General features: G+C 30.6%; 2 protein-coding genes and 2 pseudogenes across 2 annotated transcripts; 3 read left to right on the top strand and 1 right to left on the bottom strand.

Moving 5' to 3' along the window:
- Nucleotides 1-11,671: 11,671 nt before the first annotated feature.
- On the top strand, nt 11,672-37,134 carry LOC107010013 (annotated as a pseudogene).
- Nucleotides 37,135-37,626: 492 nt separating this feature from the next.
- On the bottom strand, nt 37,627-45,536 carry LOC107010805 (ras GTPase-activating protein-binding protein 2-like). The gene is made up of 7 exons (XM_015210081.1): nt 45,360-45,536; nt 39,166-39,463; nt 38,659-39,084; nt 38,262-38,383; nt 38,115-38,180; nt 37,927-37,990; nt 37,627-37,757 (listed from the first exon to the last, which is right to left on the bottom strand). The coding sequence occupies exons 1-7, from the start codon at nt 45,534-45,536 to the stop codon at nt 37,627-37,629; spliced, it is 1,284 nt and encodes a 427-aa protein (XP_015065567.1).
- Nucleotides 45,537-52,266: 6,730 nt separating this feature from the next.
- Nucleotides 52,267-56,699, top strand: LOC107010504 (annotated as a pseudogene).
- A 2,926-nt stretch (nt 56,700-59,625) lies between these two features.
- LOC107010697 (transcription factor TCP13-like) lies at nt 59,626-62,640 on the top strand. The gene is made up of 3 exons (XM_015209985.2): nt 59,626-59,730; nt 60,356-60,877; nt 62,361-62,640. The coding sequence occupies exons 2-3, from the start codon at nt 60,361-60,363 to the stop codon at nt 62,531-62,533; spliced, it is 690 nt and encodes a 229-aa protein (XP_015065471.1). The 5' UTR covers nt 59,626-59,730; nt 60,356-60,360; the 3' UTR covers nt 62,534-62,640.
- The last annotated feature ends 2,065 nt before the right edge of the window (nt 62,641-64,705 follow it).

Genomic DNA, 64,705 nt, shown 5'->3' with positions numbered 1-64,705 from the left:
GTAAGGAGTGCCCGTATTTTGTTCACTTAACTTGTGTTTAGAGGTTTGCTTGTTGGGTACCGCGTGATTTGGTACTCACCCCTTGCTTCTACAATTTTTTTTTGTAGGATACGAGCCCGGATTTTCGTGATACCTGTCATTCTTTTCGCTTCCGAGGCATCTTGTGGAGGGTTGTGAGGTAGCTGTTTGTCATCTCAGCGAACTTTCCTACTCCAGTTTATGACTTTGTTTTTACTTGAAAGACAACTTCATTTTATACTTTTATTTTATTTCAATTCTAATATTTACATTAGAGGCTTGTGCACGTGACAACCTGGTTTTGGGGATTGAATAAATATGACTTGGTTTCATAATAGAAATTGTTGTTGGATTGTCATTTACTTCCGCACTTTGTTAAATATTGGGTTTTAGGCTGACTTGTCTTGGTGGGATAAGACGAGTGCCATCACACCCATTTTTGGGTCGTGACAAAATGACACCAGTCCGTTGTAATTATCTACTGAGAAACGGAATAGAACTTGACACGTGTTTGAAAAATCACTACATGAAAATTTGCGAAAAGTTTTCACTTTCACACTACAATTGTGAAAAATATTATTTATGCATTTCGATGTTGATTTCAAAGTTCTTTTGGGCAAAGTTTATTAAACCTTGTATCATCTGATTGTTTTTTGGGCAAATTTTATTAAACGTCATATTACCAGATTATTTTAACTCCTTATATTAATGACTTTTTATTTTTTTTTATAGTTTAAAATAAATGAACTATTTAAAATTTAATATAATTGTTGATTTTTTTCTTCATATTGACTCCACGAAGTAGTGCGGAGCCAGAATGTTTAATAAAGGGATTTAAAATCAAAAGAATATACATAGGAAGTAGCGAAAGGGGGTTCGCATCTACTATATGTACCTAAAAAATTACTTTAATCATAGTTAAATCACACTGCAGAGAGTAATAAATATATCTATTAACCTTTGTGGTTCGGAGTTAAAAAGTATACGGTTATTTGAGCTATATTTTTAAGTTTTTTAAAAAAATATCAGTGTTTTGATTGATTCTTGAATATTAAAGTAATGATTTTATTCCTATGAGTTTCTGTCAGTTTAAAATTTTCGTTCTTCTTTTCTTGAAAATACTATTTGTATTAGGCTTAATTAAAGCTTCTTTCCTACTTTGCTTGTTATCTACATTTTAAAATTATTCTTTCTTCTATTTTGGAGATCACTAATGTGATGATATTGTATCAATCGTATGATAATATTATCGATGCGTACAATAATAACTTCAAATATATATATATATTGGTAGATATTGAACAATTGATCAGTGTGCTTATTTCTTTTGAAAAATATTATGAAATAAAATACGATGAAATAAGGTCATTAAAAACTTTGCTAATGACCAGTTTAATGTTATAAGACTATTGAGGATATTAAGTTATGAGTTGATATTCATAATATAATCCAGGTGTGTGAAAGTGAAAAAAACTTGATGTTTTTTATTTCTGTGGATGTAAGTTTTAATGACGAAATAACTCCTTGTCACATGATTTAAGAAGGGACTTGAGAAATTGATCCAAAAATATAATTTAGCTAAACTCTAAATAAGAAGTAACCAACTGAAAATGACACCAATCCTTTGTAATTATCTACTGAGAAACAGAATGGAACTTGAAACGTGTCTGAAAAATCGCTACATGAAAATTTGCGAAAAGTTTTCACTTTGACACTAAAGATGTGAAAAATATTATTTATGCATTTCAATGTTGATTTCAAAGTTTTTTTGGGGCAAAATTTATCAAATGTTGTATCATCTGATTGTTTTTTGGGCAAATCCATATTATCAGATTATTTTTACTCCCTGTAGTAATGAATTTTTTTTTCCATAGTTTAAAATAAATGAATTGTTTAAAATTTAAGATTATTTGATGATTTTTTTCTTCATATAGACTCGAGAAAGTAGTGACGGAGCTAGAACTTTTAATGAAAACATTCAAAATCTGAAAAAATATACACAGGAAATAGTTCAACATCTACTATATGTACCTAAAAATTACTTAAATCATATTCAAATCACAGTGCAGAGAGTAATAAATATATCTATTGACCACTGTGGTTCGGAGTTAAAAAGTATACGGTTATTTGAGTTATATTTTTTCAGTTTAAAAAAAATATCATTGTTTTTATTGATTCTTGAATATCAAAATAATGATTTATTCTTTTAAGTTTGTCATTTTTAATTTTCAGTTATTTTCTGAAAATTACTAATTGTATTAGGCTTAATTAAAGCTTCTTTTCCGATTTGTGTGTTATCTACATTTTTTTCGTTATTCTTTCTTCTGTTTTGGAGATCACTAATGTTATGATATTGTGTCAACGCGTATAATAATATTATCAACGCTTATAATAATAACTTAAATATATGTATAGCTAGATATTGAACAATGGATCATTGTAATTATTACTTTTGAAAAATATTTTATGAAATATAAGACCATGAAATAAGATCATTACAAACTTTGCTAATGATCAGTTCAATGTAATAAAATTATTGAGGATATTAAGTTAATTGTTGGTGTACATAATATAATTCGGGTGTGAAAATGGAAAAAAGTAAAGAGATTTTTTTATTTTCGTGGGTGTAACTTTTAATGACGAAATAGTTCCTTGTCACGTGATTTAAGAAGGGACTTGGGAAATTGATCTAAAAATACAATTTACCTAGAGTCTAAATAAGAAGTAACCAACTGAAAATGACACCAGTCCGTTGTAATTATCTACTGAGAAACGGAATAGAACTTGTTTAAAAAATCACTACATGAAAATTTGTGAAAAGTTTTCACTTTCACACTACAAATGTCAAAAATATTATTTATGCATTTCGATGTTGATTTCAATGTTTTTTTGGGCAAATTTTATTAAATCTTGTATCATCTGATTGTTTTTTGGGCAAATTTTATTAAATGTCATATTACCAGATTATTTTAACTCCCTATATTAATGACTTTTTAAAATTTTTTAAATAAATGAACGGTTTAATATTTAAGATAATTGTTGATTTTTTTTTCTTCATATAGACTCCACGAAGTAGTGCAGAACCAGAATTTTTAATAAACGAGTTTAAAATCTAAAAAATATACACAGGATGTAGCGAAAGGGGATTCACATCTACTATATATATCTAAAAAATTACTTTAATCATAGTTAAATCACACTGCAGAGAGTAATAAATATATCTATTAACCTTTGTGGTTCGGAATTAAAAAGTATACAGTTATTTGAGTTATATTTTTCAGTTTTTTAAAAAAATATTAGTGTTTTGATTGATTCTTGAATATTAAAATGATTTTATTCCTATGAGTTTCTGTCATTTTAAAATTTTCGTTCTTTTATGAAAATTACTAATTTTTCATAAAAGATTTAGTTCTATTTGTATTAGGTTTAATCAAAGTGTCTTTTCTCATTTGTTTGTTACAGTTTTTAAGTTATTCTTTCTTCTGTTTTGGAGATCAATAATGTTATGATATTATTTCAATGGGTATAATAATATTATCGACGCGTATAATAATAACTTAAAACATATGTATCGGTAGATATTGAACATTTGATCATTCTGCTTATTTATTTTGAAAATATTATGAAATAGAAGACGATGAAATAAGGTCATTATAAACTTTGCTAATGATCAGTTCAATGTTATAAACTATTGAGGATATTAATTTAAGTGTTGGTGTTCATAATATAATCCAGGTGTGATAGTGGGAAAAATGTGAAGATATTTTTTATTTTTGTGGTTGTAAATATAAATGACGAAATAGCTCCTTATCACGTGATTTAATAATGGACTTAGGAAATTGATCCAAAAATACAGAGTCTAAATAAGAAGTAACTGACTGAAAATGATTCATGTCCGTTGTAATTATCTACTTAGAAACATAATGCACTTTGACACGTGTCTGAAAAATCACTACATGAAAATTTGTGAAAAAATTTCACTTTCACACTACTGATGGTGAAAATATTATTTATGCATTTCGATATTGATTTCAAAGTTTTTTTTGGCAAAATATATTAAATGTTATATCATCTAATATTTTGGGCCAATTTTATTAAATGTCATATTATCAGATTACAATATGTGATGTATTATCAGAAACTGTATTCTTTTATATTCTTTTTGTTTTGTTTACTATATGATTAATATTCTTTATTTATTTTATATTTTATATTAATTAATTCCTAATTTAATTATTTAATTATTTAATAATTATATTTTTCATCAATAAATCTCACTCTATTTATTTATTCAGTTTTTCAACCCATACCACAATTTTCTTCGTCTTCTGCGCCAAAGAACACCCAACTCATCACCACCATAACCCTACCTCCACAACGGTGTTCCCTCTTCTTTTCTGACAAACTAGTAGCCACCCAAAACTTCAAATCAATTATCAACAAACACCGAATGAGACCCCTTTTCCTTATCCCTTTTTTATTTTATTTTTTATTTATTTTGCAGGTGTTCTAGCGAGCTCGAAGCTTCTTAGACGATTATGACAACCTTCCAATGAGTTCCGCACTTTCAGATCTGAACAACTAACAAACAACCACAATGATCAACACCACTAGATCGACTATCGTTGTTGTGATGCTTTTAGGTTGTGGAGGGTAAGGAGGATTTTCATTTTTATTGCTTTTTTACACTTTAATTTTCCTGAGTCACATTTTTTTTTGGTTATCTTTTGTCATTTCAATTTTAGGAGTGAATAAATTTACTTTAGAGTAATTTAGAATGTATAATAGATCGACATGATAATTCAAGTGAGTATTAGAATTTTCTAGATAAATTCAAAGAGAATCTATGCCTTATCTCAATCCAAGTGAGTATTAGAATTTTCTAGATAAATTCAAAGAGAATTTATGCCTTATCTCAATTCAATTATAATAAAGCGTGAGGAGGGAAAACCTCGTGACTTGAGTTGTGTGAGTGCAAATTTGCATGTGTGGTCGTAGCTCAAGAGTTAATTATTTAGATATAATCTGATTTGCGATTCTACAAATTTTATTAGATTTTGATGCGTTTAGATATATTCATATACATGTATCTCATGATATAAAATTTGGTGTAATTTATACTAGATATATTGTATCCACTAATCCTAAATCATCTCCAGTAATAGCAACAATTCAAATTTTTGAAAATTTGGACATATTTGCCTCTGAAGCTCAGTTGTGGTTAATGAAACTGCTATGTAGAGCTTAATTGCATGCTCTGGAGTCTTCTAATTTTCTGGTGCTGACTGAAAAATCAGAAAAAACTTGTGATTGTTCTTATTTATTTAAATTACAGAAATTCTGACTGATTATTAATTTATTGTCTAAAGATATTTTTTTTATGTAAAAACTGTTGAAAAAAAATATTTTAGATCTCAAAAGAAATATTCATACTTGTGTCTAAGTTCATTTAATTATAACTTTTGATGAATATTTAATACGTTAATTATTCTAACATATTACTGATGATACTTAAATGTCCTAAATAGTCTTGTTTGACCTTTTTTCTAACCCCTGTCTATTTATAACATAAATACATTAAGTATGAGTCATTTCTTTACTGCAATTCTAAGTTAAACTGTAAATGTCACTTTATTTCCATTGATTTATTACATTGAAGGTAGATTTTTATATCCAATATTTTACACCCTATACATGTTTTTTTTCTTTTGCTTGTATTTGGCAGTAGAAGATTGATAGACACACTTCAAGCTATGAGAATTTCCTAAAATGTTCATGATAAAATATTTTTCAGTAAGATTTTCAATAGTTTTAAGAATATTTCATATACTTTATTTCTTCTGAAAAATACTACTAAACCGGTAAAATTGATAGGGTTGATATCAACACTGGCTAACGAACAAAGTAATAATCAAGAGACAATAGACAATCTGATATGTACAAGGGAGACAAATGACAACTTCAAGCATACTCCATGTAAGTTTTCAACTGGGAGAATAATTGGACTTCTTTGTGTTCATGAAGAAGGTATGTGACAAAACTATATATTTAAAGTTTTAATATTGTGTATGGAAAATTGAGCCAATAGATTTCTCAAATTTGGAGAAATAAATATTCTGCTAAGGAAAAACTTGACTAAGCAGATGATATATTTGTGTGGTCATTTCTAAAGTGAATCATGTGGGGTTGTGACTAATACGTAAAAGATCGGATGTTAGATTTGGATGGTACCAAGTATACTTGTGCATTACACCCAAGTTGAAGAAAAGTGATTTATATATATTAGGGATTCTAGAACTACTAACGTTCTTAGAATGGAAAAATTCATCTTATTAAACTCACATATGAAAAATATTGATATTATCTAAGGTGGTATATACGATTTAATATTTGAGTCAATGATCCTTATGGAAATATGATCAAAAGTTGAAACCTCTTATTTGAGTAAGATAAAATTTAACAAAATTTTTAAAATGATTTATCAACAAATGAAAATTCTATGTCAAAAAATAACTTAGAAACCCTTTAAAAATGCAACCCCCAAATTCTAATCAACACATAAATACTGCAATCTTACGAGAAGAACAAAAATACACATAATTAAAGAGGGATAACATATATATTAACAATAAATTGTTAGATGTAGCAAGAAATAAAAATTATAACTCAGAATACCTTAAAGCTAACCATCGATAGCAAATCTTAACACATAAAAAAAATAACTTACATTTAGCAAGAAATGATTTTTTTTTAGTCGAGCAATAACATAGAAATACTTTTCAAGGTTGAACCCTAAACCCTAATAAACACATTCATATTTTAAAATCTTACGAGATAAGAACAAAATTACAAATAATCGAGTAGACATAATTAAAAAATGACATATTTTATAATATTTAGAGTAGCTGAGATAGATGATAGTAATCTGATGACAGAGTGCTTTGTTAAATGCTTATTGTTTGATAGAATGCTTTAGAGATCATTAACTTGTAACAATTCTATTAAGTGGCTAAACAATCATATTTGGGTTGCTTTTGATGCATAAATTTGTGTTGAAATTGAACATGCTAAGAAGTTACATCTTTGTGTATTTTGAGCATCCAAAATTTAGACTTAATTCTTTTGAACGTCTTGAAACATATAAATAATACTATATGTGAAAATTATTATTGTGTCACATTTGTGAATATCTTCCTACATATACAAATGGTTTTTGTTGAAAACAAAGCGATGAAGTTTTTGACATTTTAATTTATAAATTTGTATGTTACATACAAAATTTGAAAACTTAATGAAAAGTTATCTCTCTATTATGAAATACTTTGAAATTGTAGGGGTGTTTTGTTAAGGTTGTATTACATAATAGTAAGAAAAGAAAAAAATAGAATCTAAGTTTGTTAATTGTATGTTAATAAATGTTGTGATAGTCAATTGTGATGTGATTGAATGTAACATTAGAGTGGGAAAACATATTAACGATTTTGTAAAGTTTATTATATTTCTCATGTTCTTGTTGAGATATTGCATCTTGATGCATTGTTTTGGAAAGAAATAATTGTTGATACATGAGAGGTGCCACAAGTATAGTATCAAACAAATTTAATATTTTGTTGTACTAGAACTCTAGAAGGGTACAATGATGCAATGTGAATCTCAAAATTCGATAGTAACGATGAGTTATTATTGATGACGGTGCCATAACATAAAAGGCAACTAATTAGTGTTTAGTTTTCGTACATGAGTTGATTAGTGATCAATAAGACAACTCTTAGTGTGTATTTCAAATGGAACAAAACTAACATTTTTTATCATAAAATTAGATATATGTGTTTAAGACGTAATATAAGAATTGTTGTGAGATTCAATAATAACGACAAGTTCTTGAGCTCTTAGCGCAAAACCACAATAAAGATAAAGATTGAGCGAAAATAATGTGATAGAATAAGACACTTAACTTATAAAAGAATTATTGGTTCATAGAAGTTGTAAACTTCACTAATTGTTTTGTAAGTTTAATCTTATTTACCTATCAAAATAAAAGAAGATAATACAAATTATGTTCTTATAGGCTATAGCATATGTAGGTAATAGGTGTACTTGTTGTTAATGGGCACTTACTTGAGTGTTGTAGAGGAGTAGTTCTTACTAACACCAAAAAATACTTTCTATCTGAACTTGAAAGTGAGGTTGAAAGATTGATGCAACAACTTTTAGGTTGTGCTTTCATAGAACATATTTGTGTTTGGTGGTATTGGAAAGTTGGAAATTCGGCTAGACATTTTTCCTTGCTCCAAAACACAACGGTTATTTTGTTTTAAGTGATATTTTTAGGTATATAGAAGAAAATGAGATTGATACAGTCTCGCAAAAGCTTAATCAAACTGAGGGTGTGTAGTTAGAGGTTCCGACCCCTGATCCAAGTTGGATAGCTTTTCTAAATCAATAAGTGTAGTTGTTCTTGGTTTCTCTTAAAATCTTTTACTATCTTCATATTGAATCCAAAACCTACTCATGTCGTTGATCCTCGAAATCTCAATCAAGTTGGGTCACATGCGGAAGAAGTTCAACATGTTGAGTAAAAGCCCCACGACTCTTTGGAAGATGGGAGACATGTTGGTGATAAAAGATAGATTGTTGTGGAAACTGAATCTCGTTTCAACGAGGATCAGAACCCAACAAATACAGAATCCGCTAATTCTGTTGCCCAAGAGGATTCTCCAAAGAAGTCATATGCATCAATCGTCACTTCAGAAAGAATAAAGGGCCATCCAAATTCTAGGTACCCACAAATACTTCCAGAATGTCTCCTCCAAAGGCTGTAAAACAGCTGGTTGCTGCAGTAGCACAAACTGCAGCCCTTGAAGCATCAAATACTACAGCCCCTGGCGGAATTAATGAACCTGAAACTAATGATACGGAACATGAATGTATAATTTCTTTGAAACTAGCCTGAAATATACTCATTAATTCCATTATGTGATGGACACATCTATATGTGACAAAAAAATGAAATAGGCATGTTCTATTTAATTTTTGAGCAAATGAAGTAGCATAATAAGTAGATGTGGTTTGATCTAGATGTTGGGTTATTTGATTTACTAGCATTGTTATGCTTATTCTGCTTTAGACTTTCTTATTGTTTACGGTCCCAGTAAGAGTACATAATTACCTGATGTACTTCGATTTTAATTAAAATTCAAAATTTAAGTAAATTAGATGATTATGTGCTCTTGCAGGGACTTTCAGCAATGAGAAAGTCAGAAGCAGAATGAATATCACAATTGCAAGCAGATCAAATAATACAACATCTAGATCAAACTCAAAACACATCTACTTATTGTGCTCCTTTATTTGCTAAAAAAATTAAATACGAACATTCCTATGCCATTTTTTCTGACATATAGATGTGTCCATCACAAGATGGATGTAATGAGTTTATTTCAGATAGGCTTCAAGATATTATACCTTCATCTTCAGCATAATTAGCTTCAGGTACATCGATTCCACTAGGGATAATAGGATTTGATGCTTCAGGAGCTGCAGTTTGTGCTACTGCAGCAACCGTCTGCTTTTACAGCCTTCAGAGGAGCCATTCTTGAAGTATTGGTGGGTGCATAGATTTTGGTTGGCCCTTTCTTTGTTTGTGAACTGACAATTGATGCATATGACCTCTTTGGAGCATCCTCCTGGGCAACAGAATTAGTTGATTAGTTGTTCTCTTTATATGTCTGAATTTGGTATACTACTTTAAGTTTTTCTAAGTTTATCTTTTGAATTAGAATTTCTATTTCTTGTTAAATCTGAAAATTGTGTTAACGAGATCAGAGGATGGCAAGCTTGTGCAAGTACGAACCTTATGGAAACTGAGTTAGAAAAAAAAAGATAATTATAATTTAATTGATTTAAATAATTGATCTAAATAGAGTTTGCTATAGTTTTATAATTTTGAACTCAAACAAATGGATTGATGAGTGCTCTATGTTTCATGCTAGTTTTCTGAGCCCAGCTGAATTTTTCAAACATGGTGGTGGAGGTGACTTTGACGCTGAAAACCCTTTAAAGCATATAAACATAATTCTTGACTACTGAAGAGTGGACTAATGCTTTAATATGGTTTTTATGTGATCTTTCCTTTTGTTTTTTTGTACTGAAAAAGTTCAATGGCTATTGCCCAAAAAGGCATTAGCTTTGATATCAGTGTTGTTTGATCTCTTGTCTTATTTCCTAAAAGGCATTAGCTTTGATATCGTTATTATGTGATCTTTCGTTTTATTGCTTAAAAAGGCATTAGCTTTGATATCATTTTTATTTGATCTTTCGTTTTATTGTTAGTCCATTCCATCAAAGATTTATTAAGGTTATGTTTTGGTCATTCTGCTTGTTTTTCTGGCTATGCGGTGCTTATTTGAGCCTTAATTAGAAGCAACTAACAGCTATTAAAGGGTTTCTAAGTTATTTTTCAACTAGAGATTTTCATTTTTTGCTACATTTTGAAAATAGGTATTGAAACACCTGGTATTAGTTGTTTTGTTTATGTGCTAGGATTTGGTATCTACTGCTTTAAGTTTTTCTAATTTTATTTTTCGAGTTAGAATTTGTATTTCTTATTAGATGTGATAATTATGTGTTAATGAGAGGATGACAAGCCTGTGCAAGTCGGACCTTATGGAAAATGAGTTATTAAAAAAATAATTATAATTTAATTTATATAATTGACTCAAATAGAATTTGTCATAGTTTTGTAATTTCGAGTTCATGACAACGGATTGATAGTGCTCTATCTTTCATAAATAAAATGAAGGAATAAAATTTTATTTCTAGCGTTTTCTCCTATTTTTTGTGTGATGATCTAAACAATTTATAGTTATCCCTGATTTTCTGTATATTTTGTTAGGAAATTCTTCTATCATAAATTCAAAGCAAGAATTTCACTATGTAACTAATATGGTTATGTATAATAAGTTTTTTTATAAAACAATTAATTTGCGCAATTTTGGGCCTGTAAACTAATTCATTAAATTCCGTATCATTTTTCCAAAACATTTTACTTGTCTATCGACATGTGAGAGAGGAGATGAGTAACGTGTGAAGTGAATATTACCAACCTATATCATCTATCTCGCCTCATCTAAATATTATAAAAATATCATTAATAATACTTTAAAAAATTCTCATAGACAAAGTGAATACTGATTAAATCAGAAATCTCAATTTTAAACTTATGCAATCTCCAAGTACACGATCTCATAGCCAAGTCTGAAGTATAGCTTGAATCACTACAAAAAATACAACATTAAAAGCTAAATTTTGATTTTTCTTTATGTGTGTTAGGGTTTTTTGTTAACTGTTTTATAATTTTCTAAATTAATCTATCAATTATATAGTAATACATATATTATTAGCTACGTAATATTGAGTTGCTATTTTTGATGGACAAATATACGGATGACTTTTCTAGGTTTTTGAGCCCCAATGTAATTTTGGGTTTACGGGTAAATTTACATGTGCGGTTTAGGTTTTAGGGATGAATTGATTGACATATTTGATCCTCTTCTTTAATTGTGATGTGAATTTCATAATTTCTTGGTCCCTTATTCAAAAAATAGATGTAATTATGAATGTGTATGGCAATTTTATGGAGTTTTAGGCGTCCATGGCAAAAATAGATTCTCCACAGCCTCAAGCCGTGAAAGAGAGACCAGAAAAACCTAGTTATGCATCTATTCCTAATCCATCAACTTGCATTCAAAAATCTGATGGAAAACTTCCAATAAAATTAAAACCTGTGACATATGTTCATGGCGAACCAACAGTGAGTTTAAGCTTTTCGGATTTGGAATTGTATATCCAAAAAGAGAACTTGCAATATACTTTTGTTCCTAAGTTCTCTTATGGGAGACCTGATATGATTGATCTCAGAAAGGTTTTTACACGACACTTCGAAATCAAATAAGATTGCAATTTGGGACTACTGGACCATCGTCATGTTTTGGTGAGATTATCGAACAGGGAAAACTTTGTGGAGGTGTATTCTAGGGTAGTATCATTCATCACATTAACAGAAAAAGGTGTGAGTAATCAATAACAATGTCGAACTCAACATTGGACACCATGGTTTAATCCAAAAGAGGAGACACCAATTGCTTTGCTCGTCAAGCCCTGATTTCACTAGCATCAGCCGCTGGTACACCCCTACAAGTTGATAAGGCAACAACTAGTAAGTCAAGTCCTAGTGCAGCTACGGTAAAGGTGGAGGTCAATCTATTTTCATCTCTTCCGGGTAGAGAATCATACTCCTTCATCTAGTAGGAGTAAGTAAATCCCTCAACACTCAAATTTGTGCCTACAAGTAAGACAAATGCATCTATGGCAGTCTTAGATACTTTATCTAATTTGAGTGCTACAAAAGTAATCTTAGATAATAAGTATTTCCTTCCTAACTTGGGCTGTGACATAACTGATGGGAATGATGAAGATGATATGTTGGGATGGTAAGGTGAGTGGGGAATTTGTTCCAAGGCACTTACCGTGCGACTGGCAAAGCAAAATCATATGACAGTGACAACAACTTTATCAAGATCCTACAAATCCAACAAGAAGTGATGAACTATAAATCATTCTTTGAAAAGTTTGAAAAAGAAGATAAGAAGAAAATACTTTAGATATACTTCTAACGGGCAAACAACTTTTTTTAGTTCATACATATATCAACTGAAGTTTGAGTTGGATAACTCATCTTTATTCCTAGATTTTATATTCTTGCATTACTTAAGCATCCTCATTTGTAATATCATCATAGTGAGAATTATAAACTTGGTGATGATCATAGAATATCTAGTTTTCTCTAGTTCTTATTTTCTCCATGCTTGTTAATTAGTACAGACTTGTTATCTCATTAGCAATAGTAAGGTAAGGCCTAGACCCACTTGCTTGGACTTATCCCTATTGATATATTTTTATTTTCAATAAAAGGCCGCTAGACGCTCTCACTAGTGGTAAATTTAGTTTAACAAAAAAAAGGCAATTTTAAAATGCAAACCCAAAAATCCCGTAATGAATCACTTTCTGATAATTTTGTATTTTGAGTATCCTAAATTTGTTTATGATGAAACTTGCCTTTAATGTCAAGAGGTATTTAAAAACAGAATAATTCATATTCAGGGTCAAAGCAAAATTGATTATCCAAATCGATAATTTGGTTATTGGGTCAATGGCTCAGGTTAATGGGTTAACAGTTCAAGTTTTAGTCTACTATAAACTTCTTATGGGCTTATCGATTCGTGTCTCGGTTTGATCATATTTCTTATTGGGTGCCTAATAACCCGATACAAAATTCAATTAATTGCATTTATATCACTTAAGGTCTTAGGCACTCTTAGCCTTTAGGGTTCACACTTCAGACTTCAAACTCTTTATAGTGACTTCATAGTTGATAATCATCATATTCCATATAAAGTTTTTTACGTAATATTGTATTTAAACTAATAACACAATATAATACAACAGGCTACAACCATTCAAACAGTGTGTTACTGTTGGTTGACCACCATTAGTTTGAGGGGATGCTAATCACCAGCAATTACAATCTCTACCTACCATAATTCTCTTAATAAACTGAAAATATGGTACAGTGCTACACGAAATCAGATATGAGAAAGAAATCACCAAAAATGTGGCATGGTGCTATAAAAATCGATTATGAGCGAGTATCACCAGAAAGATACGTAGTTACCCAACTTTTGCTTATATAATTGTTGGATAGACGTCTAACATCTCGTAACTAGAATTAACTAAGAATAAGTTAAGAAGCCAAAAATAAGTATTTTTGAAAATAAGTAAGGAAATCTGGAAAATTTTTAGCAATTTTTGGTCATTTTCAAACGGCCATAACTTCCATCTCAAAAGAAGTTTGGCTGAGTTCTTTATATGGTTGGGAATACCTTGAGAAGATATTTCCAATGCTGCCGAGTTTGCACAACTCCGGTGTCGTATGAGGGAGAAATGTCTTTCAGAAGTTGGATTATTGGACTAAGGAAAGTCCAATCAAAATTTTAGTAAAGGCAAAGTTGTCTTTTCACCCTAGTATTTCCTATTTTTCTTAAGGTTATATTAGGGGTGAAAACAAGTCCCAAATAAGTTTTTCAATATTTAAGAACGCTTGGGGTTTGGGAGAAAATGAGAAAAGAATATGAAGACCAAGAATCGTCCATGAACGCTAAGATCATTGCGTGGATTTCGTCGGGGGTGATCTCTATCAAGGTATGTGAGATCATTCGGTGTTGGTTCCTTTCACCCACCCTACAACTTGATTCAATTCAACAATTTAGAGTTATTTTTAAAAAAAATCTTGAAGTTCTTGATGAAAAGTTGTGAAGTTCTTGTTGATTGAATTGTGGAATCTCTAGTAGTTTTGATTCATGTTTCTGTACTGTTTTCGGGTCTAAACTATTGGGTAATGAGTTAATTAGGGATCCTAAGTGTTTGGGGGGGTTTTATGGGATTTTGGGAGGTTTACATATGAAAAATGAAGAATAAAACTCGAAGGTCTTGTCAGACACCCCTTGGGGCGCCGCGCCTGCCAGAGCACCTAAAGGAAGGCTCTGTCTGACAAGCCCTAGCGCCCCCGACCAGGGTCTGTCCAATAGGCCCTGGCTCTCCACACCTCTCAGAGCGCCAATAACCCCTGGAGACCCCGTTCTTTCCCTATCTTTTCATAATAGTTCCTAAGTGATGTACCCTTCATTCCTAGTTGATTTCAACACTCTAGATTACATATAAACATCATGAAATAATCCATAAATATGAGATCATGATCCTTGAATCCATAATCCAAATTCAAGGGAAGTTAGAACCAAAGTCAAGAAAGTAAGAAGTTAAGTCTAAAGTTATAAAGTGAGTAAGAGTAAAATTTTCAAAGTTCTTAGATTCTTACTTAAAAGTTTTTAATTTGTTTTAAGGCTCAAGTTCGAGTAATGAAAAGAGTAAAGGTTGAGTTCATTTCTCAAAAATGTATAAAAAGGTATAAGGGAACTAAGTATTCCCTAAGAGTTAAATTTTCAAGTTAAGTAAGAGCAAGATTTGAGGTCATTCCTCTAAAGTTATAAAGGGGACTAAGTATTCCCTAAAGGCTGATAAATGTTTTTACATTTAAGTTAAAAGGAAACTAAGAAGTTTCAAAAGAGTTTTAAACTAAAGAGGGGAACATTGTTTTCAAAAGGAGCTCTTTAAGCTAAAGGGTTCAGTAAATTATCTCAACCAAAAGGAAGGAAGTTTTATTAAAACTATGAGCTAAATTACATTTTCGGAGTAGTATTGAGCACTGATGTGGGAATGAGAGTTCAGATAAATCAACTCCCCATGTAAACCATGTAGCATCATGGGTATTAACGTGTCATACTTTTTAGATGATCACTTAAGGTTAGCTAGTGGATCCACTAGGTAGAGGATGTTTTATGCAACGACAAAGTATGGAACAGTTCTGGCAGTGTGGGCAAGACGTTGTATCACCACTTAGGCTCATAGTGGTGGTTGTCGGTTAGAGAAATTCCCGCCGAAACTATATTACTTTCATATATAAGTAAAGCTGAGTTTGTTATCGTTATATCTTTAATGAACTAAGAAATACACTATTTTATCAATTTTACATAAATATGCATTGCATATGTTGTTACTGCTTTATATTGAGTTGTTATCTTATTAGTTAAGTAGAGCCAAGGTAAATTCATGCTTACTCCATTTCAAACTTTATAGTTGTGTTTAGCACTCCAACCCGCATACTCGTACATTCAATGTACTAATGTCAGTTGACCTGCATTGTTTTATAATGTAGAAGCAGGTAATCAGGATCAGCATACAACGCTTCGTTGATCCAGATTGAGTTCCAGAGTTAGTGGTGAGTCTCTTTGCATTCCAGAGGACATCTTTTTCATTGCTTTACTAGTTTAGCTTTAGGATATTGTGAGATCGATCCCAACATCCCTCTTCAGTCAGTTTAGAGGCTTTGAAGACTGTGAGTAGTTCAGTTTGGAGTTATTTTACTTGCTAAGACTTAAGTGCCATTTTGGCCAGATTAATTTATGAAGTATTTGATTTTAAATATGTTTTATTCTTGTTTAAGTTGAATTTAGATTTCCACTGAGTTAAGTAAGTCAGGCCGAGGGTTCGCTTGCGGGCCAGAAATGGTCTTCGAGTGTCTGCCACATCCAGAGTGTAGGCTCCAGGCATGACAAGACGGGCGACAATGTATGAGTAATAGTCACCCATTTACAACGGAAGCTCTTTGATTCTTTAGAAAGATTGAAGAGGCTATGATATCATATGAACAAGAGAAAAACCTTGAGTAATGGAACGTAAAAATTGGAGCTGAAGGGTTAAAATGGAACAAAGTTGAGTTGGAATGTCAAAATAATATTTAATGACAAGTTTAAGGGTCTGCATATATGTTTGGCCATTTTTATTCCTTTAGAATGAAGAATATTATCTCCTTAGAAGATTACAAGAAAACTATGTATGTCAAATTATTTAACATGGTAAATACAATTAAAGAAAATAATATACAAATATAATGTGTAATTAACTATATATGGTAGGTAGAGATTCTAATCGATGGTAGCTAATAATATATATAAAGAGAGAGAGGAATACACTTAGATTCAATGTAATTAGAATAAATTACACCTAATTTTGAATCATGTATATATGAGATACATGTAATTAGACGCGGCAAATACATGTATCGAGAGACCAAAAGTAGACACAATTATAATTTCAAAAACTCATGAAAAAGACATTTATTAAGCTCTATACAAATTAAATTTACAGTATTACCCCTATTAAATTCAGTAATATTCAAAGGAGAAATTATAAAATAATATAACATTTAATCAATTTGACCAATAAAACAAAGTAAAAAAATACATTTAACTTTTTACTCTTTTTAAAATGGTAAAAATAATGATTAAAGAATGAATTTATAACTGACATGTGTCACTCACTATTAGGCAGTTACCTCTTGGGATCAATTTCCATGGTCCTTCTTAAATCACGTGGTCATATTATTCCAAAAACAACCATGTATCACTTTTCAGCAGCTATTTTGTCATTTAATAAATCAATGGAAATGAAATACCGCTTCACGCTTTATGTACCTTCCAACCCATAAATCTTCTCCTTTATAAGCTCCCAAATGGCCTATTATTTTCTCCACCCTGAAGATTTTATGGACTTTTTCTTTTCCCATTTTATAATTTTTTTAGTTCAAAATGCAATAGCTTTTACAGTTTTTTAGATTTTTCTAACATGGAGAAAGCTAAAGAAAATATAGGTGTTTTACTCGAAAAAATAAAATATAAAGAAAAATGACTAAGTTTTCGACAAAATCGATTAAACTTATGATTTAAGAGAAATCGAATTTTCAAAAGAAACAGAGTCACCACTTAATTTTTAGTAAAGATAAAGAAAAAACTCTGTGTTTTTCAAAAAGATTTAAACAGATAAAATAAATTTGAAAAATAGGTTCGAAGTTCAATGTAAGGTGTTAAGCCGTCGGAATGTCCGCTTATCTGCGGTTGACCGGCGATTTGAGTAAAATGACTTTTCAAATAACTTTCAAAATTTTAATTAAGTAAAGAAAAATTTATTTTTTTATTGTTATTTACTTATTATTATTATTATTATTATTATTATTATTATTATTATTATTATTATTATTATCATCTTAACTGAAAAAGATCTAAGGGGATTTTTCTAAAGGGAAATAACTTAAGTGTTGATAAAGACCAATATCAATAAAAGCTAAGCAATTTTCTATAAAATAAATATTCATATTTTTTGAATATAAAGAGAAATGACTATCTTGGGAATTTAATTAAATTAAACCATAGGACAAATAAAGTAAGTCAAAACAATACAATATAAGTAAAAAGGAAGAGAGTATCAAATTTGGGCCAAAATTCCAAATCTTCATAACGTGTCCCGAGTCTCAAAATGACCCATAATGGACCTTGTCCATTTTTACACCTGCTGGACCTGCTGCAACTTTCCTTGGGCTTTGGCCTATTTTCGTGTCCAAAAATCAGCGTATACACTGATCATATACAGCCGTATATGAGCTGTATTTTAGTTGTTTTCCCTGTATGTTGGATTGTATACTCAATGTATACATCCTAATTCAGCTCTTCAAGCACCTGTATTAATTTTTGGACCTGTATTCTAGCTTCCATTTTGCTATTTCAGCTTTCGAAACTCGAATAGTGATGAAGGCCAACTCGATAAAGAAGTTTTGGATTTCCACCAACCTGAAGAGCAAAGGAAATGCAAACATATGGAAAAAAATAAAAGAATTAGAATAGGAACACAAATGCTAACAAACATACTGTAAAGTAATTAATTCATAATGAAGATAAACACATAGTTCACTTGAGAAACTAAGAGTATGGTCATAAACTAAGACAAGATAAAGAGAAGGGAGCTTTCTTAATTTTGAAAACTCACCACAGCTAAGTGAGAGGAGTAAGGCAAGGCATTAGCAAAAACAGCTCACGTTATGAACAAATAATTAACAGATAACAAGATCCCAAATATAAATAACGAAAAAAGGCCTAAAATACCCTCAAAATATTGGATATGGTAATAAATATCCTCTATCCACCCATTGGCTCTAAAATGCCCTTTTCACCTGGCTCCAAATACCATTGTCATTCACCTTTGTGTTCAAATTAACCACTAATTTAACGGTTTTAAATTTAAACTATTTGAATATTTTTGAAAATAATTGGCGCTCAATTATTGGATATAATTTAATATTAATATCATTTATAAATCTACCCCCACCCACCCATTACTAATTAAGCCCCACCCAATTAATAAATTATTTCTAATATCAAAATCTCCCTAAACACTACTAAAGGACGACGAAATTACCGAATCCTGAAAAATGACATTTAAAATTATTTGAGTCCAAATTGGAGCCCAAATTAAATTTAGGTTGAGCCGCTTATTTAGGAAAACACTTTCAATAGGATTTTGTTTCAAGCTTGAATTCGAAATTTATGATTAAAGGTAAAGAAGAAGTACCTCTCGAATTAATTCATGCACTATTTTTAATATAAATTTATTAATATTTATTATTTGTTTTAAATATTAAAACCTTAATATATTCTTAAAAAAAAAGATTATCGATTAAGTAACATCACATAATTGAGGCGAATGAATAAATAATATTAACATAGTCAGACTTTTAAGTTTATCAGTAATTTTTAGTTAGACACTTGAATTATAATATGTTTTGATTGAGGACTTTTATGTTGATGATGTACTTCTGTAGACATTTTCACCTCAAATTTTTAGAAACACTCATATGTAGTAGCTTTTCTGTGGTGCATTAGTAATGGGGCGGGTTTATTAATTAGGCATGGTTTAATTAGTAATGGATGGGTAGAAGATTTTCTTATAAATCATATTAATAAGTTAATTATAATAAATAGTTGAGCGCTCGTGTATTAAAAAATATTTAAATAGTTTAAATTTAAAATCATTATATAAATGGTTAATTTTGGACCCAAAGATGGATGAGAAGGGTATTTTGGAGTCAATAGGTGGATGAGAAAGATATTTTGTAGCTAATGGGTGGATGGAGGGTAATTTTGTACCATTTCTGATACTTCAAGAATATTTTAGGCTCTTTTCCGTATAAACAAAATAGAGATATCATAATGCACACTAGACAAACATCGCACTTTATGCAATAAACGATACCCGCTCATACATGGAGACCTGAAGCTGCCAGCTTATCATACTAAAGGGGCAAGCTAGCTTACTTGAATCATAAAGAAGAAAATAGCTTCAATCAAAGAACTAACAAAATGACATCATTATTCAAATCAAACATGTTAAATGATGACATAAACTACATAAATAATGTCCATTGAAAATAGCATGGTGGGGTAGCAATACCAAAACACATGATTAAACCGAAGAAAAGACCATACTTGAGACACTTTCAGATACATATGTATATGCAACAATAAAATTTAGGCCTAGTCCATTAGTGGCCTCCTAAACTTGGCAGAAACTTTCAGTTAGACACTTTAATTAAGCTTTGTTCAATTTAGACACCACATGTCGCGTTTCATTGTGTCTTTAAACACTTTTCGCTAACTAAGCATGGTATGTGTGCTACACGAATTTAAAGCGGATCAAAGACGTTTATTGTAAATATTTTGACTTTTTTATAAATATTTTGTTCTCCTTTTTCTTCCTTACTTTCTCCCTTCCATCTTCTTCACCTTTTACCATCCTCATCACCACACAACTTTTTAAAGAAATATACAATACTTTACTAGGTTATACTCTTTGATTCTTCCATCTTGTTTGAAAATTGAATTTGCATCTTGATTTATATTTAAAAACAAAACAGATTTCAAAGAAACAAAAAATCAAATCAACTTCTTTCAAATGGACAAACTGATTTACATTCGTACCTTCTCCATTGAAATTACGAAATTAAATTGATTTCAAGAGATAAACAAAATAAAGAACAACCTCCACTGAAAAAAAAGAAATTTATTTTATAAATCCGTCATTGTAAATCTCAATCATAGTAGCACAAGAAATCATTTTCTTTTAAACGTCATACAAAACCTTTTTGATTTGATATGATTTTTCATATTCTCCAACGTATTTTACTTTGTGAACTAATCTATGCTATTTGTCTTTTTGAAGGAGAAGAACAAATCAAAAGGGAAAGGAAAGACAATAAGAAAGAAGAGAAGAGGTGGGGCATGAGGTTTGGGATCTGGAAGAAATAAAAAAGAAAGTAAAACTAATTTATTAAATAATAAAATAAAATTTCTACGTGTCAGATTTGTTTATTTTTCTTATAAGAGGCGTCTGGATGTACACACTTAAAATGTGGTTTTGAAAACATAAAGAGTGTCAAAATGATACTATGAGGTTTGACATGAGGTGCTAAAAATGAACAAATCTTACTTAGAGTGTCCATGTGAAAGTTGATGCCAACTTTAAGGGGACACCGATAAGTTATCCATAAAATTTATAAGGGCCGCCCACATTATGGTAAACAAATGATTAGTGGTTAACATAACTTTATATAAAGAGAAAAGGCATGCTAGTACAAGAAAAATGAAATAAAATTATTATATACATGGAACAAGCTAATTTTATTTACATGAAAACAGAAACAACCTAACGACACACAGCTGGACCAAATACACTTTAAACGATTTCTAACAAAGCAAAACGGAGACATACTTAGCTTCCAAGAAACAAAATTGAGCCAAAGGATCTAGCAACGAACAAATGACATCAAAGGAGCTAATGCTTAAGAATACGTTAGGCATAAGAATCAAAGCAAGACGAACATGTGATTCGAAACAACACAAAAAATAAACTTAAACAATTACAAATTGATTCGAACATCTAATCAAGGAATAACACAATGATCAGCCAATAATTCCACCAATAAAGATAGTAAACCATGGCCATTCACATTCGAACCGAGTGAGAATGAAGCCAAAGAAAACCTAACAGAGACAAACTCATCACATAATAAAAAATAAACAAAGGAGTAGATATTACCTTTTCCCGGGCAGCAAACGAAACTGGACGAAGAAACCTCCAGAAAAAGAATTGTTGTTGCTCTATCATTTGGGAATTTCTTTTGGGGATAAGGAAATGGGCCGGGAATTGAGAAAAAAAGAGTGGGCTGCTGAAAAAAATGCTTTTATAAAGGCCCATAATTGGTCCTTTAATATGGGTTAGCTAAATGAATTATTAATTTAGCCAAATTAAATTTAATTTGCAAATTCAGTTGAAGTCTAAATAAGATGAATTGATATAATTAATTTAGGAGCTTCTCAATCTTAACAAAATAAAATAATTATTTCAACCATAAACTAGTTGATTTTTAAAATTAACCATAACCTAAACTAAACTAATTTTATAAAATACTTACCAAAATTAAAATCTTTTCAGGATTATTTTTAAATATTTATAAAATAAACTAATTACATAAAAACATATTTACTATTTAAAAATTATAAATATACTAAAACTACTATAAAATAACTTGAAAAACATTTAAATTTTATAAAGCTAATTATTTTAAATCAATCAAAATTAATTAAGCTCAAAAATTAAATTATGTGCGGAGGTCCAAAATTGGGTATCAACAATGGGAACTTCAAGGAATGTAGCGAATGAAAATTTAGGGCTTTCATTGAATGGTAATTTTGATGTTCACTCGAAAAAATGAATCATTTTTTGTGAATAATTAATAAAATATTCATTGAAGTTTCCAGGTGGTGGATCGCAAGGATGTGTTGTTTCAAGTGTAGTTGAGGTTGAAATCCAACAACGTCCTACTCAAGGTATCAAGAATTTACGAATTGATTTATATATATTTATTCAATTTTAATTTGTACCAAAATTGAAGTTGGAAATAATTTATATTTTTACCTTTAGTTCTCAAAGTGAAATCATCTTCAATTGAATAGAAATCACTGTCTACACAAAAGGTGAAGGACCAAAAAGAAAGAAAGAAGATTGAACGACTTTTATACTCGTGTAAAAAGATAAACAAAGTGAAGATAGTTTTTCTTTGTCATGGTAATTTTCTGACCCCAGCCGAATTTGTCAAACATGTTGGTGGAGTTGATAGAAAACCCTTTATTATCTTAACAAAGGAATAGCTTTTATGTCGTTGTTGTTATTTCATCTTTCCTTGTTGTTGTACAGGAAGGACTAAGTTCCTCCTATCTAAGATAATAAAGTTTTTTTTTTGGCATCCCGCTTGTTTTGTTATGCTATGCATCACCATTTTCAACATCATCTCCACCAGCATGTTTGACAGATTCAGTGGGGTCAAAAAATTGCCATAGCAAAGACAAACTATCTTCACTTCTCCTCCATTGCTCATTAGTAGCTTCGATAATTGCTACGATCAGATGCTGGATTTGCTTCAATGTGCCATTGGCTGGAGGTATCGCATTAGAACTACAATCCTTTTTCTTTTGTCTTGATAATTAGCTCTCTCCATGTTAACAAACACTAAAAAAAAATAAGAAAGCTATTGAATTACAAACTAAATAAACTCAATAGGAAAAAAACTATGTAAGTATGAAATTCACTTTTATTGATGAATGCTTGGAGAAACCTTCAGCCAATTGAGAGATTATATAGGGAAAAAATTGAGGTGTGAAAGTGGGAAAAACGTGAAGCAGTATTTTATTTCCGTGGGTGTAAGTGAAAATGATGAGATAGCTCCTTGTCACGTGGTTTAAGAAGGGACTTGGGAAATTGATCCAAAAAAATAATTTAGCTAGAGTCTAAATAAGAAGTAATCGACTGAAAATGACATTTGTCTGTTGTAATTATCTACTGAGAAACAGAATGGAACTTGACATGTGTCAGGAAAATTACTAGATGAAAATTTGCACAAAGTTTTCAGTTTCACACTATGGATGTGAAAATATTATTTATGCATTTCATCGGTGAAATCAAAGTATTTTGGGCAAGTTTTATTAAATATTGTACCATCTAATTAATTTTTGGGCAAATTTTATTAAATGTTATATCATCTAATTATTTTTTGGGCAAATTTTATTAAATATCATATTATTTTAACTCCCTATATTAATGAATTTTAACTTTTTATAGCTTAAAATAAATGAATTGTTTAAAATTTAAGATAATTGTTGATTTTTTTCTTCATATATTCTCCAGAAGTAATGGCAGAGCTAGAATTTTAATAAGGGGGTTCAAAATCTTACAAATTATACACACAAAGTAGCGAAGGGGGGTTCAACATCTACTATATTTATCTAAAAAATATTTTAATCATATATAAATCACACTGGTAAAGGTAATAAATATATCTATTAAGCACAGTGGTTTGGAGTTAACAAGTATACGGTTATTTGAGTTATATCTTTAGTTTAAAAAAATATCAGTGTTTTAATTGATTCTTGATTATAAAATTAATGATTTTATTCATACGAGTTTCTGTCATATTTAATTTATTGTTCTTCTTTTTGAAAATTACTAACTGTATTAGGCTTAATTAAAGCTTCTTTTCTTATTTGTTTGTTATCAACATTTTTTAAGTTATTCGTTCTTCTGTTTTGGAGATCACTAATGTTGTGATATTGTATCAACGTGCATAAAAATATTATCAATGTGTATAGTAATAACTTAAAATATAGGGATAATGCCCAAGTACCCCCTCAACCTATGCCCGAAATTTCAGAGACACACTTATACTATACTAAGGTCCTATTACCCCCCTGAACTTATTTTATTAATAATTTTTTACCCCTTTTTAGCCTACGTGGCACTATCTTGTAGGCCCAACGATGGTTGACTTTTTTTTTTCAAACTAGTGTCACGTAGGCTTAAAAGGCGTAGAAAATTAATTATAAAATAAGTTCAGGGGGTAATAGGACCTTAGTATAGTATACGTTTGTCTCTGGGATTTCGGGCATAGGTTGAGGGGGTACTTGTGCATTTTTCCAAAATATACATATAGATAGATATTGAACAATTGACCATTGTGCTTATTTCTTTTGAAAAATATTATAAAATAGAAAACGATGAAATAAGGTCATTATATACTTTGCTACCGATCAGTTCAATGTTATAAACCTATTAAGGATATTAAGTAAGTGTTCATGTTCATAATATAATTCAGGTGTGAAAGTGGGAAAAACTTTAAGAGGTTTTTTATTTTCGTGGGTGTAAGTTTTAATGACGAAATAAATGAATTGTTTAAAATTTAAGATAATTGTTGATTTTTTTTTCTTCATATAGACTTCAGGAAGTAGTGGAAGAGCTACAATTTTTAATAAGGAAATTCAAAATCTGAAAAAATATACGTACGAAGTAGCAAAAGAGGGTTCAATATCTACTATATATATGTACCTAAAAAATTATTTTAGTCATATATTAATCATAATGCATGGAGTAATAAATGTATCAATTAACCATGGTTTGGAGTTAATAAGTATACGGTTGTCTGAGTTATATCTTTTAAGTTCTAAAACAGTATCAGTGTTTTGATTGATTCTTGAATATCAAAATAATGATTTTATTCCTATGAGTTTCTGTCACTTTTTATTTTTCGTTCTTCTTTTCTGAAAATTACTAATTGTATTATGCTTAATTAAAGCTTCTTTTCTGATTTGTTTGTTATCTACATTTTTTAAGTTATTCTTTCTTTTATTTTGGAGATCACTAATCTTATGACATTGTATCAACGCGTTTAATAATATTATCACCATGTATAATAATAACTTAAAATATATGTATAGGTAGATATTGAACAATTGATCATTGTACTTATTTCTTTTGAAAAATATTATGAAATAGAAGACAATGGAATACGGTTATTATAAACTTTGCTAATGATCAGTTCAATGTTATAAACCTATTGAGAATATTAAGTGTTAGGTGTTCATGATATAATCCAGGTGTGAAAGTGGAGAAAACGTGCAGACGTTTTGATTTTGGGTGTAAGTTTTAATGACGAAATAGCTTCTTGTCACGTGATTTAAGAACGAGCTTGGGAAATGATCCAAAAATATAATTCAGCTAGAGTCTAAATAAGAAGTAACCGGTTGAAAATGACACATGTCCGTTGTGATTATCTACAGAAAAATAGAATGGAACTTGACACGTGCTTGAAAAATTAATACATGAAAATTTGCGAAAAATTTTCACTTTCACACTACGGATGTGAAAATATTATTTATGCATTTTGATTTTGATTTCAAAGTTTTTTTGGGCAAATTTTATTAAATGCTGTATCATCTAATTGTTTTATGGGCAAAATTTATTAAATGTCATATTATCATATTATTTCAACTCCTTATATTAATGAATTTTTGAATTTTTCCATAGTTTATAATAAATGAATTGTTAAAATTTAAGATAATTGTTGATTTTTTTTCTTCAAATAGACTCCAACAAGTAGTGGCTGACCCAGAATTTTAATAAAGAGGTTCAAAATCTGAAGAAAAAAAAATACACATGAACTAGCGAAAAGGGGTTCAACATCTAATATATGTACCTAATAATTTATTTCATATATAAATCATATTGCTGGGAGTAATAAATATATATATTGACCACAGTGGTTTGGAGTTAACAAGTATACGATTATCTTAGTCATTTTTTAGTTTTTAAGAAAAATATCAGTGTTTTGATTGATTCTTAAAAATTTCAAATTAATGATTTTATTCCTGCATGTTTCTGTCATTTTTAATTTTTCGTTCTTCTTTTATGAAAATTACTAATTGTATTATGCTTAATTAAAGCTTCTTTTCTGATTTATTTGTTATCTATATTTTTTAAGTTATTCTTTCTTCTGTTTTGGAGATCACTAATATTATGATAAATATATATATTAACCAAAATGGTTTGGAGTTAACAAGTATACGATTATTTGAGTTATATTTTTTAGTTTAAAAAAGTATCACTGTTTTGATTGATTCTTGAATATAAAATTAATGATTTTATTCCTATGACTGTCTGTCCTTTTTTAATTTTTTTTTCTTATCTTAAAATTACAAATTGTATTAGGCCTAATTAAAGCTTATTTTCTGATTTGTTTTTTACCTACATTTTTTTAGTTATTTTTCTTTTATTTTGAAGATCACTGATGTTATGATATTGTACTGTACCCAACTTATTCTTTCTTACATGTCATAATTCTCAAACACATCCATTTTAATTCTTATATAATCAGTTGACTGAATTCTTGTAAAAAATTTGGCTAAACACTTTTTAGTTGCTACTTAAAAGTATTTTTTAAATTGATTGATCAAAAACGAATTGCTTCTCACATAAGATTTTTTATTTTAAAAAAAAAAAGTTACTGGAATTTTTTTAAAAAAAAATTAACTAATTTCAATAGTTTGATGAAACAAGTTTCAAGCTTCGGTCCTACTTTATCATATTAGTTGTATGTTAAGGTTTTCTTATACATTTACAGAAAAATATGTAAACAATAATCATAAGAGTTTAGAGGAATCTTATTATTCAATTCAGTTTGTTGGTTATTTAAAATTTTACATTATCAGTGAAGATTCGATTTTTTACCTTGCAATTTTCTTTTCTACACCGAATATAAATAAATGAAATTATACATGTCTAAATTATCCTTTTACCTTTTCAAAATACACAATTAATTAAAATTACTTCAGAACTAAAATAATCTTTATTTTATGAAATTATATTGAATATATTAATATTATTATTATGATAAAAATCTTGATGATTGATCATGGAAAAAATTAATAAAGTTTTTTATATTTTTAAATTTTAAAATAAGTTTAATTTGCTAAAGCTATTAGCCAAATAATATGATTAGGACTAAAGATATTGAAACTTAATTTTATAATAACATCGAGGTGTGCATCTTTTGTTCAGTAAAATGACATTGTTATTGCTTTTAAGGAAAAATACATAAATTTCCTCTTCTTTCAAAATATCAGCTACTTGTTTAAATTATTATAAAGATGTATTATATATTTATTATTTAAAAGTAAATTTATTACCATTTAAATGTATAATATCATTCTTATAATATGTGATATATTACACTAGGTGCTACTTCAATGCTATGTCAGCGCCACATCAGAAACTAATTCTTTTATATTCTTTTTCTTTTGTTTTCTTTATGATTAACATTTTTTTATTAATTTTATATTTTATACTAATTAATTCCTAATTAATTTTTAAAATTATTAGATAATTATACTTTTTGTCATCAATAAATTTCACTCACTTTAACTCTAATCTTGCCAAGAAAATTGTTCATTTCAACTCATACCACAATTTTCTTTGTCTTCTCCGCCACAGAACACCAACTCATCACCAACACAACCCTACCTCCACAACGGTGTTCCCTCTTCTTTTCTGACAAACTAGTAGCCACCAATCGAACACCCAAAAACAACCACCCAAAACTTCAAATCAATCATCATCAACAAACTCCGAATGAAACTCCTTTTCCTTATCCCTTTTTTATTTTATTTTTTGATTTATTTTGCAGGAGTTCTAGTGAGCTCAAAGCTTCTGTCACGATTCTGATAACGTTTCGATGAATTCCGCACTTTCATATCTGAACAACTAATAAACAATCACAACGATCAACACCGCTAGGTTGTGGAGGGTACGTAAGGAGGATTTTCGTTTTTTTACTGATTTTTAAATTTTAATTTTCCTAACTCGTGTGTTACTTTTTTTTGGTTATTTTGTCATTTCAATTTTAGGAGTGAATAAATTTACTTTTAAATAATTTAAAATGTATAATAGATCGACATGATAATTCAAGTGAATAATCAAATTTTTTAGATAAATTCAAAGAAAATTTATACCTTATCTCAATTCAATTAGGGAAAAAGGTTTGATATACCCCTCAACTTTGTCATTTGGAGCTGATATACCCCTTGTTATGAAAGTGACTTATATATACCCCTACTTATAAACAAATGACTTACATATACCCTTTTCCTGTAAGGGAAATGAAAAAAAAGATAATTTTAATCTAACTTTTTATTATTTTTTCTACAATATAAAATCTCATATGAGTAAATTAATCCTCGTCAAACATATTTTTTGACTTTTTTTTGTTTCAATGACTAATTTAGATTGATAATCAAATTTATTTATGTTTCACTAATATTCTTATAAAACTTATTGTAGATGACCAAATTTTTTTCTTCGAATACAAAAATCAAATTACAATATAGACAAAAACATAGTTTAAATTTTTTTTCTTTAAACAAAGAAATGAAAGAAAAAAACAAAATAAGCATAAGAAACTCAAATAATTATAATAAAGAAGTCAAAAAATAATTTATGTATTAAAAAAATTAAAATATACCTTGAACTTTGATACAAGAATCATACATACCCTTAAATAATTTTTAAAAAAAATTAAAAGTGATAAATATAAATTTAAAACTAATTTTTTTAACTTCCATTAAATGAAGGGTATATGTGAGCCATTTTGTAACGGCAGGGGTATATGTGAGCCGTTTGTATAACGGTAAGGGCATATATGAACCACTTTCATAACGAGGGGTATATCCGCTCCAAATGACAAAGTTGAAGGGTATATCAGTCCCTTTTCCCATTCAATTATAATAAAGGGTGAGGAGGAAAAACCTCCTGACTTGAGTTGTATGATTGCAAATTTGCATGTGTGATCTTAGGAGAGAGTGCTGGAGTATGAAGAATCCCATTAAGTACCCCTATTTAGAAATCAAGCTAGGTTTAGATAAAACAAAAGTGAAAACTTTGTAAGTTAAATAAAATATTCACTTGAAAAACTTATTAAAAATGCTCTTTTAATTTGAACTTGAAACTTATTTTGTGATTCTTTTTTTCTATAATATAATCAAACATTATTAGAAAACTTACAGAAATTTTATCAGTTAATTTGGAGTAAAATATTCAGATATATATTAGTTTGTAATAGTATAATTTTTTTATTAAATTTTGATGTGTCCAGATAATCCACATGCATATATCTCGTTATATAAGGATAGATACACTATTTGAAAACTTGGACATTTTTGCCCTTGAAATTCAGTTGTGGTTATTGAAACTGATATGTAGAGCTTAATTGCATGCTCTAGAGTCTTCTATTGTTTTCCCTCAACTTGAGAAGGATACTTTGGTTATGCCAGTAAAATGTTTACTAATTTTGTGGTGTTGATCGAAAGATAATTATTTTTAATATAAAAATTGTTGTAAAAAATAATTTTATATCTCAAAAGAAAATATTCATACTTATGTCTAGGTTCATTTAATTATACCTTTTGACAAAATTTAATATAATTAATTATTCTAACATATTTCTGATGATAGTTAAATTTCCTAAATAGTCTTGTTTGGCCTTTTTTTAACTCCTGGCTATTTATAACACATATATTAGTTATATGAGTCATTTCTTTGGCAGTAGATGATGGACATACTTCAACTTATGAAAATTTTCTTTAATATTCGTGATGAAGTATTTTATATAAGTTTTTCACGATTTTAAGAATATTTTATATACTTTATTTTCTTGCCAAAAATAGTACTAATCGATAAAATCGATAGGGTGGTAATCAATACTGGCAAAAGAACAAGTAATAGTCAAGAGACAGTGGGGAATTTGATTTGACGTGTACAATGCAGCCAAATGACAAGTTCAAGCATACTCCATGTAAATCTTTAACTGGGAGAATAATTAGACTTTTTGTGTCATGAAGAAGGTATGTGACAATACTATATATTTAAAGTTTTTAATTTATTTGTGTGTGGAAAATTGAGTCAATAGATCTCTCAACCTTGAAGAAGATTTAGAGAAATGATAATTCTAAGAAAACTTTACTAAGCAAATAATATATTTGTGTGGTCGTTGGTGAATCTTGTGGGCTTATGACTAATATGTAAAAGATTGACTGTTAGACTTGGATGGTACCAACAGTATTTGTGCATTCCACCCACGTTAAAGAACAAGAAAAATGATCTTTATATGTTAGGAAATACTAAAACTATTTAAATTCTTGGAATGGAAAAGTTTTTCTTATTAAACTCTCATATGAAAAATATTGATATTATCTGAGGTGATGTATATGATTTAATATCTGGATCAATTATTCTTATGAAATTATGATAAAGGTTGTAATCTTTTATTTGAGTTAGATAAGATTTAACAAAATGATGTGTTTATATTCATAGTTTTTTGTGCTTAATGTTTATCAAAGTTTGAAAATAGGTATACATAAATACCGAATGACTTAATATTGTCTACACTTGGATGCTGCTATTCTAGAATACTCAAAATAAATTGTTTAAAAGTTATTATTTTGAATTTTACTATTATCATGTGGTTCATGTGTAAATCTCCCACATACTTTCTCCGTCCGGTATTGTTTATCATGTTTGCTTTTCAAAAGTCAATTTGATTAATTTTCAAAGTTAAATTAGATCACATTAATTCGATATTTTAAACAAAAAAATTAGATAGTCTAAAACTATATGAAAAGTACTATAAATTGCAAAAAAAAATTTGCATATTATTATGATGAAAAAATACATCTTAAAATATTAGTCAAAGTTTTTATAGTTTGACTCTAAAAATAGAAACCATGACAAATAATACCGGACGGAGAAAGTAATATTGTAGTAGATTGATTAGTTGATTATCTTTCTATATTTGAATTGAAGTACTTTGTGTTTATATATAGACACAAGTTTATGCTTTGGAATGATTTAGTAATTTATTTTTATGAACTTATAACAATTTATTGAGTGTATATGTAAATACATAATCATATATGGATTTTTTATGCATAAATTTGTGTTGAATTGAATTGAACCACTAAGAGATTACTTGTTTATGTTTCTGAGCATTTAAATTTTAGATTTAATTCTTTCGAATTTCTTAAGACTTATATAAATAATGACTAGTTGTGAAAATTATTAAGATCACATTTGTGAATATTTTCTCTACATATACAAAAGGTTTTGTTGAAAATAAAGAGATGAAGTTTGACATTTTAATTTATAAATTTACATGTTACATCCAAAATTGAAAATTTTATGAAAAGGTTATACCTTGTTATGAAATATTGTTATGAAATATTTGAAAGTGTGGGGATATTTTATTAATTTAGATTGTGCTGTATATAATTTTAAGAAAGAAAAAAATAGCATCTGAGTTTTTTAATTGTATAGTAACAAATGTTACATATACATAATTTTAATTATATTTTGTTGATGAATATTTAATATTTAATTATTCTAACATATTTCTTATGACTATTAAATGTCCTAATAGTTTTGTTTGACCTTTTTTTCCTACTCCTTGCTATTCCAACATATATCAATTATGAGTCATTTCTTTCTTACAATTCTAAATTAAATTGTAAGAATCACTTTATGCAAATTAATTTTGTACATTGAAGGCAAATTTTTTATTCAATTTATACCCTATTTATGTTCTTTTGCTCGTACTGCCAAACACGCTTCAAATAATAAGAATTTTCTAAAATATTCATGATAAAGTATTTTTCTATAAAATATTCAACAATCCTAAAAATATTTCATATACTTTATTTTCTTACAAAAAAATACTACTAATTGATAAATTGATAGGATGGTGATCAACACTAGCAAATGAACGAAAAATAGTCAAGAGACAATAGGAATTTGGTTTGATGTGTACAAGGGAGCCTAATGATAAGTTCAAGCATATATACTCCATGTAAGTCTACAACTGGGAGAATAATTGGACTTTTTGTGTTCAAGAAGAAGGTATGTGACAATACTATATATATTTCAAACTTAAATTTATTTGTGTGTGGTAAATTGAGCTTATATATTCTTTAACGTAGAAGAAGATTTGGAGAAATGATAATTCCGCTAAGGAAAATTAAATTTGACTAAACAGATATATTTATGTGGTCATTCTCAAGTAAATCTTATGGCTAATATGTAAAAGATTGGGTGTTAGATTTGGATGGTACCAAGTATATTTGTGCTCTACACCCAAGTTGAAGAAGAAGAATGATTTTTATATATATTAGGAATTTTAGAACCAGTTACGTTCTTAGAATGGAAAGTTCTTCTTATTAAATTCACATATGGAAAATATTGATATTATCTAAGGTGGTATATATGATTTAATATTTGAGCTAATGATCCTTATGAAAATATGATTAAAAGTTGAAACCTTTTATTTGAGTTAGATAAAATTTAACCAAATGATTAAAATGATTTATCAACAAATGAAAATTTTAAGTCAAAAAATAACTTAGAAACCCTTTAAAAATCTAACCCCCATATTATAATCAACACATAAATATTGCAATCTTACGAGAAGAACAAAAATACACACAATCAAAGAGGGATAACATATATATTAACACAATTGTTAGATATAGCAGGAAATAAAAATTATAACTCGAAAAATAAACTTAGAAAACCTTAAAGCTAGCAGTTGATAGCAAATCTTAACATATAAAGAAAACAACTTATATTTAGCAAGAAATGAAACTTTAGTCGAGCAAAAACATAAAAATACTTTAAAAGGTTGAACCCCGAACCCTAATAAACGCATTAATATTTTAAAATCTTATAAGAGAGGAACAAAATTACAAATAATCGACTAGAGATAATTAAAAAGAAAATATATTTTACAATATTTAAAGTAACTGAGATAGATGATATTAGTCTGGTGACAAAATATTTTATTAAATGCTTATTGTTTGATAGAGTGCTTTAGAGACCATTAACTTGTAACAATTTTATTGAGTGGCTAAGCTATCATATATGGGTTGCTTTAGATGCATATATTTGTGTTGAAATTGAACATACTAAGAAATTACATGTTTGTGTTTTTTGAGCATCCAAATTTAGACTTAATTCTTTTTGAACTTCTTGAAATTTAATACTAGATGTGAAAATTATTATTGTGTCACATTTGTGAATATTCTTCTCTACATATATAAAAGGTTTTTGTTGAAAACAGAGATATGAATATTTTGACATTTTAATTTATAAATTTGTATTTACATATCAAATTGAAAATTTAATGAAAAAGTTATCTCTCTATTAAGAAATACTTGAAAGTGTAGATGTGTTTTGTTGAGGTTGTGTTACATATTCGTAAGAAAAGAAAAAAAAAATCTAAGTTTTTTTAATTATATGTTAATAAATGTTGCATATACATATTTGTGATAGTTGATCAATTGTGATATGATTGAATGTAATGTTAGAGTAGGAAAATATATTATTAATTTCTCATAATTTATTATATTTCTCATGTTCTTGTTGATATATTGCTTCTTGATGCATTATTTGGAAAGAAATAATTTGTGATACATGAGGTGCCACAAGTATAGTATCAAATAAATTAAATATTTTGTTGTACTATAACTCTAGAAGGGTACAATGATGCAATGTGAATCTCAAAATTCGATAGTAATGATGAGTTATTATTGATGACGGTGCCATAACATAAAAGGCAACTAATTAGAGTAGTTGTTGTACTGGAGTTGATTAGTGATCAGACTAAGTGGTTATGACAACTCTTGGTGTGTATTTTAAATGGAACAAAACTAATATTTTTTGTGCTAAAATTAGATACATGTGTTTATGACGTAATGTGATAAAAGAATTGCTGTGAAATTAATAATGACAAGCGCATGGGCTTTCAGCGCAAACCACAATAACGACAAAGATAAAAGGGGTATAATTGATAACATAAGACACTGATTTGCAAAAGAATTATTGGTTCATAAAAGTTGTAAACTTCACTAATTGTCCTTGTAAGTTTAATTTTGTTTACCCATCAAAATAAAAGAAGATAATACCAATTATGTTCCTATGGGCTATAGCGTCTGTAGGTAATAGATATACTTGTTGGTAACGGGCACTTAGTTGAGTGTTGTAGAGGAGTAGTTCTTACTAACACCAAAAAATACTTTCGATTTGAACTTGAAAGTGAGGTTGGAACAATTATCCATTGAGCTTGGGAGAAAAAAATAATAGATTTATCGATCATAAAAACACGTTTCGAAGTTTTGACTTCAATTCATGTTGTCCACTCTATAATATGATAGAATATGACCGAGAGGAACTGTTGTTATACCCGGAGTTAGAACTGTTTCACCTTATTTTAAATCTTGTTTAGAGATACCTTAATTGAAGAAGCATTAGCAAGAATTGCATAATAAGGTGATAAATTCAATTGAATACTATCTTGCAATACTGAAAAGGAAAATAACCCAAATACACACAAAGGCTTATTCAGGAGGGGGTCACCGGGTTCACGTGAACCCATGCTCTACTCCTGAAATCAAAAATAATAGTATTATATTTTTTTAAAAAAGTATTTAAATATATATATTTGTGAACCCACACATGAAGTATTGTATAATGTCGTGCGATGATGATTGGGTGCACCTCTCTAAGAGAAGTTAGAAATTCGAATCTTAGATTTACCTTTTCGTAATAGTGCACCCATCATCTCAAAATTTTGAATACACATCTTATTTTACCATAATCTCTAGAATTCTCTATCATTTAAAAATATTTCAAAAATCTCTTCTCGAATACGTTACACTCCTCTCGATGATACATTATATTCCCTCTCAAATACATAACTCCCCTGATACATCCTCACCTATGTATCCAGATGTCTGCTGATGTATCTGTAAGTCAAGTGATGTATCCGGATGTCATATCCCCTCTCTGATACATCCCTCCCCTTGCATATACATCCCTCACCTATGTATCCGAAAGTCGAGTCATGTATCAGGAAGTCTAGTAATGTATCCAAAATCCATAAATTTTAAGAGATTTTTGTAATTTAAAAAAAAAATAGGAAAATAATGTAATTAGCTCTTAACACTATGAGATTTAAGTAAATTATGCATATTTAAATCCTTATTGTTTTTCTTGATGTTTGAGTGGAATATCAATACTTTGATATTGTCCATTGGACTACAAGAACTATGAGGTCGTAATAATGACTGTAGATGCATAGGATTCCTTTAAGGATGAATTGATTGTTTTTTTGAAGGGAAGTTTATCAGGGAGAGATAAGTTAAAAAGGAAATTCGCCTTTGAAAATTTTCCTTGATCCACAAGACAATGGTTATTTTGTTTTGAATGGTGTTTTTAGGTACGTAGAAGAAAATGAGATTGATACTGTCTCACAAATGATTAATCCAATTGAGGATGTGTAGTTAGAGGTTCCGACCCCCCATCCAAGTTGGTTCTCTTTTCTAAATCAATAAGTGTAGTTGTTCTTCTTTTCTCTTAAAATCTTTTACTATCTTCATGTTGAATCCAAAACCTACTCATGTCGTTGATCCTCCAAATCTCAGCCAAGTTGGCTCACATGTGGAAGAAGTTCAACATGTTGAGGAAACAGCCAACGACTCTTTGAAAGATGGGAGACATTTTGGTGATGAAAGATAGATTGTTGTGGAAACTGAATCTCGTTTCAACGAGGATCAGAACCCAGCAAATACAGAATCCGCTAATTCTGTTGCCCAAGAGGATTCTCCAAAGAAGTCATTGCATCAATCGTCACTTCACAAAAAAGAAAGGGCCATCCAAATTTTAGGTACCCACAAAATACTTCCAGAATGTCTCCTCCGAAGGCTGTAAAACAGCCGGTTGCTGCAGTAGCACAAACTGTAGCTCTTGAAGCATCAAATGCTACTGCCCCCAGTGGTGTTAATGTACCTGAAACTAATGATACTGAACATTAATGTACAATTTCTTTGAAACTTGCCTGAAATATACTCATTACTTCCATCTTTTGATGGACACATCTATATGTGACCAAAAAATGGAATAGGCATGTTAGTATTTAGTTTTTGAGCAAATAAATAAGTAGATGTGGTTTGATCTAGATGTTGGGTTATTTGATCTACTAGCATTGTCATGCTTACTCTGATTTAGACTTACTCATTGTTTACCACCCAGTAAGAGTACATTGTCATCTGATTTACTTCGATTTTAATTCTTGGAGCTGAGTGATACTCCATTTATGTCTGCAATTTGCCTCTAGATGTTACTGTATCCTAACTCGAAGCTGAATTTAAGAGATATAGGCCTATTACGAAAGGAGGTGTACAAGTTAGAAGTAATAGGGTTGGTTCAGCATACATTATATTCATCTTGGTTCACTAACACCTACAGATTGTTATCATGTGTCCACTTATTCTCTTTGCTGCAGCAACAAGGATTCTGATTTGGCTTTGTTGAGTTTGAAGATGTGAGCTCCATTAACAGTGTCATACAGGTATGTGCTCCCTGAAATATCATTGCATCTTTTTTTCCAGACTTTAAAATGTGTTTACTTCCTAGACTTGTACGTACATGACATGTTGCATTATTAGTCCATACAAGAAGATGTATGATGAACCCTTGATCACCTTATAGAGTGAATGTACATGGTCAATGACATACCAGATTTGGGAAAATGACAACGCTCGAACATCTACTTTCTACCCTAATCGTCGACCTCCCTATCATCCTATTAAGGGTCGTGCCTTCGGTAATCTGCAGAGTGTCATTCCTGTCTAATTTTATGTCAACAGCAACTCTCATCCAAATTTTGGATTATTTTTATCCCAAGATAAATAATCCCACAAAAGTGACCAATAGGCTAGTACAAACAGCTAAACAGCTGTAGTTTGGACGGGCATCCAAATTGAGAAATAAAATTTAACATTCCATCAAACCATTTTTCCTGTACATAATTTGGAAATACCAACAATAAGCGTTGTGAGTTAGTAGAAAACACAGGTCACCCACACAAAAAATTGTGAGTGAAAAGTCCCCCAACACTTGGGTAAACTGGGGGGGACGAGAACACAAAGTAACGTCAATGTCAACTACCGTTCCGCTGCCAGTACACTGGCAAACAAATAAACTAGATCAAAATTTACCACCAAAAAATTTATCCAGCCACATTAACTATGCTGTAGCAGAACTTTGACTAGGGCCACCTCTCCGTCCCCCTCTCCCTCTTACTTGATAGCTTTCACCACCACGTCCACCTTGAATCCTACCACGCTATGAAAAATCGCGTCCTCCAAATTCACTTCTCCCATAGCTCCGACCTCCACCAAAGTTTCCGCGGACCCTGAAATTGATATTTCGGAATACTCCTCTTCTAGGAGAGAAACAGCCTCTAACGCTACCAACTGTAACATCAAATTGAAAAAGCAGGTTTATAATTTTATATGAAAAGGTCATGGTCCAATTAACTCTTATAGTTTGATGGTATGAATAGATTGCAGAACTTGATGTCTGACTTTTTTTATGTGAACTCAACATCCAAAACTTTTAAAGATAATACACTCTTAAACTTACCTCTAGTTGTTGTTCTCTTCATCTCTATTACAGCTTGACGAGTCCCCTTGATAATGGGAGAAGCCTGGAAAAAAAAGAATAGTCACAGTAATGCATCTTCATATCATGTACTAACAAGTCTAGGAAGTAAACACATTCTAAATTCTATAAAAAGATAGACTGTGCAATGATATTTCAGGGGCACATACATGTATGGCATTGTTCATGGAGCTCATATCTTCAAATTCAACAAAGCCAAAGCAGAATCCTTGTTGCTGCAGAAAAGGGAATAAGTGGACACATTAACAATCTGTAGGTCAGTGAACCAAGATGAATATAAGGTGTGTTGCACTAACCCTATTGCTTCTAACTTGTACACCTCCTTGATTAATAGGCCCATATGTTTTAAATTCAGCTTCAAGTTGGGCTACAATAACATCTAGAGGCAAATTTCGGACATAAATAGAGTATCCCTCAGCTACAAGAATTAAAATTTAAGCAAATTAGATGACAATGTACTCTTAATGGGACATTAAGCAATGAGAAAGTCAGAAGCAGAATGAACATGACAATTGCAAGCAGATCAGATAATACAACACCTAGATCAAACTCAAAACACATCTACTTATTGTGCTCCTTTATTTGCTAAAAAATTAGATACTGACATCCCAATTCCATTTTTTCTGACATAGATGCGTCCATCACATTATCGAAGTACTTAGTTTATTTCAGACAGGTTTCAAGAGATTATACCTTCATCTTCAGCATCATTAGCTTCAGGTACAGCGATTCCACTAGTGGTAGTAGAATTTGATGATTCAGGAGCTGCATTTTGTGCTACTGCAGCAATCGGGTGCTTTACAGCCTTCGGAGGAGCAACTCTAGAAGTATTGGTGGGTACATAGATTTTGGTTGGCCCTTTCTTTGTTTGTGAACTGACAATTGATGCATACGACTTCTTTGGAGCATCCTCTTGGGCAACAGAATTAGCTGATTCTGTATTTGTAGGGTGCTGGTCCTCGTTGAAATAGGATCCAATTTCCACAACAATCTCTCTTTCATCAGCAACTTGCCTCCCATCTACCGAAGAGTCATTGGTTTTTTCCTCAACATGTTGAACTTCTTCTGCAGGTGAGCCATCTTGGTCGAGATTTGGAGGATCAACCACATGAGTAGGTTCTGTATTCAAAATGAAAATAGTAAAATATTTAAGAGGATAAAAGAACAAGTACATTTATTGAATTAGAAAAGAGATCCAACCTGGATCAGGGGTCAGAACCTCTGACTGCACATCCTCAGTTCCATTAAGCACTTCTGAGACGGTATCAATCTCATTATCTTCAACATACCTAAAAACATCATTCAACACAAAATAACCCTTGTCCTGCGGAGCAAGGAAAAATGTCTGGGCGAATTTCCTTTTTAACTTATCCCTTCCAGTTAAGCATCCAGTCACCAAAACAACCACCCCATCCTTGAAGGAATCTTGTGCATCTGCAGTCCTTATTTCGGCCTTGTAGTTCTTGTAGTCCAATGAACATATCAAAGTGTTGATATTCTGCTCAATCATCAAGAAAAGCGATAAAGTTTTACATATTGCAAGATAATATTCAATTTATCACCTTATTATACAATTCTTGCTAATGATTCTTCAATTAATAATATCTCTAAACAAGATTTTTAAAAAGGTGCAACAAAGAACAATACAAGAAATACACTTTTGGCATTCTACTAATCATGTAAAGTTGGCAACACTTTAAGTACACAATATAGATATGAGGAAGGCATTTTCTAGACCAAAGGAATTGTCCAAGTCTCAAATAAATTTGTTGCCAGCTTTTAACACCCAAAGATCTACTTATCAAAAGAAGATACCAAGGACCTTGGAACATCTATATGTTGTAAGACAGACAGGTTTTACACATTTCTTAATCTCTGAAAGGACTTCTAACTTTGGGATAGCAACAGTTTCTCTTGGTCATATTCTGTCATTTTACAAAGTGGACAGCATGCATTAAAGTCATAACTTTGAAACCCGTTTTTTATGACCGAAAATCTGTTGTTGCTGTCACCGAAACTCAATGGATAATAGGTCACCTTCCACCCTTCTTTACTTAAATACAAAATCCGGTTCACAACAGAATTTGAGCTCATGACATGTGTGCACCTCATGTCCATATTGTACTACCTTTGCTATTATACCAAAGGCATTGAGGGCCAGTTCTCAAAATCAACTTTTCCAATGCTACCAACCACGTTTATGTTTTCTGAATGAGCACCCTAAATTAATTTTGAGACTAACTCCACGCACTGCTTTCTAAGACCCCACCAAGTTGTTACATCAAGCTTTTAACCTCGCTTTCAAATTCATGAACCAAAGGTTACATGCCTTTGTCAAATTCAAAGTATTTTTTGGTGTTAATAAGCATCTTCTCTACAACATCAACTAAGTGCCCATTTCCAACAAGTATACGAACAACATCAGGTACCCATTTAAATTTTCTCAAACAGGAAGTAAAAGATGCCATAGGAAAATAATTGATATTATCTTCTTTTACTTTGAAAGGTAAACAATTGGTGCTACCTATTTTCACAAACAGAATAAAGATATCTTTTGACAACAAATCAACAATCACTCAGAATTTCCCAAATTAATAAAATTGGGAATACAAAAAGCTTTCAGACTTTTGAATCAGCACCACAAAATTAGTAAATGTTTTGCTGGTATGACCAAAGTATCATCCTCAAGTCGAGGGAAAAGAATAGAATACTACAGATCATGCAGTTAAGCATTAAAATCTGAAAGCTCTACATATCAGTTTCAGTAACTACAGCTCTTTCAAATATCTGCATTGCTTCTATTACTGGAGGAGATCTAGGGCAAGTGGAAGAAACATTCAAAAGGGCTCTTTTCATGAGCAAGTATATCAAAAATTATTAGAGAGAGAAACGAAATGAATACCAAACAAATCCGGCTAATACATTTGCAGACTCTACAGTGCCAATTCTTAAAATCATTGTTTTTTCTAAAATCATATCTCGCACAAGAAGTAGGATTTTGATACTGACCCACCTATCAAGAGGTACTTCAGAAGAAAGTTTCGACAAAAGGATAAAGAGTTTAAGAGTTCTGGACAAACACAACTGCTACAGCAGATAGACCTGTTCCCTGGATTTGCTCCAGGCAGTTGGTTTAGCAGTTATATTATTCCTAGTTAGTAGTTTATGGTGTCAGTCTTATCCTATTATGTTCTCCATATATATGTAATAGGATTAGTTATTTGGGGTATGTGATTAAGAATTAAAACTACTATATTCTGGAGTCTTGTCCTCTCCATACAGACAACTTTATTAGTATAATTATTTTTAAGATTCTTGCACAAACTATTGCCAATAAATTTACTTGCTTTTTTCTATTTCTTCGATTCTCTACTTCTGATTACTATCAGTTTTTATCATAGCAGATCGATCCAACATGGTCCATACCAGATTGTCTAATTTACAAGAAGGCGTTCATAATGCTGAATCTCTTGTCTAACAATTATTTGCCACAGCATCTAAACTAAATACGACTACTCACTGGCAGCAGATGTTGCAACATTGAAAGCCCAGACTAGTTGCCCTCAACAAGAAGAATCCAGTCACCCGAAACCATAATAGAGGAAAATATGCTTGGGAAGAAAAGGAAGAAGACATTGATAGTCCAGCTTGGCCAAAAAATACTTCCCCGAGGCCATACACCGATGAGGATGGATTTTGAAAGCAGAAAATTATTTCTGCTATTAATAAACTCAAGAGGAACATTAAGTTGACATTGCAGCGATGTATTTGGAAGGGGATGTTGCTCTGGATCTCTTTTCCTGGATAAATCGTAAGCTAACTTTACTTTATTGGGAAGAACTTGTTAAAAAAGCATTGCAAGAAAATTATGGTCCTGTAGAGTTTCAAAATCCCGACAAGCACCTTTGTAACATTTAACAAATGGGTTTTATACGGGGTATCATCAAGAATACGCAAAACATTGGTCTAGGGTCATAAACTGGTTGGATCACTGTCTCTTAGGAGTGTCCTTGAATGGGTTGAAAGAGGAACTTAAATCCGATGTTAGGATTACAAACCTAGAACAGTTTACAGGACTATGAGTTTGGCACTTGAATTTGAAAATAAATTAGGCCCAACTCGAAGCCATAGAGTGCCTAACTGGACCCCAATCAACAAACCCATTGTACAACCATTGAATTCTATAGAAACACCCAAAACAATTCTTCCTCTACACATCACAATCCACGCAGCAATGTTTCTTCCAACCCAACTGTTTCCCAACCTCTTCAAATGCGGACATGGGAAATGAGGAGAAATCTTATGGCACAAGGACTTTGTTATCGTTTCCATGAGAAATTTGCACCCGGTCAGATGCAAATCTGCAAAACTATCTCTCATGGAGATTACCAGAGAAGATCAATTGGAAGAGGTTGATGAGGTCAATGTAGTAGTTGGTGATAACCCTCAAGAAACAGACATTGCTGAAATTTCTTTCAATGCCATTTTCGGACAGTCAATTGATGCTACAATGAAGCTTCAGGGTGAGATCAACCATAGAAAGGTTTTAAAACTAAAAGATAGTGGTCCCACACATAATTTTGTTGTTGAATCCATTGTGAAATGTGAAAGAGCATAATTTACCAGTAGAAATAGTTCTAATATACGGTGTCCAAATAGGGAATGAGTACATCATATGCTGCAAAAAAGTTTGCCCGAAATCTTCAAATTCAATTCAAGAGTACTACCCTTTTGTAATTGGAGGGGATGATTTGGTTTTTGGTATCAAATTGTTGGCTACTCACAAGACAATTCAAGCTAACTAGAAGGATATGTTCATAATTTTCTATTGGCAAGGGAAACATTACAAATTGCAATGCTTGAGATCAACAGATTCAGCCACAGCTTCTCTCCAATCTTTAACATGCTATCAGAAGGTCCACGTATCCAATCCAAACACTTTAAGATTAATTTCAGTTGTGGTTTCTGAACCAACATCTCTTCCACCATTTAGAGCACATTCTCATGTTATTCCTCTGCTATCAAATTCTAACCTCCAAACATCAGACCTTACCATTACCCACATGACCTTACCATTGCCCACATGGTCAAAATACTGAAATTGAGAACCAAGTTGCAACTTTATTAAAATTTGGTTTCATACGTCCTAGTTCAAGTCCCTTTGCTTGCCAGTTTTGCTAGTGTAAAAGAAAGATAACTCTTGGCAGATTTGTGTGGGTTACTGTAGCCTAAACAAAACCACTGTCCCATACACATACCCATTCCCAATATTGATGAGTTGTAAAATGAATTACATGAAGCCACAAACTTTTCTAAAATTGACCAAGAAAGATGCTTTTTCCTGGCATGCAAAAGAGGAAGAGGTTTTCCAAAATTTAAAGAGGATCTTGACATCAGTACCGGTGCTTCCTCTTCCCAACTTTACTCAAAAGTTTACAGTTGAGTGTTATGCTTCATCTAATGGTTTGGGGTTATCTTACTGCAATAGTGTTATCCAGTAGCCTATTTCAGCAAGGGATTTTCCTTTTCTACTAATCTACTTATGATCGTGCATTGTTGGCCTTGGTCCTTGCATTGCAAAAATGGAAGCATTATCTTTTGGGTCGGCATTTTATTGTCACTACTGACCAGTCTTGCCTAAAGTATCTCTTGCATTAGCGGGTGACTACTGCTGAACAACGTTTGTAGTTTAAATTATTACCTTTTGATTTCACTATTGTCTATAAGTCAGGAAGTGAAATCAAAGGAGTTGGTGCCTTAATCTCGTCACCCTCAACATGCTGATTTTTTTTTACTTTGGTAATGCCTATTCCATTAGATTTCATTGATTTGAAAAAAGCAACTGAAGTTGATCCATATACTAAATAGATATGAGATCAACTTTCTTCTAATCCACTAATTCATCCTGATTTCTTGTTATCTCCTTACCATATTTATAACGAATCTTGGTTGGTTATTCCTGATTATCCTGAGCTCAAAGCCAAAATTTTAGCAGAGTACATGATTCTCCAACAAGAGGGCACAAAGGATACTTGAAAACTCTCAAAAGGTTATCCGTAATTTTTTTCTGGCCTTGTTTGAAGCATGATGTTCAGTTGTTTGTCCAGAATTGTTTGATATGCCAGCAACATAAATATGAAACGCTAGCTCCAGCTTGTCTCTAACAGCCTTTACCCGTTCCTAACAATGTTTTGGAGGATATCTCCCTTGATTTCATTGTTGGACTTCCTCCTTCTAATGACTTTGATACTATTTTTGTGGTGGTTGACAGGTTTAGGTAAACACAACCATTTTCTTGCTTTATCTCATCCCTTTACCGCTAAAACAGAGTTTGGGGTTTTCTGTATGGAAATTGTCAGGTTGCACGGTTTACCTTGCTCCATTCTTTCAGATCGTGATGTTGTCTTCACAAGTGCATTTTTGCAGGAACTTTTTTGCCTTAGTCGCACTCGTCTTTGTATGCGTACTTCATATCACCCCCAATATGACGGTCAAACAGAAATGTGGTCAATCGAAGCCTTAAAACTTACTTGCGTTGTTTTGCTCATGGCAAGCCAAAATCATGGCTTCAATATCTTTCTTGGGCTGAATACTCTTTCAACAGTGGATACCACTCTTCAGCCAATATGACTCCTTTCCAGATTATGTACTGGAGGGAACCACCACTCTTGCATCCCTTTGTTCATGAAGAAACTAAAATTGTTGAACTTGAACAGCAGCTCGTGGGACGAGATCAAATGTTAGAGATACTGCATTCCATTTGATGAAGGCTCAATCTAGAATGAAGACTCAAGCTGATGGAGCAACTTATCTTTTAATGTGGGTGATGTTGTTTTCCTTCATTTGTGTCCTTATCGGCAGAAGAGTTCAGTCAAACGTCTTAATGAGAACCTTTCACCTAGATATTTTGGAACATACAAAATTGTTTGCAGAGTTGGTCCTGTTTCTTATGAATTGCAGCTGCCTCAAACATCTAAGATACATCCTATTTTCCATGTCTCGCTGCTTTGTCATGCTTGTGGTTGTTCTGATATTGCCTCCCCTCCACCCTTATCACTTTAGGGTGAACTGGAATTGATGGTGGAACCTGAAAAGGTTTAATCGCATCGTTGGGTGAAAGAGGCAGGAGTGTCTATTCCTCCTAATACCATATGTATTTTCCTCAGCAGACCAAAAAAAACAACAAAAAAATACAAGAAGATAGATTCGTACAAGAAATAAGCATGAGTTAGTAGATGAAAAACTTGGTCGTCAAAAACTTCTAGAGTTTTTGGCTTGGTTTTGGGGTCAATGACAGATAGATCGTTAGACTTAAATGATAGTTCCGCTTGCCCAACACCTTCCAGCACATTACGTATCATAAAAGTAAACAAATTAATTCTACTTATACTCACTTTCATTGTTGTCACTGATGTCATCACGCCATTAGCATCTGGGCGACTCAAGACACTTGAATCCTGGTAGAATCGGTACACTGACTCAGGGGAGTGATGCTGAATTTGATAATACTGCTCAACAAAAGCATTTCCAACGACTTGAGCAGAAGGTGGAGCTACAGTTTGCATGGCCATTCTGTAGAAATTCAACAAGATGGTTGTCACTAAGAAACATCCATGTTGTCATTATTTGTGCAAGAAAAAGACATCAGGTGCAAATATCAGTATAGTTCAAACAGAAAGTACAAGAATACATGTTACTCCATGGAGCAAACGAAAAAGAAAGATCAAGCTGGTCAGAATCTGAACATATAGGCAACATTGCTATGGGTCGGAAATCAAACATGAAACATCCCCAGGATAACTTTGTCAGTTGTTATACAACTATGATGCTAGATTCCAGGATATCACAAGCAGGGTATACAAAATTAATCTTTGTACAACCTACATATTGAGGGTTTCCTTTTGGTAGTTTCTAGTAGTTGGCAAAAGCCACGTACTTGCAAAAGAAAAGGTTAAGTCCTAATATAGCCTTATTAAGCCTCACTAATCAAAATATAGGGTGTCTTCAATATAAAGCAAAATGTTTCCTGGAAAATAAGTTTCTTACTTATGTTTTTGTGTTCAATACACAAGCAAAAAATATTTGTATATAATCTAGACAAATACGATGGAGGTGGGAGTGGGGTAGGGTTGTGGGGATGCGGGCTACAGGGGTGGGAGCGAAGGTGAGGAGGACAATTAATGTGGAATGCCACTTGTGGGACATGTTTTACTTACTTCCACTAGGGAAGTTATTCTCCTTATTTTTAAGGAACTTGTATTCCTAAAGAAAATGTTTTCCAAAAATGTTGACAAAATGAATATATGGGACAATTGGAAAACATTCTTTTTTCCTCCATAACAAACACCCATATTATACATATATATTAAGCCCTAAATAACATATTGACACAAGTGCAACGTCCATTAGTGACTAACAAGTCGATCAAAATAACAAACGAGCAGTTCTGGGATATGAACAAGACTAATGGGTAAAGACATGTCCGGCTCCAAGATAAAGCTAGTAAGGCTTGTTCTTTAGTCCCGATATATTTTTGTGGGTGGGGTGGGGGTTCAAGAATTTTAGATTTGTTTACTCGTGGCCAAACTATTTTTTATTTCAAAATAGATTTGGCAATTTGAAGCATAAGATAATATTATTGGTTTTCTATTTAGTCGTAAAAATTGAGATCATTCGATGACAAGATTTATTTTATTTTATTTTATTTTTGAAACTGTAACATTGTATTCACATAGTATTTAGGTAATACTGAAAAACCATATTTACAAAAGCAGAAAGTAAGTATAATATATCCAAAAAACTGAATCAAATCTAAATGGATCCTAAAACATCTATGATTGACTCAGTTTCATTGAAGTAGACATTTGTACACCAAAAGCAGAACAACAAAATACACTTAGCCTAACTTCCTGCAGGTTGTTGTTCCTATTTTCAAAACATCTCTCGTTTCTCTCCTCCATATAGTCCACCAAATACTAGCAGGGATCATCCGCCATCTTTCTCTGTTTGTAGCCCCAACTCCAGCCATATCCCAACCGAATAGAGTCTCATCAATCTGGCTAGGCATACACCAAGATATGCCTCTGGTATTAAGGAAAATCTGCCAAGAGATGTCTCACTGTCTCATTAGCCTTCCCACACAAGGAACATCTGTTGCATAGAGAGATTCCTCTCTTGGCCACATTATCCAATGTCAAGACTGCCTCCTTGGCTAGTAGCCATGTAAAGCATGCCACTTTGTGCAGTACTTTGATCCTCCAGATTTGCTTCCAGATTTCATTGCATCATTGACCCCAATTACTTGGAGCTTTCTTTCTTGAGAATGAGTTATGTTCTAACCTTAATTACTTCATATCTACACGTTCGTTATGTCACTCAACTTGTACTCCAGGTACTGTCCTATTCCTGCTCAACCTGGACTCTTTAGACTCTAGGATCTATCTCCAAACCTGTCATTAACCCTATCATGTATCTCATCAATTAGCATTATGTCATCGTCAAAGAGCATGTACCATAGAGCCTTTTCATATTCATTGAAATTTTCCCAGGCTCTAACCAATAAGTATGGGGTGAAATAATTGCTTATGAAATGATAAAAATTATGAGAGCAAGTTGGAGTTTAGCTTAAGAGTTGAGGAACTTGAGATGCATTCTCCGAATAAAGTAATGGAGTTGGGTGAGAAAGTTCTATTTAGTTGGAGTCGTTCGGAAGGGTGAGTGTGCTCTAAAGAGTAATTTTAATTGGAGCTTTTTGGCATCATGTGACTTGCACATGGATAGTTTCTTAACATAGTCAAAATACAGGATGAAGTTGCAAAGTTCAGAATATTTGAAGGATAGTTTTTGTTCATTTATTTTCCTCTGTAACGAACACACCCATAACATATAGATATATGAAGCCCTAAATAACAAATATTGACACCAGTGCATCCTCTATTAGTAACTAACAAGACGACCAAAATAACAAAAGAGCAGTTCTGGGAGATGAACAAGACTAATGGGTAGAGTCGGGGCTAGCTCTAAAGACTGCTAGTAAGGCTTGTCATTTAGACCCTATATTGGGATTTGGGGGGTTAATGATAGTACTTTTAGTAGAAAGTAAAAGAAGTATAAAAGAAAAGAAATTATACTATAATTTATTCAAAAAATTTAGAGTTGATTATTCTTGACCAAACCTTTTGTTACTTCAAAATAGATTTGAACAATTTGAAGCATAAAAATTGAGATCATTAGATAACGAGAATTTGAAAGAACATAGATTTAACCTTGAATGTTCCTTGAAATATAGATGTCTACAAACATTTTTGAATTAAAAGTGTTGGAGAAAAATAGTACAAGTAGAAGAAAATATTCAAATTAATATAATGAATCAAATAAAAATAATTGATTATTTCTTAAATGTCCTTGTAACTTGTAAATGATGCCTTAGCTTTAAAAAAAAATCAAAACTAAATTTGATAAAATCTTAAATAAGATTAACAATGTCTCCAGAAAGATTAAAGGTTGACTATACAATCATTGATAAAGAATTATTAGAAGAAATCGATTATAAAAAATAACTAATAACTTTCCATCTCAACAGACTAGAAAACTAGACTTCAAATAAAAAATATTATATTTATTAAAATTTAGACCCCAATTAAACGCTCGATTAGGCCACTCATTCGCTTGAGCCGAACCGGATAAACCACTAGCGAAGACTAAAATAACCCAAACAAATTCACAACTACTTTTTTTGGAGGGAGCTGCTTTAGGTTTCATTTCACAATGCAACTCTAATAATAACTAGCAGAACTAAACTAAATAGTAAGACACACAAACCACACAGATCTGTTCACAATTTTCATCACACAAAGCAGTTCATCCAGACCAGAAACCAAAGCATTTTAACAAAAAATAGAAACTTATGAACATTTATCATAATAACAAATAATTATTGATCACATAGAATGTGGCGGTGCAAATGCATAATAAATAACAAAAAAAATAGTTGTTTCTACTAATTTTTGAAGTTAATGTTGAAAAATAAGTAAGCAACTCAACAGTTACAATATTAAGCAGATCATTAACTAAAAAAAATTACCATATGAAATACCTGAAATTGAAACGGAAGTTGCAGAAGATCAGTGCGAAGATATTGAGTAATCAATAGAGGAGATTAGTTTGGTACTTTGGTTTAGAAGAGAAGGAAAGAATATTTTGAGCGAAAGTTACTTGTGACGAGAAGCTCGGGAACAGCTTGATTCCATAAGTACAGACCACCCCTATTTCAATTGCAATCAACTCCCTCATATTTTGTAAATGATACAACTTAACCCCTCAGCTCTTCTTTTATTTTACTTTTTTCACTCTTTTCAATCATATATGGATTAAATTTAAATTAAAATTCACTAAAATGACAAAGATAATCCCTATATATTACAATTCAGAACATTAATCTCATACAATATATTCTATGAATTATAATTTAAAATCACGAAATAGTACTTCGCTATAATGAGCTAAATACATTTAAAATGTCAAAATTATTTACATTATCAAATATATTTATTTGAATATATATGAAACGTTTGATGTATATATTTTAAAAGGGAAAATGTACCATAGATCCCTAAACTTATTAAAATAGGTTAATTTATCATTATGTTTTTGGCTCAAAAATAAATTCAATTTTATATTATTAAGTTCAAAAATACTTTTGTTATTAACGGATATTCTAAAACAAAAGAAAAATGGACAAATCTATCCTTTGAATTATTCAAAATAGGCGGGTGGACTGGGTCTTTTGTTTTCTTATATATTAGGTATATGAATTTTTATTTCTAAATATGATATCACATATCTTACTTACATGACTATTTGAAATTATTTTCTGAATTAATAAAATAAATCTGTTTCACGAATTCTAAAATTGATATAATTTAATTCAATTATAACTTGATATGTCATCACAAGTTACCGTCGAAGATTAGTGATGTGATAGTTCTGAAAGAAAAAGAAAGAGCAGTAGAATAATTATTTAATTGGAGAATTAATACAAGTAATTAAACTTTATATAAAACATAAAATTGACATCTAAAATAGTTCATCTCACAAACTACAATATAAACATTTGCTGAAGTCTTTACAATTAAGAGAATTTGGGACAAAATTAGATCATTTTTTTATATATATATTTTTGATCAGCCACTGATTAAAAAGGGTGTTTTTTTAGCTATTTTCTTAGTTAGTGTGCGTATTTGAGTAAAAAAGAACATAAGAACAAGAATATTTTTGAGCAAATAAATATAACGAAAGATAAAACTGATCAATTTTTAAATTTTTCACAAGTATCTTTGACACTTTTACCTATCTTAAATAAAGACATTGTAGACACTAGTGCCTAATTGTTCATTAGTATTTAATAGTGTATATTTTGTCTTGGCGATAGATGTATATATGCGACAAATTTAGGACGAGATCTCATAATGTATGTTATTTGCAAATGAGATAATTTTAATTAACGAGACTCGAACAAAGTTAATATATACTAAGATGGCGTATGGAGACAAACCATGAAGTCTAAAGTGTTTATGTTAAACAAACCCAAGACATAACATTTCAAGTGCAAGTTAAGTGATGTAATATATGAAGTTACCATAGAAGTGAGGATTGATACCCATATCATCCAAAAGAAAGGAATTTTTAATCAAAGGTAATATGGATATTAACAGTATAGCACACATCGTATTGGTAGGATGAATGTAATGGAGGCTCATATCTAAATTTTGTGTGACAAAATGTATCACCAAAACTTAAAAGCAAGTTTTACAAAATAATGGTTAAACATACTATGGTGTATGGAGCGGAGTATTGGTGAATCAAACTCTTTTCAAAGTATGAAAGTTATGAAAAAGAGAAAGATGAGATGGACGTCTGAACATAATAGGAAAGATATGACTAGAAATGAAGATATACACAACCAAATATAGGAGGCTTGACTAAGATGGTTCAGACATGTGAAAAGAAGATGTATACTGATCTCCTACTGAAAAGATGTGAGATGTTCACAATGGATGGTTTCAGGAGAGGTAGAGATAGACAGAAAAAATATTGAGAAGATGTTGCATATGTTCAACTTACCAAGGACATAACAGAATTAAGTTTATGAAAAACATAAATCAAAAGATAAAAATGGTAGGCAATTTGTACTGTCTCGTTTGTTTCGTACTATAGTATTACTCTTGTAGCTTCTTGTTTCTTCGATATTCAATAGTATTTTTTTTTACATCAATTATAGTATTATCTTATAAACATAGTTATTGTTGTTTTTTCACAATATTGTCATGTCTTGTAATTTAGTATTTTTCCTCAATTTCTTTGCTTGTGTTTTTTTTTTAAGCCAAGGAGCTATCAAAAACAACATCTCTAACTTTTACTATCCAAGATAGGGAGTGTGAGAATTGAGTACACACCATTCTCTTTATATCCCATTTACCTCTCTCCAGGTTTCGCTCTATAACACTCACCTTCCCTATGGTTTATGATATTACGTCTACCTCCCTTATTTTCATTTTCTTGTAAACATTCTTTAAATTTATTTAAAATAAATATAAATTAATTTTAGATTTGATCATTTTACCCATATATTTATGAAAGTTTAGATCTAATTTTTAACGATTTATCTCTATTCGTTGGATCATGTTTCTTATTCGCTTGTGTAGAAAATTTTAACTAAGATAAAAGCATATTGTTCTTATCGCATTTCTCTCTTGGGGAGTCCATTTTTATCTTCTATTTGAAGAAATTGTTGTCAGATTATGATGGATTATTGTGGGGGGAAATCTACATGAATTGGTAAAGATAAAATGGATATGAAGAGTTAATATTTGGTGAAAATGATGGGTCAGCTTGAATGAAAACTTTAATCTTTATTGGATTAAAAAAACACGTATTTGTGCTGATTTATTTTTAAAATAATTGTTAAATGAGTTGTTTTTTATATAATATTTATTAATATGAAGAAATTAATCTAAAGAAGGGTGAAATTGTTAAATCTAAATTAATTTATATTTATTTTAAATAAAATTAAAAAATGATTACAAGTAAATGAAAATAAGGGAGGTCGACATAATATTCTAAACCACATGGGAGGTAAATGTTAGAGAGTGAAACTTAAAGAGAGGTCTCTGAAATTTGATAAATGAGATATAAATGTTAAATAAATTAAAATGGAGGAAATACAAAATATAAATCACTTATAGAAATATATTTGAATATGTCGGTAGGTATTTCCACTTATCAGTTGGGAGCCGAATTAACCGAAAACATTAATACGAATTTCCTTTTTTTTTAAAAAAAAAACAGAAAATTCTAGAAAGAACTTCCATTTCTAGAACTACCTTCTCTTCGCCAACTCAAAATCGCAAATCTCAGAAAATCGAATCACAATAGTTTACAACAATGGCGTCGGCAGGCAAATCGCTGATTCAAACTGTAAAACGCTACTTGAAGAAGCCATGGGAGATCACAGGACCTCAATCGAGTCCAGAATATGTATCCGCCGTACCAAAAGCTACAGAGTACAGAGTTACCTGCCCTGCTACAGCACAAGCTCAAGCTATAATCCCCACCTCAAATCCCGATACGGTATACGATATCAAGTACTTCTCTCGGTGACCAGCGGCGTAATCGTCCTCCTATAAGGCGCACTGTTCTTAAAAAAGATGATGTTGAGAAGATGATGAAGGAGAAGACATTTAGTATTGATGATTTTCCGAAACCCTACTTGACTGCAAAAGTTGAGGAAGATTATAATGCTATTGGTGGTGGATACCAGAAATGAAGGTACCTATATTAGATATCGCTTATTTAATTTTTCCTCTCGCTCCGTCCGTCTCAATTTAAATGTCTTATTTGGTCCATTATTTTAGTAGGCGTTTGATCATGTTTTACTGTAAAATTCGAATATCCGTGTGTCATGATAGGCAGTAAGTTTTTCAGTTCCGGCATCCTATTTGGCAAATTCAAGACACATGTTAGGGAACTTTATACATAACCGTAAAATTCAAGAGTTCCGTTTATTTCTTGAACTCCGTATTGGGTAAATTAAGACATTTAAATTGGAGCGGAGGTGATAGCAGTTTTAGTGCATTTATCTATTTATTCTGTTATGTGTGTTTTCTTTGGGAAAAATATCCTTCATGGAAGTATTTTTGGCGAGATATCCGTGTTTGACTTGATATATATAGAAGTGGGTGATATATCATATATGGTAATTCCTACAAATTGTGGAATAAGGTATATATGAGGATGATGTTTTGGTGATAATTTTGATATTGAGGGTGGATAGCAAATATAAAACTGGTTTGATTGAAGCAAGTAATATGAAATATATAGGAATTGGGATATAGATATATAGCAAAATGACATGACATCTGCCCATATGTGGTAGAAGCTAAATACTGTAAAAGTTCCGGGAAAAGATAAATAATTCATGCCATGCTAAATGCACAATGGAATGATTCGGTGTTGGTTTTATATCTGTGTATTCACTCCATGAAGTTAGAATTTCTTGTTAGAGCGATTAGACAATACAAGTCCTTGACGGGTAATGCATGGTTTGCTTTGAATAAGGAGCGGAGACAGATACATGATGTTGATTGATATTCTGATTGGAGAAAAAAAAAGCTAGCCTATTTGTCATATCCTCCGTTGAAGGATGAAGCAGGAGTTTGCCAAATTAAGTAATCTGTTTCGTATTTGATCTTTAAACTGCAAATGAAATATCAAACAAAGAATTTGGTGAACTGTTATAGAGAAAGTCTGACATATAAGATTGTACTAACATTACTCTGAAGAGTAAAAATCTTAAAATGTTAGAGGAAACAAATGCAATTCTAGTGAAAAAGGGATGCTTTTGGTACAACAAAGATAGCAGAATATATCCCAATTGTCTATGGTTACATTTCCTTCAAGAGTTACCATGTATTTTTATTAAGTTTGTAATATCATTAAAAGGCATATTCAAGAAAATACAAATAGACATAGTACAAAAGATGGTGATTTTATTTTGCTAGCTCCACAAACAAAAATAAAAGACTATGCTATAACTAGGAAACTGACAAAATCCAAAAACTTCTCTGGGCTATTTTACAGGGGTTAGAAAGTTCCAACTTGAAAGACTTATAACTAGACAATCTAGCTTACAAGATGTGTTGGAGTTGAGATTCATCAAAACATCTATGGTTCCTCTCGTTCCAAAGATGCCAAAAGATAGTAGCGGCACCCTAGATAGTTTGTACTTCATGGTTTACTCTTTCACGTTATGATTTTGATCTACAGTAGGATGATGTGTACTTGCAGAATCTGTAACTAGTTGCCACTATTTAGCAGTCAAGATAATGAGTCATAACACAGTTTTTTGTTGTTTGTTCGCTTACATATGTTCAATCTGGGATAGAACTGTGAGAGAACTTTGGGGTTCCCCATGGGTCACAGAGGAAGTTTTTATATGAACAAATTCCATGAAGAAAGAAGACTAACACTAGAATCTAGAATTTCCTATATCTAAAACGGTATTCGGTATACAAGATAAAGCCAGTGTAGATATTTCATTCACAGTGAGAATTAACTTCACATTAGAGGAGTTAAGACTTTGTTGTAACATCTAGAATTGATGGCTTCCTATTCTCCACTAAATGAGATGATGTTTTTAGAAGTATCAAGCAATCCAGCTACATACAATATTTTAACTTGACCAGAAACATCTTGCTTAAAATTTTCACGGATGACGAACCTACTGTGATCTCGTTTAGTTACTTTAAATTCAAAGACATATAGTTAGAGGTAGATGGTTTCACAAAAATTAAAAGGAAGAATCCTTGCTTTTGAGTTAGAAGGCTAACCAAGCTTCTTATTGCCTCAAAGTTGGAACTTGAGTATTTTTCGCAGACTGGGACGAAGGAAGTACCAGATTACGGAGAAAATTAGTAGTATAAATCAGATCTCTTAAACAGGATGAAGAGTTCGTACAGAAAAATTACTGATCAAAGGATTTCTAGGAAGTTACTATCGCTGAGGAAAGATCATGAAGGTGAAAATTTATTTGTTTATGGTTGCCATAAAAAAGCCCTGCATGGACCATTCCTGAAGGATGAGGTAGCTAATATTTCTAAGCCATATGAAGGAATTAAGGTTACTCAATGTTTCACCACGGCCTTTTTTCAGGAATGTTGGCGAATTATCATGGGATATATACGTAATACTCTAAAGTAATTTTCTTTTTTTATATGTTCAAGACTTCCAAAAACAATGCATCTTGCTTTATTGCTTTGACACCAAAAATATGTGGTATAGAAGAAATGAGGGATTTCAAGCTATTATCCTCGATCGAGACAAGCATATACTTTATTGGTAAGTTGCGACCAACATATGGAAAATCATTAGAGAACTGCTAACTTCAGATCACTTATGTTTGTTTCGATTGTCAACAAATGCCTGGAAAGAAATGGGACCAAGCAAGGTTTGAATACCTTGTAAACCGGTGGTTGGAAAAGCTTTTACCATGTAAGCATTTTCTATATATTTTGGAAGGTACACATGGGATGTGGCATCACCACATACAAGTTCTCAATTCTAACTAATGGTAATGATTCTTACCTTCTCCGAGGGGATTGAGGTAAGAAGATCGCTTGTCACCCTTACTGTGATGGAGGGACCTCAGCAAGATGCTGGGGATCTACTTTGAGGAGGAGATGGGATAATAATATAAGAGTTTGGACATAAATGGCGCTCAGGAGAACATGTCACACATTTTTTATGCTGAATTTCTGATGACACATTGATTTTTTGAGATGTAGCGGAGATATGACTGAAGTATCTCAGACTCATTGTGTTGTTCTTTTTCTGGCTGCTTTTTTTATTGCATATAACCAAAAGGTTCCGGAACACAGTCAATGAAGTTCTTAGCATACAATGACCGGCAAAGTTCTTGCTTCCAGAGATAAAAATAGGAGGGGGACTCTATGAGAAGGCAAGGGAGAACAAATATACTCTCATTTGGTAGAGTTCGAAAAAGTTATTAAAGAACAATTATAGGCAGAAAAATGAATCACACTGCAAATGCCCCTAACTAGCACTAGTAAAGCTGTAGTATCTAGGGGAAGCGGGGAGTCGTCAAGGATAACCTCCCGAAGGAGCGTCATGGGAAACCAAGTGCCTTTGTAAGAGAAATATCATCAGTTGAGTGGCCACATGAGATATTATCTCTTAACTTGTGAACCTTCTTTGGTGGGCATTCCTTTAGGTTTTAGAAATCATTTCTAAGAAGGGTAATTTTGAATTCGTAGAGTTTTCCGTGCTTGTTCATTCATCCATTTATGCTTCGATAGGAACACATCGATTCAGGGAAGCTTGTTCTGGTCAATTATTTAGCATTGTTTGCATTGCGACATAGCCTGCAATATTTTCTTTACATGAGATTATTTCGTATAATTCTTAACTAATGGGAATTCAATCCCTTTTTACCAGGCTCTCTAGTCATGGCAAACTCGTCCTGCTGCAATAACGTGCCTGGTGATGTTTATACATATCTATATATGTGTGTGTTCTCTGGTGTAAATTGGTCAGAGTCAGTTGTTGCTTGATGATGATGTACCATTGCCATACATTATGATATTTGTAACATTTCCTTGATGATGTTAAGTGTAATAGTTATTTATAAAATATACTTCCTATTCTGTTTTAATTGTGAATCAATTCTAAAAGAATATCTCGTTTTATATTTAGCTAGTTTTTCAATCTTATCAGATTTAAAAGTTTCGAAATCCATCGAATTCCAATTGTGTCTTGTCACAGTCCAATTCTTTTTCTCCAATAAATGTGTGCCGTCTTTATATTCGTTTGGCGGTCACGCATGCTCCAACTAAACGCAATTTGAAAATAATTTCCATTCATAATCATATATTTTGACGTGTTTTACCATGTTTTATATCACAGGTCTTTTTTTTTTATATTTAATTATGAATTATATATATTTAAAATAAAAAATGTACACTTATAGAACATCTCGTAAAAAAACAACTTCAAAGAAATTTAGAATTGGGAATTTAGTTTCCGACTCGATTTAAATTACGTATGTGCTTCAGAGAGTTTATAAAAGCGTTGTAGATTTAATTTTTAATTAATAAAATACAAATATATTTGAAATTTTAAAACATTTTGATTTCCTTGATTAGTTGATTATATATAGATATATATCTTCACATTCACAAAGTCCCATCACTTTATTTGTAGGCACAATTTTCCCTTGGGGCCAGGAATTATTCTTCTTTCTTTTTTTCTCTCTCTCTATTGATAAAAGATGAAATCGATGTTTGAACTACAAGTAACTAACTTCAGAAGAAAAAAGAGGAAAATTTATACACGGTATTCACTAATTAATATTATTGAATTGGGTAAAAAGTCAAAGACATGTTTTTTAATAGTGGGTGATACAGAATAGTCGAAAAATCTTGATTAGAAATTTAAAAAGTCTATAATATATTTTTTTTTTAAAAATTATTTTTTTTAATTTTTTAATTAAAATATTTTAAAATCAAAAGGATCAAAATATTTTTAAAAAATAAAATGTCATTTTATTCCAATTCTAAGTAAATTTTCTAGCCAAAATTTTTTTTTCGATATTATTGAGCTGAAGAATATTATTAGTATTGTTTTATCATGGGTCGGTGGAAATTGCGGCTGTGGATAGTGGGTGGGACTACACAAAGATTTAGAAATGGGGAATCTCTACACTGATTTTGTAAACACTTTTTACCCTATCCATCAACATATTCCAATCAATTGGAGAAGCTATAAGTGATAATGATTTTATAATAATAATAAATATTATTTTATTTTGCTACGAGGAGAAGTATTATTATTTTGCTATGAGGAGAAGTATTAGTAAGTGTTGAGGTACTAATTTAGGTCGTGATGCGGTGATAGAAATACTCTATCTTTGATTAAAAATTTTAAGTTTAAATTTAATTTTTGAGTATGAAAAAAATTATATTAAAAGTATTATCTCTGAATTGATTTTATAGTGCGTGATTATAAAATATCTTGATTTATAAAATGATTTTATTTATTTTATTATATGGAATTTATAAAGTTCGAATAAAGTTATAAGTTATTATTTAAATTTAAGATAAAACTTCAAATTGAATTTAAATTTTTTATAACCAAAGGAGATTTCAAATAAAATGAAAAAAAAAAAGTGAATACTACTATTTGTTATGGCCAAAATATATTGGACGGATTCTTTAAACATACTTTGTTGTGTCACATTTTATGAATTACTTTAACTTGATATACAACGTAAAGAAAGAAATGAACATTTTTTAAATTTGTGGTCTATATTAAGTATTTGTGTGATTATAAATAATATTATTAAAGGTAAAATAGAATTTTTAAAGTTAAATTGAAATGTATTATTCTTTTTAAAATGGACTAAAAATAAAAGTATGTCATATAAATTAAAGACGAGAATATATTATATAAAAGAAGTGTTGAAAACCTCTCGAAGATTGATCAAAACTATTAATTTTATCTTCGAATTATTGATAATCGTAAAAATACTTTGAATGATACAAAAAGGTATAAAAATATCATTCGATCAGAAAAAAATATGGAGTGAAGTGTTATATATAAACTTACTCTTTTGAGTAAAGAGAAGACCGCATCTTGGTTACGTTTGTGGACTTTATCTTTGTGAAATTTTTAATTTCTTTTTATTGATCGATACACTTTTTTTGTTTTTGATTTTTCAGCAAGCAATGATATATTTTTATATTTAAAAATGTATTTAAATTAATTATAACCAAAAAAATGAGATAACTCCCGAGTAGAAGTTAGAACACTAACTAGAATATAGATAAAAGAGAACTCGGAATACATCTTGCAAAACACCTATTTCACTTGTCTTAATTTATATAATTAATCTTTCAAGTTAAATTGAATTAAATTAATTTAAAATTTTAAAATTTATATATTTCTTATATCAATATAATGAAAAAAGAAAATTTAAAATATTGATCAGAGTTTATGTAATTTAAATTTCAAAAAATAAAAAATCGTCACGTAATTAAATCAAAAAAAAGTATTATAACTTATTAACTGTGAATAAAAGATGGGAGCGCAAGACAGGACATTTTTACTTAACAACTTTATCATCGATATTATTTTCTTCTATAACATCTATAATTTTTTTTCTAATATCTGCACCTATAAACATGTATTATTTTCACTCGGATAATCTAACAAGCTATTGATATCTATTTTATTGTAGAAATAATCATCATTAATTATGACCTCAAATTTATAAATATCGTTTTCACAAGAGATTTTGTTTACAATTCTTGAGGCTTCATTTCCTGAACGATGTAATTAAAATCAGCCTTTGTTAATCTCAAGAATACTTTTTAGATTAATTGATATTAATCTATTAATTAAATAATAATTTTATAAAATAATAATATTTTATAATTTCGATAATATTAATTTTGAGAGATTTTAGTGTATTAATTAAATGAATACAAAAAAAAATCACGTGTCACTCTATACACCATTGCTTCTTGCTTTTAGAGTGTATATATATATATATTTGTTGTGTTGGAGTGAAGCATCTTCCTCTCTCAAGTTGAACATTCTCCTTACTTATATTCTATAAAAAGTGAGTTTCCTCTTTTAAAAACCTTCACAAACCCTTTGTTCATTCCAAAAAGGAAGGATTGAACTTACTATGTAAGTGATCTCTCTCATACTTATATTTTATATATACTCCTTTCATCTCATTATATATGTCTTTTTTTTTTCATAAATACCTGAATCATAATATTTATCATTTTATAAAATTTATGAACAAATTACAATATTTTGTCTATTATTCCTTTGATAGATTAGTTAATTAATCTTGAAAATATGTTCGTCATTTATCATGAAACAGATTTAAGAAAATATTAAATAAGGATAGAAGAATAAAATTATATTATTTTTAATGCAAATACAAAGTAAAAAGGTGACAAAAAATGAGAGGGAGGGAGTACATGCTAGCTAGGGCACATTAGTTTATAACATTGGTTTAGCTGCCTTCAAATATGTGTTTCTTCATGGAGTATATAGAAAAGTAGATTACCCTCCCTCGACCCACACCGCCTTATTGTCATCCCTAAATGTAAAAGGCAGTAAGTTTGATGTATTCACCTTCCAACTTATGTATTTCTTTTTATTGGAAGTGAAATGGAAACCCCTCATAACTCCTGTTCGAATGTTTTTTGGTTAAAAATTTAAAATAAACCTCTCTTCAAGTATTATATACTTTTTGTTATTTTCATTACCAAATTAATTTAATTTTTCACTTTTTAATTAGGTATTATGATTAGTAGAGAAGTAGATCCAAGTGATAATAATGTTACTATGATTCCAAAAAAATCATCATTATCATCATCGTCATCATGGAGAAGATTTAAAGATCCAAGGATCGTACGTGTGTCACGAGCATTTGGGGGAAAAGATCGTCATAGCAAAGTTCTTACAGTGAAAGGGCTGAGGGATCGGAGAGTTAGGCTCTCCGTTCCCACAGCCCTTCAAGTGTATGATCTTCAAGACAAATTAGGGCTAGATCAACCAAGCAAAGTTGTGGATTGGTTGCTTAATGAAGCTAAGCATGATATCGATGAATTACCTCCACTTCAAATAAGGGATCAGACCGGGTTGCCTCTGACCGGTCTGAGGAAGGAAGAGGAGGGGACGATGGTGGTGTCTGATGAGGATAGAGTGAAACTAGATGCGCGAAATCTTGACCTAAAGGGAAATAGCAATAGCAATAGCAATAACAATAACAATAGCTTCCGTTTTGGCCTTTATAAGGATAATCACTCCTCTCAATCAGGTATTTTTATATATTGATGTTGTATTATAAATAGTCAGACCTCTCTAATAATATTTATCATAATACTACTATAATCAGGGTCATCTTAACAAGTGTGGGGGCCTAAAGCCAAATTTCATAAACAGGTCTTAATTTTTTTTAAAAAAAAAGTTATGATATATAAATTGAATAGCTATAAGCCTATAACATACTTAATGTAACATATAAGTATCGATAATGGAGAATGCATGCAGATCTTATGAAGTAAGTATGCAAACAAAGAAATTTTCAATAGAGTAATATAAAGTTAGAATAATAAAATTTGACTCGAAATATTAAAAAGTTTATATAATGATATTGTTGTAGTTGCGCTGGAGTTGATAAGTTGATATAATAGTAATATTAATATAGTATTGATTTGTTGCAGTGCTTGAAATTTAAAAAATTCAACAAAAATTTTTTTAAAAATTGATCTTTTTATATATACACAACAATATATTTTAAATAATGAAAAATGTTTAATGATTTGATAGACTTTACAATATTCAATACAATAATGAGAGAATGAAAACAGAAAATTAAGGAATAAAAAGGTAAATGCTAGAATAATAATGTAGGTTTATGATAATTGTCCAGATTTAAATAAGTCAACAAATAAGTGTCGTGTAAGAAAAAATGTTACTCCCTCTTTTTAAAAAAGAATGATTTAGTTTCTTTATTAGTTTGTTTAAAAAAATGACTCCTTTCTTATTTTGAAAATACTTTAACTTCAACTTTCTACCTGACATGTTTAAAGCCACAAAATTAAAGGACATTTTGGTACATTTGGCATAATTTTAATTTAGAATCACTTTAAAAAAAATTCCTTAAATTATGTTTCAAGTCAAATTAGGTCATTCTTCTTTAAACAGAGGGATATTAATTAAAAAAGTTTATATAATGATATTGATATAATTACTTTGGATTTGATAAGTTGATATAATAATATTAAAATAGTATTAATTTGTTGTAGTGCTTGAATTTTAAAGAACACACCCAAAAAAAAATTGATCTTTTAATTATATAAACACCCAACAATATATTTTACATAATACAAAATGTTTTACGGTTTGACAGACTTTAGAATATTCAATAACGAGAGATAAAAATATAAAAAGGAATTAAAATGATAAATGCTAGAATAATAATGTGGGCTTATGATAATCGTCAAGATATAAATAAGTCAACAAAGTAAGCGTTGTGTAAGAAAAGATGCTAGTATTAATAAACTAAAAACTATTCCATTTCTCAATTATTAAAACAACATCCACATAAAATAATCTGGAAACTCAAACAATTGCTTTAGTGACCTTATGATTGAGACGATCTTTTAACTATAACCATGTTATTTATATTATATATGTTCAAACAAAATGATATCATTATTATTTTCTTAAAATGGGATTCTTCATATGAAACAATGTTGATCACTAATGAAGCCTTTTTTTTCTCATTATGTCTCTAGTTCATACAGATAGTCACCATGGAGTAGCAGTACCACATGAACAACAAGAAATTCAAAATCTCAATGTTATGGCTGCTTTGCCTTCAACAATTTACAATATGCCATTAAGTTCACAAATTCTTGTGTATCCACCTGCAGGATTACCACAATATTTTTTTCATCCACATATATAATTAAACCTAAAATATTTGATCCAAAGAAATATATGCTACATTTGTTTTCTATATTATGAAATTCATAGTCTAAATAATTGTTGGAAATTAAACTTACAAAGTTATGATCATTTGTCAAGGTTGATAAGTTAATGATAATTATATTATTGGGTGGTAATTAATTATACTATATATATAGTGACAAGATCTTTTGGCAATTGGCATCCTTTTCCTTATTTGCACATTTTATTTATTTTTTTGTTTGGTTCTTATAAAGATATTGTCTAAATATGATCAAAGCATGTCATTATGCCGATTAATAAGGGTAGTGGTGAAGTGGTTGATTAAGAGTTCGTGTCCATATGGTACATATTCGTCTTTATTAATTTTTTTACACGAATATAAATTCGTCTGATTTTAACGTAAATATCAAATATTGTGTGGGAGAAAAAGAAAAAGGTCATCATTCGACAAAAAACATTTTATGTTAGAAGAATGACCATACTCTAAGGAGTGTGACGTAGACAACCTACTCTGATGCGAGTATAATGATTATTTCTATATACATATAGGTATATATTTAAGTCCCACTGAAACAATATCATTAGCAGTATCGATATTTTTTCAATTTAGTGAAAAGTATTTACACCGTTAGATAACTTAATATGTATTTTTAGGTAAATTTCTTGATAACCATTAATAGATAATCTTATAAAAATGATAAATACTCTACTATATATATATATATATAGCAAGTTAAAATTCAATGATAGTGACAGTAAACAAATCCTTTATTTTTTTTTTATTTTTTTTGTATAAGCTCAACAAAAGGTTCACTATAATTAGTTGGAGACGAAACGAGCTGCAAATAAAAACCTAGGCTGAGCACTTAGTACATATGGCCCATGAACTACATCGATTTTTGTGTAAAAATACAAAAAATTCAATAATTTAGGTGCTAATTTTGTTCCATTTAAAAAAAATCAAATAATAATTTTACATTGGGAAAATGTACAAGTACCCCCTCAACCTATGTTTGAAATCTCAGAGATACACTTATACTATACTAAGGTCCTATTACCCCCAGAACTTATTTTATAAGTAATTTCTTACCCCTTTTCGGCTTACGTGGCACTAGGTTGAAAAAAAAGTCAACCAGCGTTGACCCCACAAGATAGTGTTACGTAAGCCGAAAAGGAGTAGAAAATTTTTAATAAAATAAGTTCAGGGGGATAATAGGACCTTAGTATTGTATAAGTGTGTCTCTGGGATTTCGGGCATAGGTTGAGGGGGTACTTGTACATTATCCCTTTTACATTTTATAGAACTTGTGGATATATTGTTCTTTGTTCAATACTGATTTAGATTTTAAATAATTAGGGTTATATATCAATAATAATATTTGTACTAGATACATTGTATACAAACAAGTTGTAATGTAATGTATCGAATACATAACTATATAAAACATATTCTGTTGGTGTAATATATAACAAATACAAGAAATTACAGTCGAAAAGAAAATGACAAAACAAATAAATAAATCTTTAGGCACAAAATGAATAAACAAATCTTTAGGTTAGGCGTAGATATATCTCGCTCTCTTTAAGGAGATTCAAGCCTATTGTGGCATATATAATCTACACTGATCCAACAATATCATTCTTGGCTTGTGGAGATATAACAACCTCGTACAACTCAAGCAACTCCGAATTTAGTTGATGAGTCCAAAGCTCCACATAAGAACATCTTCCTTCAACATATAAATATTCTTTTTTCTATAGTGTATATAGTTGAATATTTGAAATATTTTCTGTCTCAACTCTCTCTTTCACTACACTTACCTCACTACATACTACAATATTTTTCACACTTCTCATCTTTTTTGACATATTTTTCCATCTCTTGTTATTTCCAATTCAAAAGAAGACATCACTATTTATAGGTTAGAAATTCTTCCTTACAATGAATAAGAAGATACTAGTTAGTAAACGTTATATAAGTTACAAGCTATAATGATGAGTGGAATTAGCGGTAGATCTGGATCATGACAATAATGGTACTTACAAGAGTTACACCACAATAATGACTATTCTTGTCAACTTATACCCACTAACATATGCACTTTTAATTTTAATATTAAATGCATAAACATCAACAGGATCATATTGATTTAGGTTTGAAATAATTGGA

Source organism: Solanum pennellii, chromosome 2 (genome assembly GCF_001406875.1).
Source record: "Solanum pennellii chromosome 2, SPENNV200".
Lineage (NCBI taxonomy): Eukaryota > Viridiplantae > Streptophyta > Magnoliopsida > Solanales > Solanaceae > Solanum > Solanum pennellii.
This window is presented reverse-complemented; position numbering and strand designations above follow the sequence as displayed.

What these genes read in the sequence shown, in the direction of transcription:
- LOC107010805 (XM_015210081.1), bottom strand. Translation starts at nt 45,536, where the DNA reads ATGGCCATGCAAACTGTAGCTCCACCTTCTGCTCAAGTCGTTGGAAAT. An exon ending in GGTTCTGACCCCTGATCCAG is followed by an intron (nt 39,085 to 39,165) that starts GTTGGATCTCTT and finishes TTTTGAATACAG; the next exon opens with AACCTACTCATGTGGTTGAT. An exon ending in CCATGAACAATGCCATACAT is followed by an intron (nt 37,991 to 38,114) that starts GTATGTGCCCCT and finishes TTTTTTTTCCAG; the next exon opens with GCTTCTCCCATTATCAAGGG.
- LOC107010697 (XM_015209985.2), top strand. Translation starts at nt 60,361, where the DNA reads ATGATTAGTAGAGAAGTAGATCCAAGTGATAATAATGTTACTATGATT. An exon ending in TAATCACTCCTCTCAATCAG is followed by an intron (nt 60,878 to 62,360) that starts GTATTTTTATAT and finishes TTATGTCTCTAG; the next exon opens with TTCATACAGATAGTCACCAT.